This window comes from Blennius ocellaris (assembly GCF_963422515.1).
Source record: "Blennius ocellaris genome assembly, chromosome: 20".
Classification (NCBI taxonomy): Eukaryota; Metazoa; Chordata; class Actinopteri; order Blenniiformes; family Blenniidae; genus Blennius; species Blennius ocellaris.
Genome location: NC_137669.1, coordinates 7,555,676 through 7,616,623, shown reverse-complemented (window position 1 = coordinate 7,616,623; position 60,948 = coordinate 7,555,676). Strand labels below are relative to the sequence as shown.

General features: G+C 44.7%; 3 protein-coding genes across 3 annotated transcripts; 1 reads left to right on the top strand and 2 right to left on the bottom strand.

Moving 5' to 3' along the window:
• Positions 1-1,186: 1,186 nt before the first annotated feature.
• Positions 1,187-12,368, bottom strand: tent4a (terminal nucleotidyltransferase 4A; the record flags this gene model as incomplete). The annotated part of the gene is made up of 13 exons (XM_080516403.1): positions 1,187-1,407; positions 2,220-2,393; positions 2,477-2,635; positions 2,850-3,031; positions 3,118-3,221; positions 3,307-3,433; positions 3,753-3,966; positions 4,096-4,224; positions 5,817-5,924; positions 6,001-6,121; positions 6,238-6,284; positions 7,761-7,884; positions 11,596-12,368. The coding sequence occupies 13 exons, from the start codon at positions 12,366-12,368 to the stop codon at positions 1,255-1,257; spliced, it is 2,415 nt and encodes an 804-aa protein (XP_080372529.1). The 3' UTR covers positions 1,187-1,254.
• Positions 12,369-18,284: 5,916 nt separating this feature from the next.
• srd5a1 (steroid-5-alpha-reductase, alpha polypeptide 1 (3-oxo-5 alpha-steroid delta 4-dehydrogenase alpha 1)) lies at positions 18,285-26,036 on the bottom strand. Its single transcript, XM_080515489.1, has 5 exons — positions 25,556-26,036; positions 24,364-24,530; positions 22,479-22,580; positions 19,200-19,350; positions 18,285-19,125 (listed from the first exon to the last, which is right to left on the bottom strand). The coding sequence occupies exons 1-5, from the start codon at positions 25,864-25,866 to the stop codon at positions 19,059-19,061; spliced, it is 798 nt and encodes a 265-aa protein (XP_080371615.1). The 5' UTR covers positions 25,867-26,036; the 3' UTR covers positions 18,285-19,058.
• Positions 26,037-29,039: 3,003 nt separating this feature from the next.
• nsun2 (NOP2/Sun RNA methyltransferase 2) lies at positions 29,040-37,643 on the top strand. Its single transcript, XM_080515719.1, has 19 exons — positions 29,040-29,212; positions 29,684-29,841; positions 30,026-30,130; positions 30,210-30,315; positions 30,446-30,517; positions 30,605-30,689; positions 30,782-30,974; positions 31,187-31,261; positions 31,406-31,536; positions 32,142-32,215; positions 32,297-32,427; positions 33,103-33,199; positions 33,331-33,524; positions 33,606-33,698; positions 33,780-33,915; positions 35,668-35,748; positions 36,183-36,321; positions 36,897-36,936; positions 37,034-37,643. Exons 1-19 carry the CDS (start codon positions 29,075-29,077, stop codon positions 37,308-37,310), a joined length of 2,325 nt encoding a protein of 774 aa, XP_080371845.1. The 5' UTR covers positions 29,040-29,074; the 3' UTR covers positions 37,311-37,643.
• The last annotated feature ends 23,305 nt before the right edge of the window (positions 37,644-60,948 follow it).

Below are 60,948 nucleotides of genomic sequence, written 5' to 3'. Positions count from 1 at the left end.
CTGGGGTGAGAGAGAGGAGGGGGGGGAGGGGGGGAGAGAGAGAGAGAGAGAGAGAGAGAGAGAAACACTTATCGCTGAGCATCTAAAGTGTTGGTCAGCACTGATTTACAGCTGTGGGTGAGAGCTGACCGGGGGTCACGCCTCCACTCCCACCTTCCGCAGAGTCAACACACAAACTGCTCTCACCTCGAGTCAGTGCCCTTTTCTTCAAAAAATTTAAATAAAAAAAAATAAAAATCTAATTCAAGTCAGTTAGTCTGTTTCCTTCTCGACCTTCCAATGACGCGTAGTGATAGAGAAACGAGCAGAACGCGTTCCCTGGAGCCGAACTCCTCTGACAACTACCGTGAGAGGACAGAGCATCACCCACGAGGGGCACGAACACGAACACACACACGCACGCACGCGCACACACACACTACTGAAGTGTGTGTCCTCTCCCCTCATATCTCTGGGTGGCGGTTTGAATCCCTCCACTCATCCGGTCCTGATCGCTTTCAGCAACACGTTAAACGAGGGACAATAGAGGAGGAGGAGGAGGAGGAGGAGGAGGAGGAGGAGGAGGAGGAGGGAAGAGCAGGCCTTCCAACTGGGGTCAAACTCAACACACACACACACAGACACACACGCGCACACACACACACACACACAACACAGGAGATGCTGCCCGGGGGAAAGGTAAACAAAATTAAAAACTATAAAAATAAAACAGTATAAAATGCCTTTACATATACACACGCGCAAAATTAAATAAGCATTTACTTTCAAATAAGAAAAAAAAAATTACCTAAACATTATTGCACAAATTTTTTGTTTCGTTTTTTAAATTTTTTTTTAAAAGAAGTTTTGTTCTTAAGTATGTAAACTTGTAAGAAATTTTTACGTGACCGGCGGCGGCTTGGCAGCCGGCGGTCAGAACGAGGTCAAGTGAACTTGGTAATGCTGTCGTCACCGAGACCCAAAACAAAAGCGGTGATGATGGAGCGCCGGACTGACGAGGGAGAACAACACTGAGGTGAACATAATACTGAAAAACAACGGGGGGGAATAAACACCCAGTGAAGTAAAGGCATGCAGAAATGGAACGGTAGAGGGAGGAGGAGGAGGAGGAGGAGGAGGAGGAAGATGGTGGCGGCTCCAGAGTGATGGCTGCTGGTCTCTGGCTCCAGGTCGGCCTGCCCTGTTGGGTCCTCGTTCAAGACGAAGGAAGATCCGGACGAGGAAGAGGAGGAGGAGGAGGAGGAGGAGTGGTTTCTATCTGCTGAGGCTGACCGGCAGGCTGTCCCTTTTCCTGCGCCTCCAGGTGTTGCGGTGGTACTGCGTGTGCGTGTGTCCGCGCGTTGCCAGGACGGCGTTGTTGACCAGCGGCGGGTTGTGGAAGCCCTTCACGTTGAACTTGGCGCCGTTCTGGAGAGGAAAGACGAGTGGCGGCGGGGGAGAGATGAGGATATCACAAGAAAAACTTAGAATGCAGAAACTGATTGAGAACAGACCGAAACTGAGAAATCTGATATATATATGACTCGCTTCCATATTTGACTGGTTAAAGTAAAAGTAAAAAGGCTTTACAGCAGCTCTAAAGGTGAAATAACTTCTAACCATCTTTATTTATTGATGCGGTCTCTTTCCCTTCTCACATGGTCGGGGAGACAAACAACTACTATTTATGCGTCTAACACCACTACTTTGTAAATGTTTGGCTGGAGAGAGAAAAAAAAAAAAAGATCAATAAAAATAAACTGGTGATGAAAGTGGCTGCACAAAATACTGTAATCATCTCAGCGTTAACCTAAACAATATGGACGTAATGGGGTTTTTATCACTTTGCATGCCGTAAACGCATCTTGTAAAGCCTGTTGATAAATGTGAGTAACTTTCCTCTGCCAGGACTTTCATGGATCGTCAATACGAGTACTTTAACGAAGACTGTCTACTTGTGCATTTCTTTAAAAGTAAACTATAAATGCTCTTTCCCCAGTGTGACATGCTGCTCGCTTTGACCTACTTTGGTTTTTATTTACATTTGCCTCAACATACTAACTTGTTAACATTGTATGTGAAACATGAAGAACGATTGTGAGGTTGTTTCTGCCTCCTCCTCCTTTTTTTTTTTCTTATTCCTCACATGACAACAGTGTGTAAAGTCGAGCTCCGGTGTGTGAGCGGCGGGGGCGGCCTCGGTCGTGCATGCGAGTGCGTTCGCGGCGTCCGGCGCCTACCTTGTGTGTGTGGCTGGAGTGGGGGCTGGGCGGAGGCTGGGGGCTGGAGGGGGCGGGGGCATGAGCATGGGCTGGGGGGGGCATGTGGAAGAAGGGGGGGAGCCCGGTGTCTATACACACCTGTCTGCCAGGTATAGAGGGCATGGCTAGACCACCGGGCAGTGAGACGCGAGCCTGAGGGACGAACACGGGCGGCGGTCAGTCACAGTGCCAAGTCATTTACGCGTCAACCTGTCTCGCCGCGGGCGCCGCCTCACCTGTGAGCCTGGGGGGAGCAGCAGGTGGTGTCCTCCCATGCCGGGCTTCCCCGTGCCCATGTTGAGGACCGGGGGCAGAGCCAGGCCGAGGTGCGGGAAGGACGGGTACGCCGGCAGGGTGAGCGGCGGGAGCGGACACGACAGCGTGGAGTCCGAGTCCTGGCAGATCAGAGAAGGGCGTGAGCGAGGCTTGAAGACGGCGGCCGTGGCTCTCGCCGCCTTTTCCACCCGAGCATGCATTTAGATCCAAACGACAGAAAACAACAGAGGCTCTGCAGGAAGCGCTCATAACCAGGATGTTCTGACCCGGCGTGCGGAGGGTAGCACGGAGGCCGGCGGGGCCGCGGCAGACCCGTGGTCGTGACGTTCTTACGTTGTCAGATCCCGACAGCGAGGACACCGACGAGGCCGACGAGTGCTGCTGAGGGCTGGAGATGGACATGGGAGAGTCGGCGCTGTGGGGAGACACCGAGTCCCTCTGCTGCTCCTCGGACCCGCCGCCGCCGCCCAGCACGCAGGGCTCCCGCTCCGACGCCGGCTCCTTCGGCGGAGACGCTGCGGGGGGAGAGACGACGAGTGGTCAGCGACAAGAGGGGCGCCTCAGAAAGCTGCTCAAGCAACAACCGCCTGACCGTTTTTACCTCGGTTGTCCGTCCGCGTCATATCCCTGCCCCCCCACTTCTTAATGATCCACTCCCTGTAGTCGATCACCTCCTGCGTCAGCCTGATTATCCTCCCCAGCGTGCTGCGGACGCAAAAACAGATTCAATTTAGACGCCGTCGCTCTGATCCCGCCGCCGCTCCCGCCGCCACTCCGGCTGAACGCGCACCTCTCGCAGTCTTTGTTGGGATACGACCGGGCCAGCGGCGACACGGCGTGACCCAGGACGGTGTAGGCGTAGTCGAACACCTGCTTGACGTGCATGGCGCCGTAGGAACCCCGCCCCACGTCATTGCCTACGGGAAGACACAAGGCCATTGTAAGATGCAACGCTGGAAAAAAATATGTCAAATCTGCTCGTTTCCAAAACTAAAAATCAAACCATTAATGTGTGCAGGTGGAAAACTGCAGCAATTTTTAATTGCTCGTGTAAATCTGAACTTCGCCACCAGGTGGTGCTAAAACATAATGCTTCAATATACGAGGACTCTTACAGTTTTAACATTTTAAAAAGGTAAAACAATTCCAAGTTTAACTACTTTATTCAAGCTTCTATGCATTTAAAAAAAGAAATAAATATCAACTTTAATGGCTGTAAATTGATGCGACACTCACCTGGGAGCAGCGGGTCCTCTATGCAGAGCATGGACGGCCTGTATCCGTTGGTCATGGCCTTCATTATCTCCTCTTTGGCGGCGTACGCGCCTCCATTTTTGATGCGGATCCCCGTTTTCAAGTAGTTGAAATGGCGGCCGTACAATTCGAAAAACTCGATCAGCAGCACGCCCAGGTTCTCGCTGGGGTTGCGGGCGTCGATGCGAGGATGCAGCTGAAGAAGAAGAGGACAGGAGCGCTGCTGGTGTCAACTGATGTCCGTTATCAAAATTTTTATATATATATATATATATATAACACAAGTTTTCAAAGGTTTTCCCGCGTGCGACGTGTGCTCCTGTACCTGCAGGAAGCTGATGACCATGAGGATGAGGCTGTACGAGCTGATGCCCCCCGTGAAGACCTCGTTGAGGTCCCTCTGCAGCAGGAACTGCTTCAGGACAAAGATCAGGTAAGGCAGCACCGGGTACTTCTGAATGCAGACAAGAGCAGAGGCGAAAGGGCAGTGAGAAAGACCCGACGCCGGGAAACCGTGGACAAAGCAGAAATAAAAGAACAAGAGCACAAGGGGAGAATCCTGAAGAGGCGAGGGCCGAGGATGAATTGATTGGAGCTACGTTCATCTCAACAACAGATGAGATGAACGGGATTAAGTGACTTGGGAGATGAAAACGTCCTACCCCCCCCCCCCAAAAAAAAAAGTGTTAGGAATCACAACATGATTAAGGCTGGATGAACAACTTGCTTGATTCGAAGGCGATTAGTGTCTCTTTTTAAATAGGAGTCCATCTAAAACCACCACTTGACTAACAAACCAGTAGGCAGACATTCTATATTTCACTACAAATAAATCTTGCGAGGGAGGAGGTGGCGGCCTCTGCTGCAATTTGCCCAGAGGATTTATCTCATCCATCTGCAGTCTGGGTTGCAGTTTCAGTGGAAATGTTGCTCCGGCCTGTTCGGTCGTCTTCTTGTGCAGAGTCGTTTCTCCGAACCGTGCAACTTCATGAGCCCAAACCGAAATGATTCAATCTCATTATTGGATGTGTAGATGTGACACCGCTGAATCGTCAAATGTGTTATCGATCACACGGGTTTCTAGGCGAAGGTGGATGTTGGATAATGTAACAAACAAGATCAAAGTCATACAGTCACAATGTCATAAAAGCAAAGTCGTCTTTGTTTGAAGGACTGTGACTATGACGGAGGTTCAACTTCCTTTTGATGCTTTACTACACTGCACACGGCTTCATTGTGACAAAACTGCAGTCCAAAGCACAAATGAGGATAAATGAAGAAACGCAATCAGCACACGGCTGCAACGTAGCGGGTAAAATACGATACGTCGTCCGATCAGACGTCACCGCTGAAGTTTCTGGACTGCTTAAAAGTACTGCCACTGGACTGAGGATATGTGGGGGTAAATAAATCACCCTGGAGCCTGGAGGCACGTTCATTTTCAGCTGCACGTGAACCCGACATACCACAGTTGACTTCCAGGTGACCTTTTCAATGACAAGACTGCACTGGAGCGGCATCGGCTGTCGACATCGGGCGTTCGAGCCGTGACACGCATTTCCAAACGACGACAACAACAACAATTGACAAAAAGGTGCGACGGTCGGCGGCTCGCTGGAGCAGCTGGGGATTCTCCCCGCCAGGCGTGACTGAGGGGCGGGCAGACGTCCACCTTCAGCCGTGTGGAGTGGAGTCCAGCTGAGTCGGGATTACGCCGCCGCTGGCGTCGGTTCCAGCTTCGCATTGGAAACGAGATGAGGCGGTACGAGATCCAAGTTCAAATGTAATGCTTCAAAGTGCTGGCCCGGCCCGACTCCACGAGGGACTTTCCAAAGCTCTGCATTTAGATTCCGCTGTAAAATGGTAATTATGCGACTTCTCCGGTGGTTTTTTATTTAAATGCGCCTACGTGACCTTTTCGCTTCTCTTCCATCGTCTCGCGTGTTTCCTTCTAATGCACACTGCAGCCGGGTACTTCTCTCTGTGCAGCCTCCTTGTCGGACTCTGGGGATTAACGCGACCCGCAGGCCTGAAGGCCCGTCTCACCTTCACGTAGTCTTTTATGAAGCTGGCTGCCTTCACGCCGGTCTCCACGTTAAAACTGATGTCCACCTTCACCTCGGTCTCCTCGTCCGTCAGCTTGATGATTGGCACCTGGGAAGACACCGCCGGCACGTCACCATCGGAAAAGACGATTTCTGGGTGCGTCCCAACGCCACGCGTCACTTACTGTAGCTTTGTCCAGCACTTTGATGGAGAAGGGTTCCGCCACGTTATGCTTGCGGAGCGCTTGTTCGAGCTCTTGTAGTGGGGGACGGTCCCATTTCCCAAACACCACCAGGTCAATGTCACTGAGGGCCGAAATAAAAGTTCAAACGTCACTAAACCGCCGCCAAGCAAGAAAAAAGAAAAAAGAAAGAACACTCCATAAAAGGAAAATCGTCTATTTAGAACGGCTGGGTCTTACCTAGTTGGGAGGTACAGCCCGGTGCTGAAGCTGCCAAATATCTGGACCTGGAAACACAATGTTGAAGGTTTGTGTCACAGCTTCTCTGATCACTTTCTGAACAAGTATAGGAAAAGAAAAGGAAAAAAAGAAAAAAAAAACCATTGGCAGTGACGACGTGTATATATCCCAGTTTGAATGTTTGCACACTGTCATGAGCGAGGTATTTCCGGATTCCACTTCAAAAACAGTAAACACCGCCAAGTTGAGCACGCTGCCAAATAAAGTATACAATGGCTCAGGGAGGGGAAAAGGGAGGAAGCTGCGAGGAAAAGCTCTCCAGAAGGAAGCCGAGTGCAGTTCTTTCCCTTTCCGTCTGGTAAAGACGGCGAGGCCGGCGCATGAGGACAGGCCAGGATTGATAGGCTGGAATGAAAAGGGAGGCTGGTACAAATCACAGACTTCATCCATCTACCTGACAGTGTGGCTCACACAGCGGGGCGAGGGGGCAAGACTGGCAGCCAACAGATCACCGCCGTGTGTGTGTTTTACATGATTTAAGTAATGCGGAGTGGCATCACACCCACCCGGCCCCCGCCGCACTTTTCCCAGCCGAGAGCCACGAGCGCCTCCGTCATCATTTGTACCGGCCCGCGAGTCGTCGGCTCCGAAGCCAACAGTCGCTGGTCTCAGTTAAAAACAACCCCCCCTCCCCCCCGTGAAGTCACACCTGACTAACAACCTGTAGGAGCCCTGCTGTTGCTCCAGAGGACAAAAGGCAGAGTCCTCTCGCACGTCCCCTGACTCCAGCTGTCCTCCCGGGCTCAGCGGGGGGGGGGGGGGGAGGGGGTAAGGCTCACAGCAGGCCGCCTCAAAGTCATTCCAATGTGAAAAGGTGGAGCCACAAGCTGGGACTCTGCGGCTTCTAACTTTGCATTAAGCTGATAACGACTTGGCTGGAGGGGGATGGGAGGAGGGGGATGGGAGGAGGGGGGGGAGACAAACAACTCCTCCACAAAACTGAGACTTTTTTCCCCCCCAACATCATTGATATTGAAGGATCTCAAAAGTATATTTGACACAAAAACATGCCCCTGTGTTAAAGTAGACCACATCGTGTATTTCTAGCACCTTTGATATGGCAAATAAGAGGACTTGTTGGAGCAAAATAATCAGCTTGATTTATGAGACGAATGGACGTTTCTGAAGAAAATAAATAGGATCAGAGTTTGTTTTAGAATTATTTCCCTATAATTCCACACCATAACTCAGATATGGAAGAATGAGGGACTTGTATAATAAGTTGAGTGAATTTTGATCTCATACTGGGCTGATTTTACACAATATGCCAATATGTTTGGGCAAAATTTGACTTGTATGCGGCTTCAAAAGTCATTCCTGAAAAATGATCTAATTGCACTTGTTCAACTTGTTAACCATTAAGAGAATGGTAAAAGAGAAACAAAACCATATGATACAATAAAGAATAAATCAAGATCACGTGACGAGAAAAAAAAAAAAGTGTTTGAGTGCTTGTGTCTTACATCTGCAGTGGGCCACAGCTCCTTGATGATCGTCTCTATCCGGTTGACCACCTCCTTCCTCATGGCGGCCTCCTCCGGCCGAGGAGACATGAAGTTGTAGAAGTCCATCACCTCTTCGTGGAGTCTGTCCAAGAGCCAGAAATCATTATCAGCATGCAGACACTGATGAAACATGTCCCGCTGTTAAACCCAGTGCGTGAGCAGCACGAGCTGAACTCTGGAATCCCCTCTTGTTATCTTTAGCGACGTGCAGAAGAACCAATGGCTGCGAGTGTAGCATGTGCACTTGAGAGAAGTTTGTACAAACAAATCCCCACGGCATACGTTTACGGATTCCAAATGGCTGTAAACTGCAGCTGGACCACATCCAAATTCTCTTTCCATAAATGCCTCGTGTTTTTTTTCCCGTTTCTTCCTGAAAGCACTGGGAGCTGCATATAGACGACGTACAGCTGGTGTAGCCCCGGAAAACCCACATGTCTGACACCGTCACAACTTTACTACAGGTCGTCTTTGGTCATATGCCCTCATCCGCCCATTCTGCCCAACTCCCTGTGTGCGTCTGCATGTTATCGTTAAACTCCATAACTCAGTCCAAAGCAACTTTGAGCAAATAAAAGTTAGAGCGATCTCTTAATTGACCGGGTAACAGATAAAACTGATGACGAGAACGTGGGCTGAAAAGTCTAATAAACCTCCAACGGGGAAAGCGTTCATCTTTCGGCTCCAAGCCGCTGACATAATTGTGAGGTTGCACTTTGCAGCGAGTGAATTTCTCCATCATTAGAAGACAAGCGGCCATTGTTTCACAACTGCTCTTTTTTTTTCTCTTAATTTAGAGACTTCATATACTTGCACTATATACCCACTGACATTCTGACTGAAACTTTACTAAAGGTTGAACTGGACTCACTTCCAGCGAACAGAAAAAGTACTTGCATCGTTCCAGACAGACTCGGCATCAAGAGCCAAATGCATTCAAGCCAGTTTAACTATACCATAATAAAATCCTCTTGCGTGACTTTGGTTTGAAGGATATTTCTAGGCTTCAGCACTTCATCCCCCGAGACAAATCGACTGTAGAAGATTACACTTTGCAGTTTCTACATCCCATAGCCCAGAGTTGTCAAACACGAGGCCCGTGGACCAAATCCTGGCCCGGGATGAAATTGGACTTCATGTGGGCCCTGAACCAAAGTGTGTTCACACCCCCGCTATAGGTAAGAGAGCAACGCAACACATATAACGCGTCATTGGACTGTACGAGTTTTAAATGCACGGTGATGTTCAAGCAAAGTTGTGCTGCGTGATGCTATAAGTATTTTCACCCACAGACAAGTATACCATCAGAGGCATGACAATCTAAGCCTATATGTATATCCTAAAGTTGGCCCTGTGCACAACGGCAACTGTAATGATAGCCCTTTATGTAACTGCAAGGCTCGCCAGATGTAGAGCGTTCACTGCGAGGTCAAGGAGGGCTTAGCAGAAATGTTCTTATCTTCTGTGAAAACAGCTTCTTCAGGGGAAAATATGAGTACACACACACACACCTGAGGTTTGGGGCAGATTGTGAAGACAGGCAATAAAAACACTGATCATTCACAAGAGGCTCAGGCTGACTGTTATCTGCTTTTTTTGTGTATGTGTGTGTGTTTGACAGCAAGAGAGGTGTACACACATATAGCAAACATTACGCACCAGTCAAGTGCCCTCGAACAGTGGAAGTCTGTTCAAACCCCGTGGCCATTCATGTTCAGAGGAATGCATGCCATGATGTCAGTGTGAAATATAGAACAGAGGGACTGTCACAATTAATTACCTGAGGCCTGGAGGACATGCAGTCGGCCTGTGTGGCCACGATTTGGTGAAAACTCCGCAAGTGATTGTAGGAGACCCCCACAGTCACAAAACACTTTGACAACTTTGGAAACGCAGCACTGAATAAATCAGTTTGCCTCACAGCAGCAATCTATTATCAGTTGTCTGTTCCGCACACATTTTTCACACCAAATCGGTTTAATTATGCATTTACTGCTTTGTTGCTTCAATTTTAAAGTGCAATTGGATTCCCTCGTGGAGCATTAAAGATCTCCCCTGGAGGCAAACCAACAACAGTAGTGAAGTGCACAAGCCAAAACTTGAATTCAGGGGGACAAAAAAAGAATGTGTCAATTCACCCTCTTAAAAACAATGGAGCTTTGATGGCGAGGCGACTTTTGTGGTCCACTTCCAATGGCCAAGTACATAAAAATGCCTCATTTTTCTAGGACGATTTGGTGCCATGCAAAAACAGCAAAGATATATTTGACCAAAACCAACAACCTTTTTAACGAGATGGATTAGTCTGTTAATCCTTGGCAAATATTCCGGGATTTCATGCAACCTGGAGAAGGTTGAATACGACGGGCATAAAATGTAAAATCTCACTGTCTTCAAAATTAGAAGTCATTGGTGCAGACTGCAGAAACACTGTTTTAATGGAGGTCAGAGGGGTGATTTTGGCCATGAAGAGATTAAATTGTATGATAACACTTGACATGTAAGCCTCTCATGATCACCCAACTAGCAGTTAAAGGGTTACAATCCTGAATATGAGGTTTGATGAAGTGATTTGATTTCAAGAAAAGGATTTAGTCAATCTCAGGAAGGAATGAGAATTAGAATTACTCTAGTTATACAGTTAATAATCCGAGGGGGCTACAATTGTACAAAACGTCCACAGATGTTTCATAAAACGGCTACTAAATAAAACCAAATAAAAGTTACACAATGAAGTTAATCCGCGGTAAACCTTTTATTAAAGAGACTTTAGGTAGAATTAGACACACCCTGCATGTTTTATAGATACAGTATATTAAATTAAAAAAAACTGGAAAACAGAGTGATTTGGAATGAGTAAACAGAGCAATTATATCCTTATTATGATTTATATACAGATTGACAATAATCTAAAGTTTTATGCTAATTTAACAGTGCAGCAAAGTCAAGTTTCATTTACACATTACTTGAGACAAAGGCACCTCAAATTGTTAGATAAAGAAGGAAAATACCCGTGGGTATTGCATTTAGAGTGATATAATATTGAAAGAACGTGGTCTGTGTAATTTTGGAACATTAAATCAGCGTTAGCCACGTTAGCCTTCCCAGTCATGCCCACCAACGGAGTACGTTTGAAAGCTGCACATCCGGTGTAAACCTAGATAAATCACCCCGCACATTAAAAAAAAAAAAGGTTTAAATCCATCCGAGACTCTACACATTTATTTAAATGGGCACGTTTTTCAAATTTGTTGAGTTTGTGCTGTTAAGAGAGGAAAATGTGTTTTAGTACAGGCCGTCCATCGCTGTCTTCCTGCAGCTCCATCGCGGTGTTTCGGATTAACTGGTTTCCCAGTTAACTGGTGACAGTTCCTTCAGCGCTCCGTGCTGCTTGCAGGTGGTTAAAAAAAAAAGCCCGACAGAAATTCGTAGCTGACCTGCCATTCAACCGCATTTACAATAAACTGTTGAGGCGTCGTGCTTTATGTGAGTCGTATTTTAACACCTGCTGCAACTGGCAGAAAAGGAAGTTGGCCACAAGTTAACATGGGAACCACTTCATCCAAAACACCACCCCTTGGGGTTTTTTTTTTTTCCCTTTTCTTAAAGGCAATAAAATAAACATGTTTCCCTCCAAAGTGTACGCTGGAAATCCAACACTACTGTATTTGGCATGCACTCAACACTGGAAATGACACCGACGCTCCTGTCCTTTCGTCCGAACAGCCGTAACTCGCGGACGTTACTCAACTTTTTAACCCTTGAAAGGCGGTGATGGTGCACATCCACTCACCCGAGCACTCCGGGGTTGTACTTCCTCGTCTTCCAGGGCGTCCAGGAGCTCGGGTAGTTCCCGTTGGTGCAGTTTGAAAGCAGGTAGTTCATCCCATAAGTGCTCGCCTTGTTGTCGCTTTTCCTCCGGCCCGGGTGGTGGCTGTGTGTGTGGCTCGCCGGCGCGGAGGAGGGCTGGAGCTGGTGGCGCTTCACGCAGAGCTGCTGGAGGTGGTGATGATGATGGTGGTGGTGATGGTGGTGGTGATGATGGCTGTGGTGGTACAGGTTGACGTTGTTGTCCACGGTGTCGCTCAGGCTGAAGAGCAGGTTGGCACCCCCGGCGTTCTTATTCATGTTGCCCGCGTCACTCCCACCCATAGTCCTCTCCAGCGAGCACCCGGCGGGGGAACTGTCCGACACGGGCTCCTGCGGAGACGGCGGGGAGACGGCTCCCGTCTTCCGGGACAAGAGCTTCCTCTCGCCGCCGGGCACCGCGGGGAAGGAGCCGTGTGCGTTGCCGTTGGTGAGCGCTATCCCCAGCTGGGGGACCGCGGCGCCGTTGATGCCGTGATGGATGCTGCCATTCCCGACGCTGGCCGATGCCACCGCGGCCGCCGCGTTTTTCAAAACATCCAACGCGGCGTAGCTCACGCGCTGGTTGTGGTTCTGATTGTGGAGCTGCTGCTGAGCGGACAGCGTCCGTACTCCCTGAGAGGTCTCCCAGACGTGCATCCATAAGGCGTTCGCAGGTCCTTTCTGTTCCGGCTGAATCCAAGCCACCCTCGGATCCATTCAACTTCTCTCTCTGGCAAAACCACCTCCCCCCCCCCACCCCCCCTCCACCCCCTCTTCTAACAAGTACCGAGCCCGTGGCGAGTCCGCGCCGCACCCTGCACCGCTCGAGGCCCGCTTCGCCGTCCGGGGTTACGAAAAGGGACGAGTTAGGTCGCTGGACCGAATTAGGACCATTGATAAAAGTGGCCCCCGGAACACCGCTAGCTGGGAAAAAAAAAAATGCTAACTGATTCCTACGGGAATTCAATATGGCGTATTCGCTTCAAATCCACGCGCATGCGCACTGCGAGGAGCCCCTGTACCGGCTTCCCACCCCTCCTCATCCACCCACTCCTTCATCACTCCTTCATTTCTATTTGATGGATGTTTAATTTAGCAACAAATTAGGAAAAGGAAAAGAAAAAGAAACCTAAAGATCCCCCGCCCCACAAAATGATGAATGAACAGTTCGTTTTATTTCACTTATATAGCACTTTTCCATCCATCCACTAGGAGCAGTTTAGGGTTCTGTGTCTTGCTCAAAGAGGAATCGAACCTGCAGCATCCCGATTGTCAGAAGACCACTGCCATTATTCGTATTTTACATATTTTTTGAAGGTTTACAGCGAGCTGCGACATTTAAGTTGATCACTGAGAGAATAACTCTGAGGGGAAAAAAACCCACATCTACATTCTCACTTTACTTTCCTAATCTTACGTTATTTTAGCCTTCTGTCACCTTAAAAAAACTCTTCAATACAGTCATGAAAGCTTTTGTTCTTAAACCCGATCAAATATTTTCACTATTGTTGCATACACAATGACTGAATAAAACCCCAGGATTATTTGTTAATCTAATAGCACTTTTCTGTGGTTTGATTATTAAATCTAGATTCATTTTATACACATTTCCCTAAATATGAGGCAAGGCATTTAATGTACAGGAATGGCAGATAACTGTATCGAATAAGATATTATCCCTTGTTTCAATAAATATCAGGCATTTCGTATGTATTTATTAATGCTGCACGTTGGAATATTTTTCTCGCACATTGTTTGAGAGAAGGCAGTCCTGTCCTGTCTTTACATATGCAGTTTTCCAGACAAAAATAAAATTGTTTTCTGTCAAACCTTCAAGTGTTGTTGATTTTTCTTATCTCATTTTACAAGATCTCTATAATGTTCCCATGTACAATCGAAATAACAATGTTTTCATAAGAATAATTTTATTTAAAATGACCCGTATGTGTCTATTAATAGCACTTGTGGGCTTTGAATAGTTTTAGACTGCAGTGCTTTGACATTTGCTCTTCCCAATAATAGTGCTCTTTCTCCTGCCCCAAATCAACCGAGCTATAACTGGGCCATGTTGTTTTTATTTTTTTTTTCTCCCCTCTTGTGTGGATCTGCAGTTCCCAGCAGGAGTGTTTCAGAAGAGAAAGAGGTCACTGACCTCATCTTTGATCTCATTTTCTCGATTTTTGTGCCTCTGACCTTTGCCCTGGAGCTTCCCTGGTAGGAAATAATCAGGGCTGCTAATGAATTTATAATTTTTTAATTAGTCAGCGGTACACGATTTGTGAATTTTCACACTTTTATTTCCTATTTAAATCATTTTCTGTTGGAACAACATGTTTTCATATTGTTCAGGTTTATATTACAATATCGGCACATGTTGGTGACACACTTACTTCTTAACCATGGACCAGCGATTGGAAACCCCATTGTGTCGTCAGCAGCACATCTGAAATACCGCCGAGGGCCACGTTCATGACCTGTGGCCCTTCGCACGCGGCTCACATACGTACTCGCATCAGAATCTGTGGCCCATATGGTAATGCGGATTTTCTCTTTCCACCAAGCATTGATGGGAGCTCCTTGTCTATTATTTCAGATGCACGGCGCACGATGCGGCCCATGAATCTGAATACTCATTTGAAGAGGGTAACGCACAGCAGGTGGTGTTGATCATTCCAGGCCCCCGCGTGCCCAGTAACAGCCGTCCTCCCAAACCCATTAGGCTCCGCGATGGAGCGGCGGCAGGCTGGATGAGGCATAACCAGCAACCTCCTCTGATGAGAGTGAAAAAAAAAGAAAGAAGAAAAAAAGAAAAGGCAGAGCGAGGGAGACGGTGTCTTGCATAATGCAGCCGCCCCCAACCTCTGCTATACTCACGTGCAGCATGTGACACAGTCAAGGAAAACCCCCTAGAGCACACAGTGTGTCGGCTAGGATATGCATCTCTCCCAGTAACACACTCCGGCATGCACACAGCTGCTCGCTCCGACTGTACGCCTGTCGAAATTCAACCGCCTCCTTCCATCTTTTCGCCGTGTGAACGGGCCTCTGATTGACGCGCTACATGGAACAGGTTACTGTGCGCCGGTGTACGTGTGTGTGTGTGATTTCAAGGCTGCTTTGCTTCACTGTTACTTTTATGGGACTGGCTACACGGGCGGCAACTGGACCGCGGCTGATAGATGCCAGAGATACTCGCGTACGCCGTCACGGCGACGCAAAAAGAGTCCCGGCGTGGAGGAGTCGACGCGACGCTTGTGGGTATAACGGTAATGGCAGATAATATTAAAGTAGCGGGCGTTTGTCTGAGGCGGCATGTGGCTCGAATAGTAATGAGGCTGCAGCGTGTTCCAGATACTTAACCCACATTAGTGGAAAGCTGCGTTTACAATGTCAGCAGCTATTTCACGTTTTCCACACGGCGGCATATTGCCTGCAGTGTGTGTACACCCCTGCCCCCCCCCCACACACCCGTCTGTGCGGTTAGGTATGGCATAGCAAGGAGGCCGCAATGACAGACAGGGAAAACCATCTCACTGCAGAGCAGCAGCTCCCCGCAGGCTCACGACAGCAAATCTGGACCACTGACCTTATATATACAGTCTAGTCGAGTGGTCTTTAAAGTGAGCCCGCCTCCCCGAGGGGCACCAGAGAGCTTCACAGCAGCAGAAAATATCGAGGGGGGTGAGGGTCAGGGAAATGCCTTTTCCCTGCATCATCATCTATGTATATTGAAAAACCTCATGTCCCAGCACCACCTACATAAAAAAAACAAAACGATTTTTGAGAGCAATTTTTCTGTATTGTTTACCCTTCGATATTACTTTCTGCAGTTTTAACCAACAGGACACCTGGACTTTTTTTTGTTTGTTTGTTTGTTTGTTTGTTTGGGAATAGTATGGACGAGCTGGAACCAGCAGATGGCAGTAGTACAACTGCACAGTCGCCAACTGCCATTGAACCCAAGTGAAGAAGAAGAAGAAGGGAAATGGTCATCAGGGACACAAAAGCTGCTGATAAGAGAGAGAGGAGAGGGGGTACATCCGAATAGTTCGCCCTTCCCGATCCACTTTTCCCCACGGGTTAAAGGTTGTTGTGACAGTCGGACCGTACTTTCAGGTGACGTGAAATAATCTGACGACAGCGCAGATTAATGACGTCAGCCGTGGCGAAAAAATTACAAATATCCAAAAATTGACTACAAAAACCACATTTCTACCACTTTCCCCTGTGCCTCCAACTGCTAACATAATGTCAAATATCACAAAGTTTGAATTGAAATCAAGGGAAAAGAGGCTGACAGGTGAATAAATAACCAATCAAACTGAGAATAGGCTGCAGAAAGTTTACTTTACTGTGTTTGTTTTGCAACATCTGCATAACATTCATAGTTAGGATATGCCATTAGGATATATATTTTTAGAATATTTAAAGTTGTCCATGGCATATCATTGCATTGGTAACTTAAAATGATGCTGCTTTGAGTCATAGTGAGTTTCCCTGAACGCTCAGATCTCTTTAAATGTCGCTGCAAGGAATGGTGGGGCAACTTGATCTTTTCTCCTTTGGTAAAGGAAGCATCCGTGTTTCCTAGGCTAAAGGAGGTTTGAAAGGAAGCATTGAGCCTCCTTTCCTGAGCTTATTGAGAATTTTAATGTTCCTTATTACGGCTGCCACTTAAACACTTCTGGAGGTTATGGGAAAATAGATAGGAAAAGAAATATGAGGGACTATTTGGCTGTACCCAGGGAAACAGTCATCAGGGATGAAGAGAGCGGAGGGAAACAATGTCAATAGAGGTGGTGGGGGGTGGTAATGCAAATTTATCAATGAAAGCTGTCGTTAAACCCAAAAGAAGAAGAAACAGAACAACAACATTTTGAATTGCAGCAATACTAATAGATGTAGAAGTTACCCTGTCTACCATTTTGCTGAATTACTTGCGACACAAAAAAACATCTTTATCTGCAAAATACCAAAGAAGTATTTCACGATATCCACTGTAATACAAAACAAAAAAAACTAATCAAAATATGATAAAACCAGAAAATGGCTCAAGAGACCCGACAAAGTATTTTTCATCACTGAAAGAATGCCAATCAATTTGGCAGATGTGATTATTAAAAACAGATTGTGTCAGTTGAACACGTTCATATATTTCCATACATTAAAAAGAAAATAAAGTACAGAACTTTCACCTGCTATTCCTAAACTGCTGCCTTCTTCACCCACTGGTCTTGCATATGTTGAATATCTGCAGCCTGCTCGCCTGCATATTTGAATGTGGAATTTGGAAGCAATTTCACGGGGATGTTTTGCATATAAAGAGACGATCCACCACTACGCGCCAAAGAATGAATGGCACTACAGGCAAATGGCGGGCACAGTAAATATTGTCTCTGTAATATAGTGATGCAGTTTAGAGGCACGTAGATGAAGAGGGAAACCGCGGGGACATGAAGGACGTCCGTCTGCAGTCGTTTCTCATCACATTCAGACATTTATTGACACTGTGCGTAGAAACATAAGATCATGTCATGAGTGTTGAAGGTATTTATCCCCCCCCGGCTTAAAAGCTTAATTTTTATTTGTGTGTTTATACAAGTGAGCACATTTTCTCATCATTGATGAAAGACTTAAATGAATTTAAAGTAAGGTACTATCCAGTGAAGACCAGTGGATGTAACCTTGATCCTGAGGTAAGAGTCGCGATGAAACGATAAAGCCCGTTTTCAAGCACCGCGCAGCGTATTGCACCTCTTCTTCCCTCATCCTTTTCTCAGAGGCCACACCAGGAGTGATGTGTTGAGGCAATGCGCTCGTCTTCTCATTTCAGGCATGGCTGAGTTATTGAGGGCCGCGCCTGATCTCCATTTGATTTACCCTGCAGCCCGCTAGCAGAGGAGCAGCCTGCTGTGGGCGCCGTCGTCGCTGTACGCAAACGCAGCCAGTTCCCTTTTGTCGCAATGTGAAGGGAAGAACCACATCTGACAAGCAGTTTTTGAAATTAGAAGAGAGAGAGAGAGAGAAAAAAAAAAAAAAAAAAAACTACTATGGACATGCATGCATGATCATTAACATAAATAAAACTCATTAGCAAAAACATTGAATTAGTATTTGTTCCAGTTATTTAAAAAAAAAAAAAATCAGTTTGTGTTTAATTGCACTTGAAATATTTCAAACGTATTAAAACATACATGATAGGAGAGTTGTGAAGGCATCATTAAATACCTTAAGATTGTCTGGAACATTGATGAGTTTGCTTTCACCATTAAGCTGAGGCCTGTTTGTGTCAATAGCAGAGTCACTTCCCTTTGCCGCAGGATAGCAGTGTGCCGGAATACAACTCCACGAAAAAAGTGACACAGTCTATCAGACATTCACGCTCAGTGTTCCTTTGCGCTTCCTTTCAAATAAGACCTTTTAATCTCGGGCCTCTGCTACGGGGATGCTTTTGTGCTTCACAGCAAACAAAATTTCAAGATGGAACAAAACACCAACAAATGATTTTATATTGAAAAACTTTATTTGTAAAGATGAGCACCAAAACATTTCTATATGTATTAAAAATGCAAACCTTAAAAAAAGATCACATGAAAACCTGAAATTTCAACTACTTTTAAAAAACAGGATTAAATGGGGGAAGCGGTTGGTTTTGCCGTCTTGCCACAAACCACTTCCTGGTTCAAACCTGCTGGCAGATGAATTTTCTCTGTGTAGTGTGCATGTTCTTCATAGGTTTTCTTGAGGCGCTTCTGAGGCTGTAGTGTTTCCCTGTGAGGTGAAGTTTGAGGAATGCGACCTCAGACGTTATGAGACGATGAGGTCGGGAGAAAAGCCCCTCCGGTAGGGTGAGGGTCAAACTTAATCCAAGGCGCCTTGCTCGACTGTTTACTCTGAATAGTTGACGTCTAAAAAAGATTTGCAAGAGATGAGATTTGAGGATTATTAAAAAAACAAAAACTTTAAGTGTCTGCTTTGCATTTCCTGTTTCATGCGCCATCTGGGACTGCGTGCAGACCAGCGGAGAGTCTTAAAGAGAGTTTATCGCCGGTGCAAAGTGTTATAAATCCTGCGTATTCCTGTTGAGGTACACTTCATCCTTCACGCCGCCTCCTCTGGAGGATACGGTAAATGTTGCTTCTCCTGCAAACACACTGCGAGCAGCGCATTCAGCTGGCTGAGGTTTGTAATGTGCTCCGCGGGTATGACAACCACAGTAACGATGGATCTCTCTGTAATGACAGTTTTTTTTGATGAGATTATTTACAGCTATGTCTGTGTGCAGTGGGGGAAAGTGAGCATATTTAGGGCTTGTTCAGACACCAGAGGTGTTCTGGAATGTTCTTTCTGGGCCACTGGGGAGAAACGCCACTACTTTCTCAAGCTGGCCGAGAGATCAAGGTTTTTCTAGAGGAGGAAAGGAACCAGCGCCTTTCTGTTCTTGGGGTAGTCCTCGAACTTGGCGAGATACCATCTGTGGAGTGAGAAATATTTCCTTCGATTAGCAGGGAAACCATTCCGAGTGGGAGTGTGTGTTATTATTCTTACTTGTGGTGGGCCACAGCCCTGCTGGCGAGGACCACTGTGGTGAAGATGGCAAAAGCTGAACTGTGAACGGACTGTCCGGCCACGGCGAAGCCGGCCCACTCCGTTATCTCTCCGAGGAAGTTGGCTCCAGACACGTATTCGAACATTCCGCCTGTGGATGGGAGATACTGGCGTTACGGCGGGCGTGCTCGCCGCACAGAGACGGCCATTTTTGAGCTACAATTCGGTGTCGAGTGACATTTCCGCTATCTGCGATTTGGGGCATTCGCCGGCGCTCGCAGCAATGGTGTGACGCCTTCTTAATGGGAAAATGGCAGATTCTTGGCTGAAGGGATTCCGGACGTGCCGGGGAGTTGATTTAGAGCAACAAAGCTCACGGCTTCCTCTCGCCTCGCCCTCCACTTTTTTTTTTAATTTTCCTTCGGGGTCCGGGGACGGACTGTTTGTGCAGGTTCAGCGCGAGTTCAGGCCCAAGGTGCTATTGTTGTGGCTGCGCCCGGGGAGTCGCTCTCCCCGCGAACCTGTTGCGATTACTGATTCAGTTAGCGGATGGAAAAAAATGGGAGGGAGACTGAGCGAGAGGGCTTGTATTTGCCCAATACGTTGCTTTAACCGCACGCCGCCCTTTGTTAAGAGGAATTTGGAGATGAGCCTAAATCTTGTTTACTCAACCCCCTTCCTACATGTCACATCTCATACTATACTCTGTTTATTTTCACAGAGTAAAGGTCACATACTGGAGAAAAACAGACAAAAAAACAAAACCCCACCCTGCCTTTGCTTTCATTTGTTCAGCCTCGTTTAATTGAGGTTTTATTGGTTAATAACCTGTTGGGCAAATCAGGACATGTTGCCTGCACACAGACGTCTCCAAAACAAGGATCTGCGCAGCGATTCAGCAACACTTTCCAAAAATAAATGCAAATTTCATTGGTTTTAAAAGAAGGAGTAAGAAACATAACTCCTTTTTTGTTTACATGTACAAACCATTCCTTTAATTAGATCGGCAAACATTAAAAACGCAGAACCCAACATCTGAATTAGTCACGACCGGCAGAAATTTCCACTTTCTCATGAAAAACAAGTCATAAAAAAAAAAAAACACAGCCAAGTCGCTCTATTTTAGAAGGAATATTGAATCGGTCTGGTTGTTCACATGCACAGACATGTAATGTACGGGATCCAGCGTGGGCTCGGCCCGCCGTCTGACATGATTACTATCAACACAGTGCGGTGGAGGGAATGTCAGTGCCAGTGAAAGCAAATCCACACACACGACGAGTATTTATACACTAATGTGAGGGCTTTGGGAAGGACGAGGCGGAGAGGAGAAGATAACTTGTGACAACCTGTGATTGCGCTCACACTGTGATTCTGTATAATCACACCGCCGCGCTGGAAAATTAGCATGTAGGGTACGGAGGCCGTGGCGTTTGATGCCATGATGTGATTGCAGCTTTTTTTTGGGGGGGGCTTTCTTGTCACCAGACAACAGTGGATGCATGGGGGAAGAAAAAATACATTTAGGCTTTGAAGCTCACTACATTTTGTGATGCAATAGTGAAGTAGCTTCAGAACAAAGTTCAGGACTCCTTCACAATTGAACAATCTATTGCCAAAGTACATAAAGCAACACAATAAATGCTCAATAAGGCAGTGAAGTAGAGTTCACTGGTCTGAAAGTGGGCAACAACAAAAGATCTAGTTTCCAAAACTCCCCTCAATGGTCACTGCTCAGGGATCTCACATTGAACTGGTCACAACCTGCAAATATTTAGGCCATTTCTTTAACAACTCCCCGTCCCTTCACCGCTCTGATTGAGCAACTTGCTAAAACGTTTTTTTCTTCCGAATAGAGAAAAAGACAGGATTCTGCCACATTCATGTCAGTGCTGGATTACAGTGATGTTTGTAGTTTACAGTCCATCGAGGAGCTCTTAAGGTTCATCACCAATTCTAAACGTCGGACACGTCACCGTCTCCTATATACTCCTGTTGGATGGTCTACTCCCATTCTGCCTTCACAACTACATCAGTCACAGAAATACAGACTCTTATAATCTTTTAATGTCTGTTCCTAAAGTCGGGACTGAACTGGGGGGGGAAAAAAAAAAAAAGGATTTTTCAGGTTTGAGGCTCCATCTGTTTGGAACGAACTACAAAAAAACCCCAAAACTCAAAAACCTGGTTTCACTTTTAAATAGTTGCGTATTAACTTGGGAGGCAGACACATCTGTCTGCAGATGTTTTGAATAATAGAGAATTGATTACATTTATGCACACTTTGTGTTTTGCAAATTTGCATGTTTTTTTTAATGTATTAACATTTTCTTATACGTTTTATGTGCCCGTTTTGTCTAAACTCTAACGTTCTGCTGCCTGTCTTGCCTAGGACACTTGAAAAAACAGATTTTTAATGCCATCAAGGTTTTTCAGGTAAAATAAACTTTCTCTACCAACGTTTTTGATCCAGTTCTTTCCACCATCTGTCAACACAATGCATGTTGGATTAATGAGGCTTTCCAACTATGGCCAAGTATTTTAAAATGTAAGAAATAATCAGGACAGTGGCGAGAGCTCTGTCGGCAGCAGGATTCGAACCTGCCCACTGCCCCGCTGAAGTTTCAGTGAACCACCACTGTGATTGCTTTAGTCCATTGTTCAAAGTGATTTACAAGCCAGAACAAGCTGAGGTCATTGGGTTTCCTTCCTGCACGACGCATAAATAAAAGGTCCTGGATATTACACCCAAACATGCTTTCCTCACGTCATCTTCTGTGTTTTTGGTCGACTTTTTTTGCCGTAAGAACAGAAAATATTCCATTTGAAATGCTGTTTTTCAATCGAGGTCGGAGGCAGGATGGCAAAAACGACAATCCAAATTTGCCAGTCATGCACAAACTGAGTCAGTGTGCCATGTGACATCTGGAGTTCGGTTCCCCGCCATCTGTAACCGCACACATTTGGGATTTTCATGCCTAGATTATGCAGCTTTTTCTGTTAAATATACAAACCTTCATGACCAGAGCCAGTACCGGTGGGACTTCAAAACAAACTTGTCCTCTGGTAACCAGATTAACCCCCCCCCCCCCCACCCAAAATCGTCACTGAGCCGATTGCGTTTGAGCTTCACTTTCCCCGTGTAATCCTTTCCACAACCAAGGGAAACCCAGACGCACTGAATCTGGGCTGTGGCACGTTAATGCTGTATCCATTATTTAATTTCCACTTGAATATGCACCGGGCGTGCCAGTGCGCTAAATGTCTGAAACCCCTTACCTCTGGGAATCTTGTAATCGGTCTCTCCGGGTTTTCTGAGGTTCCTGAGGATGTGGTCGGAGTGCATGTTGACGAGCCAGCCGGCCAGCCACAGGAGAGACCCTGAAGACAAAAAGCCAAAAGCTGCGCGATCAGGAGATTTCGCCGACGAACGTCCAACAGAAAGAGCTGTAAATTTAAAGAAAGTCATTTGAACGTCCCGAGATAAATCCGCCTCTGTTTCTCTTCCAAAAGCAACATGAGGAGATTGATGTGCTGCACGGCGGATTTAGCCGGCTCAACGGTTTTTCCACCATGATGAGGTGATGACTCAGGGCACGGAGAGTGGACTTCAAAAAAAAAAAAAAAAAAAAAGCTAAACTTTGAAGAGTTTTAAGATATCGGATACTTACAAGCTTGCAAGTTTAATTGTACAAAGGTCAGTGCTATGCATGAGAATAAAACAAGCACAAAACGGATGGGGAAAAAATCTAATAAATCATATTTAATTAAGAAAAGAGTTTGCATAATGCATTAGATTTTGAAATAAAGACCTTCATGGAAAGCATCTAAAATCTAATGGCGGGAACACATTCTAAGAAGCTTAAAGAGGAAGCGACGCCTCAGTTTGTACCAGTCTGTAATAACTGGAAGATGAGGAGAGTCGTGTATGTTTTTAAAGTTAAACATAAATACTTGACTAATCGACTGTCCATACTACAGTCCACACGTCACCACAGTGGGGTTTTAGGCAACTAGTGACCTTTCCCCTCTAAAATGATCTTTATATGAACAATCAAATGGGCCCTAAAGCCATTTCCTGATAAACTTCCACTCTCTCCCTCTGCTTGAGTTCAAATCTTCACACTGTCCTTTAAATTCTAGCTGTATCCTTGAGCAGGAACAATTAAAGATTCGCTAACAAATAGTAGGGGAGACATCAGGACTCAACTGGCATTGCAATGAAGGCCATTTAAACTTCACAAGTTTCTTTGTTGTAGTGCAGAGAATATGTGATGGAAATTTCTATTTTCACAAAAACCAAACATTTTGTATCAAGAATTGCTAAAGTTCCCATAAAGGAGACAATTTTAATGGTTTTCTGGTGCCAAATACAGTGAGATGTCTTATACTTGACCTATAACCACTGCCTTTTGGTTTTAATTTCCTGAGCTGGACTGAAGCCTCTTGCAGGCCAGTTTTGTTTTTTTTTTTTATTCATTTGTATTTACTTTTAACATTTTACCTGGAGCGCTGTGATGTTTAAATACATGGTGCATTATAAAATTAAATGTATTATTTTGTTTGACAACCCTGCGCTCAGGAGTGCAACAATGGCACGTTTTCTAATCCTGTATCTGAACTGGCATGTAGGATATGGGGACATCTAGTGGTGAGGCTGCACATTACACACTTTCACTTCCAAACAGAGATAACCTATGGTGGCCTTGAAAACAGATTTAGTCCCACCAGGAGCAGGCCTGCATGGCACTTGTTGAACTCTATACCTTTAAAACCCAAAGTTACACCTAATTTCTGACACCGTTTATACATGAAGTGTCGTTGCCGTTGAATTCAATCCATGAGTGTCTGTGCTTCTATCATTAGAGTGGATGAAACCTGATTTCAGCACATGGCATTTCTTTGGTCATAGGTCTTTTTTGGGTCCTATTACAACGGTGCTAAAACTGGCTCTGAGGCTGGAGTGTTCAATATACGGCCCGCGGGCCAAAAGTGGCCACCCAGAGGACCCAGTGCAGGCTGTGGGACAAAGATCACTTGAAACTACTTTTTGTAATCTGTCCAAGAATTCTACCGTTGTTCCTGGCATTTGCCCAATATGTTGATTTAAAGTACCAAAATGCTCATTGCAATGCATTGCACACACTTCTGTTCACAGACCTACCTATAATGAAGCATGGGTGTTTCACCCAGTCTGCAGGGTACTCAGCATACTGACTCAGGTATCTGATCTGCATGTACCCATTATAGATGCAGAACACAAAGGCCAGGATGAATGAGACGAAGGGTGTCGGTTTCCCGCCTCGTATCAACAGCGGATAAATGAGAGATCTGCAGAGAAACAAAATGTTAGTAACCGAAATCTTGTTTGTTTAAAGTTGAATAAGAAAAGACTTGGTGAACTTAAGAAAGTCATTTTCCATGGAACTGGTCAAATTGCAATTTGTTTGCGTGAGGAAAGTTCCTGAAAATGAAGGCATTAAATACTGTTTAAGCTGCTCTCTTAAAGGACTTGTGTATCTTATGAAGTGTCTGGAGTAGGCCACTATTCTGCATTTTAATAAAATCCAGGGGAGTGAGTGGACAGCCAGCATATACAATCGCTTCCTATGCACTGCATTTAAAATGGGGAAAATATAGGTCCCAAGACAGAACCCTATGGAACTCCATGTTTAACTTTGGTTAAACATGGAAGGGGAAACTGTCCGATAAATATGAATTAATCCAGTTCAGTACCTTTTTAAAGACTGGAACATGAGGAACTGGATTCTCCATGATGAATGAATGAATTTATTTAGATTCTCTACAAGCGCATACAAAATAAAACTATTTTTTATGATACTGAAAAAACCCAAGGATGACAAAAAGTCAAGACTTATTTCCATTGTGGTACTCAAAATCATATGAAATGGTGACTGGACTATTAAAAAGATATTGTACTAAAGCACAGTATAACTTTAGAATGGAGATAAAGACAAGTTCTACCAATACAAATCAATTGCAAAAAAATATTTATATATATTCCAACATAAGTTATCACAGACTAATTAATCACAAAAAGAAAAAACAAAATGAGAAATATAAACTATGCATCACAGCTAGTTAAAGTATTTGAAAATAAGTAGTTTGCATGGATTCCAATAAAAACCCCTTGACTTGTTTAACAATGCTGTTACATAAATGCAGAACATGTGGAAGAGGGTGTGGGGATACATTGGAGATCTGCAGCAGGAGTGTAAATAACTGACAACAGCAGACCTATGGCTTCACGTTACTGTGTTGTATTTGGTGCTATACAAATAAAGTTTAATTGAATCGACATCAAAAATCACCTGACCGCTCACGAGCCGACATACCTCTGGGTGTAGTGACACATGTACATGGCGATGAGCAGCTGATTCTCCAGCGCTGACGTTTTAGAGGAGGCTGAGCAGACCAAGAGGGCGAGGGGCAGAAAGAAGGCGGGCAGCTCCTGCACGAACCAGGCGAACCTGGCATTCACTGGAAATCCGTATTTGTCGGTGGTGTAGCGGCCATACGGGACGTTCTGGAACAGCAAAGCGACGAAGGAGCAGGCTGCCATGAAGAGCATGACGTAGGCCATGCGGTCCAGGGCGAGCAGCTCCTGCTGCTGGGAGGAGAAGAGCAACGAGAGCAGCGCCTCCATCGCAACAGGACTGTGAAAGAAGGGGATTAAAAAAACACAGTGTTTGGCGACTTTTGACGTTTCAACGCGCGCCCTACACACGCGGAAGCGGCCGACTGTATGATGCCTCGCGATGGGCTTCGACCTATAAACACGCGTGGACAGATATGGCGTAGATGCCAGCCAGCCAATCAGAACGCTCTATTCTACATCATACATTAAATAGTGTACAGGTGTGCCCAAACTCGGGTCTTGGAGGGCCGGTGTCCTGCATGTTTTAGGTCGCTCCCTGCTTCAGCACACCTGAATCCAATGATGATGTCATCACCAAGGCTGTGAAAAAGCCCAATAACGAGCCTTTCATTGCATTCACCTGCGCTGCAACTGGGAGGGAGATGAAACATGCAGGATTCTGGCCCTCCAGGACCCGAGTTTGGGTACCATATATATACATATAAATTGAAATATATATATACACACAGAAGTACAGTATTTTGCAATGCACGTTCACATTATTATGCAAGAATTGGTGTTTTGGGTGTCCATCCGAATAATCAGGGTGTCAAAATATATTTTGGTGGTGCTGGTCATATATATGATGTGTGTGTGTATTGTCTTTGTAACTAGACCTTAAATAGGGTATTCTCGTCCATGCAATACAGTGAAAAATAAAAAAATATAAATAATTTAAAAAATCTCATAAATCCAATTGCTTGGTGGTTTGTCCAGCCAGATTGGAGCCTTTTCCAGGCGACTTTTGGCCCAGGGGCCTTATGTTTGACGAGTGTAAAGTGATAATGAAATTTAAGCTTAAATAGTAGTGTTGAAACTTAAATTTGTTGGATGTATATAGTGAAGTATTTGCACAAGTATATTGACTCTCTTAACTTTGACCCCAAAGAACTTTGGTCTGCTCATCAATCAATGGCCAGTTTTATATTCCAGTAGATGGCATTTACTGTTTTGGATCATTTGTAAAGATTAAAACGACTCAGTGGGTGTCAACATTGACATAATCTGGGCATTAGTATCACATTTTTAACCCGAGTTGTTCACTGTTACAGTTCATACTGTCTAAAGTATTTTAATTGTTTAAGCATAATTTAGCATTCAAGCCATATTAAACTCCTTTGCATCTACTTATCAACATTTCGCTGAAATTACAATACAGTTGTATTTAATTTATCAGATAAACATATCAGAAAAATGCAATAGCTATAACACTCTTCTCTTTTTAGACACAGATGTGATATGTTCAAGTCCAACCTCTGTAAAGGTTGGGCCATCAACAGATATCACAACTTCAGCAATGAATGGTCACTCAAATAATGTGATGTTGATTGTATTATTATTATTACTATTGTTTAGTAATTTACATTTGATTATGTTGTAAGAGTATTTATATTGTATTTCAGATTTTTTTGTACATTTTTAATTTGTTAAGCATGTGAATTGGATGACATATGGTCTTATAAATGAAATACAATGGTACACATATGCCATCTGATTACTTTTGTAAGGCTATCCAAATTGCAGATGGAGGGGTGTTATAAAATCCCACCTGGGGTGCTACATTGGGTAGAGTCGGTTCTGGTCATAAACCAAACCAAAACAGATCATCATCATCATCATCATCATCATCATCATCAGTAGTAGTAGTAGTAGTAGTAGTAGTAGTATGTGAAGACATCCTTCCTCAACAGAAACGACCACTACACTACTGGAAGTGTCCTCATCCAACATGGCGACTGTGCTGATACAAAGCCGATCAAGAGTGCCTGGCTCATATACATGATAAAGTCATACTACATTATCAAGCTTGGGAAGGTTACTTAAAAAATGTAATCTGTTACAATTACAAGTGACCTGTGAAAAAAAACATACTCTTAACTAAACTAAACTAACTTACTCTAAGTACTAAACTAAAAAGTAATGTACCAGAGTAGTTTTAGTTACTTTTGGATTACTTCACCACAGACAAGAAAGAATACAATGTGTCATCTGCTCAGTGTTTTGACACATCTTATACACGCATCGCACTTAACAGAACAAGTTGAACTATCAAAACTCAGTAAACAAAAAAAAAACAGTGTTGGATTTGCTAAATAATCAAAACCACAATACAAATGAAGTTTTCAATTATGTACGTATTTGTTCTCAAAACTATTTCTATTCAAGAAAATGTGCTCATCTCTTAAACTCACTCTGTTTCCTCATTTGTTTTAATGTTGTTTTTTTCCGGACTTAAATATAAATGTTTGATAGGTTTGAGAGGCTGTTTCTGGCAGAATAAATCACTGATTGATAATAACTAAACAACCCGCTGGACACGCCACTGAGTCAACAGCAGACTTAAAAAATAATAATAATAAATAAGTTATGGCGCATGTCGACCCAATTAATAACTAAAACATGAGATCCCCTAAACGTATTGAGAATGACTTACTACCATCAGCACCAGTACTGGTATTGGCAGGTTACTGGCAGGTTATGAGCTAATAAAACTAGTTGACAGAGTCCAGGTGTGTTTCAGTGAAAGTGAGCGGGTTTTGTGGAACCGAGATGTTTCTTCAGGTGAGACATCGAGTTCCTGGACTTTAACAGCACTTTCACGGCTGGGAGGCATAATTTGCATTGTTCAAGTTAAAGTTAAGAGCCTTCTCCGATTTCAAAACAAAACGACGTCTGAATTTCCATGAAGGCTGCAGAATCCATGGCAACGCATGCGTTCGTTGTTGCAGTCTACCTGAAAGCGTCGGGAAGTGTCGCAATGCCAGTGGGCGGTGGATGTAACGGCTGCATTTCTTGTTTATTCCATTTATTTTTATGTTGGAATTCCGCTCTGTAATCCCATATTTTTCGAATATACCTACCTGTAACGAGATTGCATTTTTTTATGTACTGTAACATATTCCAGTTACATTTTTTTTGGTATCCTAATTACATAATGCCCTTACAAGTAATTCGTCACTCCCCAACCCTGTACATTATAGATAAGTTAATAAAGATAAAGAGCATATGCCTACTTTGTGATTTTTTTTCCTCAATACTCTGGAAGAAAATACATTTTTGACAGCAGTAAATGCGTCAGAATGATGCAAAACTGACTTTTATTCAGGCAGAATATGGGGGCACCTCGCCTGGGTCCTGATTCACGTGGGTCAGAGGCAACACGTTGACGGGAGCAGTGCGTTTCACTGGCTGTGTTTCTGCTCTCTGCCAGACTTTGATGCTCATCTGTCGGCCTCTAACAATCACGATATTACGCAGATTTGTGTCCAGGGTCGTGACTGTTTCCGAAATGGGGAAAAGAAGCAGACAGAGGCAGAAAAACCAGAATACTGGCAGGGACGACAGAGACATCGCTGTAAGACTGCGCACACAATATGGCTAATCACAGAAGCTACATACAACATCTCCATTTAAATGTTAAAAATGCAAATATGGCTCATTGAAACTCTGGTAACGACTTTTTTTTTTTTTTAACGTATGGAGTCGGGCTGTGATGTGAAAAGGTTTCTCTGTTGGCTATCATAACTTGTACAGTCATGTGTGAGCTTTTAATCCATCCAGCGTGTTTTTTTTCTCTTTATTTCGCCTCAACAGATTTTAACATTATCTAGCCATGCATACAGTCGAGAAGACATTGATTTACGTCCTGATTCAAAGTTATAAGCTGTCTCAAGATAACGGAATTTCTATGGACATTAATTCTACATGTACTCCTCACAGGCATAACTAATACAACCCAATATAATTTCCAGCTCAACCTGAATACCGTGCTACATGTTTCGATGTGATTTCGTGCATTAACCATAAAATCCTTGCGTTAACCCAGGGCTGGGGAGCCGGATATGCTGACATTATCAAGGAGAACAAGCTATTTGAGCACTATTACAAGGAGCAGGCTCTGGTGCCCGAGGGAGAGTTTGAAGAGTTCATGGAGGCGATGAGGGAACCGCTGCCAGCGACCATCCGCATTACAGGTTACAAGAGGTGAGAGGGCGAGCATGAGTTAATATTACATTCGAATCAGGGGTGGTCAAATCAACCTCGATGGGATCTTTATATCCATTATTATCAGTCTGTGAGGAATCTTGACGTGGCAGTGGTTCATATTCCATGGCCACCACCCTGGCTCCTTGAGCACAGCCTGTTACCCCGTCTTTTCTGCCTCCAGCCATGCCAAAGAGATTCTCCACTGCCTGAAGGAGAAATACTTCAAAGATATCCAGGAGCTGGAGGTGGACGGTCAGAAGATCGAGGCTCCGCAGCCTCTCAGCTGGTAATCTCCATCACGTGGTTCAGCGCAACGCTGAGTTCAAACCTCAGGCTCGACACCAGTGTGTCTGTCCCCTGTCCAGGTACCCCGATGAGCAGGCGTGGCACACCAACATGAGCAGGAAGATCATCAGGAAGTCCCCCCTGCTGGAGAAGTTTCACCAGTTTCTGGTTAGCGAGACTGAGTCGGTGAGTTATACGGGAGTTAAAACAAAACCTTTTTACAAGAGCAGTTATTGTTTAGGCTGGGTTTTGTTTTTGAGTGTTATAGTTAAGTGAGGGTTCAGTAAAGCAGACATGACTGTGTTCGTCCTCGCAGGGAAACATCAGCCGTCAAGAAGCCGTCAGCATGATCCCTCCTCTCCTCATGAAGATCGAGTCCCATCACAAGGTGAAAAAAACATCACAGGAGACATTATTTTTTTTCCACAATTTGTGCCTTCAAGCAATAACGATGTCCAAACCATTTCCTCTGCAGATTCTGGACATGTGCGCAGCTCCAGGTTCAAAAACGGCCCAGCTGATTGAGATGCTGCACGCTGACATGGAAGTGCCGTTCCCCGGTGAGGGAAAAAAAAAACACCTTTTAAACCAGAAAGGATGTGGAAGTCCCATCTCCTGTGTATTAACGGTGTCAATCCACGCCGCCTTGCAGAGGGCTTCGTCATCGCCAACGACGTGGACAACAAGCGCTGCTACCTGCTGGTGCACCAGGCCAAGCGCCTCAACAGCCCCTGCATCATGGTGATCAACCACGACGCCTCCTGCATCCCCACGCTCCAGATCGAGTCGGACGGCAGGAGGAACGCCCTCTTCTACGACCGCATCCTGTGCGACGTGCCCTGCAGGTCAGTCTGGGTTTGGAAGCTGCTGGAGGAGGAAAATGTCACGGGAGGAGATTTGATGGGGCAGATGGCGGCGGGGCTTTGCCGACATCTTTCCCCAAGGAGTTGCTTGTTGCAGCAGTGATGTGATGAGTCGGCGTTTCACCGGTGTTTGGGGGGGGGGGGGATCTCTCGTGTCTTCATGCTGACGCCGCTGTCTGCTCTCTGCTTCACAGCGGGGACGGCACCATGAGGAAGAACATAGACGTTTGGAAGAAATGGACAACCAGCAACAGCCTGCACCTCCACGGGTGAGTTTGGGGGGGGGGAGGTTCTCGCACGACACATCGGGAAACCGTGCGTTCCACTGAATTGATTAAACAAATTCAAGAATGCAGCTGATCTGGAAAGCTGGCGGTGTTGCAGAGTGTGTTATGTGTGTGCGTCTCCACCAGGCTCCAGCTGCGGATCGCCGTGCGCGGCGTGGAGCAGCTGGCTGTGGGAGGGAGGATGGTCTATTCCACCTGTTCACTCAACCCTGTGGAGGATGAAGCCGTCATAGCCGCCCTGCTGGAGAAGAGCGAAGGTAATAAACTGACCCGTGATTAACATCATGTGCTCCATCATGATTCAGATTCCACATTGACGGAGGAATAAATCCATAAATTAGAAATAGCATGTTGAAGTGGGTGTACTTATGTACACCACTCCTCATCTCACCGATTTAAGTTGGGGAAACACATTTTAATGTTTGTGTCTATGTCATTGCCATTTAGATTTTGTGGATTCCCCAATATTTTATCTTTCAATATCTAGAATCTGTTCAGTATCACTGTGGGTATTTTACTGCATGTTATACATCTGTGCTGAGTGGTCTTCTCAGACCCGCAGAAGTTTTTGGTTGTATTGTTACGTCTAGGACATGATCTCTGCTTTCTGGTCATTTTTTTGAGTTTTCCAGATATGATGAAGAGTAAATGAGTTATGGTTAATAGAAGCATCCATGCAATGTAGAAATAACTGGATTATTTCATTACAATGGACCTTCTCATCCTAAATTCACAACAATAATAAAATAACTTGTGTAGCATCTTTCATGCACTGCAGCTCAAAGTGCTTCACAGTTTAGAAAGGAAAACACTTCATAGCATCGGTTCAGTGTTAAATCAGAGACCCCTCCCCCCCCTCCAGGAGCGCTGGAGCTGGCAGACAGTTCGTCCGACCTGCCGGGCCTGAGGTGGATGCCCGGGGCGACTTCCTGGAAGGTAAAGCAACAAACAAACTTCAGTCTTCACTCGTCACCACCGAGCCGCGTCTGACTGTGGCTTATGCTCTCCGGTCTGCAGCTGATGACCAAAGAGGGCCAGTGGTACTCCGACTGGTCCGAGGTGCCCGTCAGCCGTCAGACACAGATCCGCCCCACCATGTTCCCCCCCAAAGACAAAGACAAACTGGCAGACATGCACCTGGAGAGATGGTATGAGCACATGCACACCCTTTAAGGCTGGGCTGTATGAAGTGTTAGAGCGTGTCCTTTTGTAAACTGCAGTTGTTGGTTCGTCCCCTGGGGGCTGCAACGAATGCCGAGTGATTTGAAGGGGACATATGCAAAATACAGTTAAGAAAGTCTGACGTCTCTTTCTGGCTTATTTCGTTTTTTCTAAAGTGTGTAGAGAGAAGAGGTGTAAAATGATCCCGGGATGCTTGCGGCGTTAAAATTGAATATAGTTTAAGTGATATCCAGATTTCCTGCATGAAATACGTGAAACAAATAATTGAGGCAAAATGGAACTCTTGGAGCTTTTTCTGCCTCTATTCAAATCAAATTCATCGGCTTTGTAACGTGTCCGATTTTATTTTTCTCTCTCTTACATCGAGTTATTAACAAGCACACACAGCCAGTGTTTGATGACACGCTGTGTTTGATGATGTCATGTCTACTCGAGGTGCTCATTCGGTGTAGTCCCAGCAGAGGGCGCTCCCATCACATACTGTCAAAGCACCCCTTAGAAATTGTTGAGAATATTTCCTAAAAAAGGAACGATTGGATCCTTATTTTGTTTTACAGTAGGCAGCACTGTGAAACCCAGTGTGTGTGTGTGTGTGTGTGTGTGTGTGTGTGTGTGTCTGTGTATGTGTGTGTGTGTGTCAGTATGAGGATTCTGCCCCATCACCAGAACACTGGAGGTTTCTTTGTGGCCGTGTTGGTGAAGAAAGCCCCGATGCCTTGGAACAAAAGATATCCCAAGGTACTCCATCTCTCTCACACACACACATGACCTTAACGGATGAGCGATTTCCACACGCGTCTCACCCAAGGTGGGAAATGGAGCGTGATCCTCCCCTCACTGTGTCTCTCTCTCCATCCTCTCGTCTCCAGCTGAGGAAGGACGCCTCCTCCAGCTCGGCCTCCCCGGCGGCGCCGTCCCCGGCGGGCCTCCCCGAAGGCTCACCGGAGGAGGCCGAAGGAGCCGTCGCTGACGGGAAGGCGGACGTAGAGGCCGACAAGGAGGCGACCACTGGAGATCCTGCCACGCAGGAGTCCGCCGCCAAACAAGACGGCGGCGTGTGTGGGTGAGTCACGCTCGTCCGGTGCTCGTGGACAAAAGGGAAGCTGCTGAGTCACAGGTGGACTCCCGTTTTCCCCCCCTTCAGGCCTCCACCCTCTAAGAAAATGAGGCTGTTTGGGTACAAGGAGAACCCCTTTGTGTTCCTGACTGCAGACGACCCCGTCTTCACCACCATCCAGTGAGTGTGTGTGTCTGAGCACCGCATTCTGCTTCCAGCCTCTAGCAACGTTTGAAAGACTCTCCGTTTTCCCCTTCGTAGATCTTTCTACGATCTGTCTCCCGACTTCCCCAAGCTCAACGTCCTGACCCGGACCCACGAGGGCAAGAAGAGACACCTGTACATGGTGTCCAAGGAGCTCCGCAATGTGCTGCTCAACAACACCGAGCGGATGAAGGTGCGTGAGCAGGAGAATCTATAATCGATCTCCACTGGAGAATCAAGTATAGATCTGCTCGGAGGTGCATTGTGGTTATTACAGACTTATTGGTGCCTTTCTTTTTTTTCCCCTCTCTTCGCGTAATCGAGGGAAGCAGGATAAACTGATGTCTTTATTCCACCCTGTCGCGCCTGCACAGGTGGCACTCTGCTTTGTTCTTCTCTGTGTTTGATGCTTCTCACTTTTTACTCCACTTTCTCTTCGGCTGGAGCGAACATAAGGATTCTTAAAAAAAACCAAAAAAAAACATCACAAAGAAAAAACCAAACTGTTAAACCGAGCCTTCTCCCTCCTGCTCACCAGAGTTTAATATCGATCACTTCTGCTTTGATAGCCTCGTGTTAAATCACCACATAAATTTGCTTCATTTCCCCCTAGGTTAGAACAATACAGCGTGTATATTTATATCAAATCTGTTTTCGGATGCAAATCAGTGCCGATCGCTTCTCCTCCTGCTGGGACGCCAGAGACCGGCTGCACGGTTCTCCAATATCTTCTACTGTCGCTGCCTGCAGCCAAAGAGTTTGGTGTAATTACTAAAGACATCAATGATTTGACTGCGAGGAACATCATGACTCACTGTTTGTACTTTTAAACGACGAGTCTGTAAATAAAATGTAGTTTTATTGCTCATTTCTGGAGAGCAACAACATTACACTGTGACTGTAGTTTGCATGTGAAATGTGAGCTAAATGTAGGTACAAGTATAAAAGTACAATATGTGATATGTTAATGTAAATCAGCAGAATGCAGCAAAACAGCAGGGTAGTGGTTTGCTCTCACGTCTCATAGTGGGTCCTAGGTTTGACTCCAGATTGGGCTTGGCATGCTCTGTCCTGCAATACACACCCACACCTCCAGATGGTGTATTGAGCCAGTCAGACCCCATTAGACAATGTTTTCAATTGAGAATAAAAACCCTTTCGTTGTGGTTTTGGGATCTATTTATATGACAACCATTGTTAATGTTGCTAGCGTATTGTTCTCTTGAGTGCATGCATGTGTGTTTTCATCACAAATACAAACGGCACCCACTAGTGGCCCAACAAGAGAACTGCATCATTTATAGTGTTCCTGTCGTTTCCGTGTAAACGAAAAAAGTTTATGAAACGAAAATGCAAAACTGATGCATTTTCACTTGAAACGTCGTCGTGTAAACGGGGCCTTAAAGAAGCAGCTAGAAGAGGAGCTAACCAACACAATGGCTGCTGACGCATCTTTTTTTTCTCTCCTGCAGCTCAGATCCAAACCTATGGCTATATTTATACTTTATTCATGCAACATTTCTGTATTTCTACCAGCTTCTTTAGGTTTTCCACTTTCAATCAATCAATGAGCCGACAAGAATTAGTAGAACATGAAGCCCATTACACGTTTGTCCCAATTTCCTTCCTTGCATTTTCTCCACAAACTTGTATTTTATTAGATTTAATGCTTGTGGACTGCTATGGAAAGTTTCACTCCCACCTCGATACAATCGCACACCAAGACAAGACAACAAAGTCTTGGCTTTGTCTGCATCCTCTCTTTATCTGTAACAGTTTCTTGGATCGAAACGATTTCCATTAGAAATTATTTTCTCAAGACACAATAAAAACAATTGTTCTTTTATTGGATTCCCTTTTATTGGATTCTCTTTTATAAGTTGGATTTGACAGAGAGGTGTAGACGATGTTTAATGAGACTCCAGCTGTGTTTTTTGTTTCCCAGGTTATCAACACCGGAGTGAAGGTGTGGTCCCGCAACAGCGACGGAGAGGAGTTCGGCTGTGCCTTCAGACTGGCTCAGGATGTAAATCTCACACACACACGTACATTATTAGCATTGTTCAGGAAGCCGCACAATAATTGCAGGTGTGGAAAAAAAATAAAATAAATTTTCTGTAAAGCCTCTTGTTCTTGGTCGGCCTTGTTAATTGAAAGCTCCACAGTTATAAAATCCTTCCCCATTCTTAGGTGCACATTTTCCTTATACTTCCTCTAATCCTCCTTTTCTAATGCAAATTAATGTTTGGCTCTCAAGTGTTAAAGTATTATTAAATACTGAACATATTCCCTGCCCTGCAAATTCTTTTGAGTTGATGAGACATTATTGTTGCGTTGTGGAAAGGCTTCTTGCCGCCATCGCCGCGGCTGAAGAAGCACGAGGCCAGACGGCCAAATTCACACATCAATAAACCGATAATGAATTCATTTCAAGAGTTTGCCGTGGCCGTCTCCTTGCAGGGCATCTACACTCTGCAGCCGTACATTCACTCCCGGATCATCAGAGTGAGTGTGGAGGACATCAAAGTGCTGCTGACGCAGGAGAACCCCTTCCTCAGCAAACTGGAGGAGGACGCTCACTCTCAGGCCAAGAAAATAGGTATTTAACATCTCCAACAATGGAATTGGGATTACGACACAAGCGTCTCCTTTGAGCCGGCGGTTTTGGACGCAGCAGCAGCAGCCCGCAGGTCGGCGCCGCAGATTAGTGGCTGCAAGGTTCACGGCTCGACTGGCAACAAATGAAAGAGGAGAGTAAATGCTTGGCCCTCCTCAACAAAACGCTGCCCTTGAGCAAGGCGCTGACCTAAAAAGCTCAGGAAAAGGAGCCAGTGTGAGCCACAGTAGTCTCACTGCGTGATGCTTTTGTAATTGAATGTCGGAGGCAGGCAGGGTGAGCATGTAGCATTTGTTACGCAGGTGTTAATTACTGAGCGCGAATAATAAGAAAGACTTTTAACTGGAAAATGATATCTGTGGAGCTGATGTTTATAATTAATGCAGGCTAGACATTAAAGTTGAGCTTTTTAGAAGTTATCCAAGCTGAATATCAGCTTCTTTTTTAAAACGGTTCTTAAAAAGGAACAGATTATCTCTACGTTTTCCTTCTAAAAGGGGGTTTTGTCTTGCAGTCTGTCCTGTATGGATTTAAATACACCGTTATTCTGTCCTCAGGAATGGGCAGCATCGTGTTGAAGTACCTTCCTAACCCAAAGTGAGTAGCTTAACTCGCTCCTCTGTATCTGTGGAAGTGGAGGCTGGTTTTCCCCGGGTTTTTTTCTGACTCCCACCGTTGCTTTTCCGCGTCTCAGTAACCCGGACGAGCCGCAGTGTCCCATCCAGCTCTGCGGCTGGAGGGGGAAGACGTCCATCCGGGCATTCGTCCCCCGAAACGAGAGGTTCCACTACCTCCGAATGTTAGGGGTGGAAGTCTTCAGAGACAAGCAGGGCATGGGGCAGAAAAAGAAGGACGGCGATGAGGAGGTAAAGGAGGAGGAGGGCGGAGCAGCAGAAAACGAGGCTGAGCTGGACTCGGAGAACGGAGCCGAATCAAAGTCTGCCAGCTGCAACAAGGAGCCGAGCAGCTGAGGAGAGCGTGAGAGAAGACGATGGACTGATGAGCTCCGAGAGCTGTCGGCCTGGTCCTCCAGCCAGGCTCCGGTGGCGGAGGAGGCCGCTGTGCCTCGACGGTTTGCCCCACACTGCCCCCTGCAGGAGGACGCCCTGCCACACGTAGACTTTTTTTTCCTCTTTGGGATCCTTCCCAACCTTTATTTTTTTGTTTTTTTTAGTTGAAGTTTTAATGATTTATTGTCTTATTTTTATATAACTTTTCAGTGTTTTAACAAAAGTTGTATCCCGCCGGACAAGTGGCGTCAGTTTCCTTTCTGTTGCTCCCGTTTGGAGAGGTTTGTATTGATTTTCCACACCTGTGATTAAACAGAAGTGTTGCATTCATTAAAAGCGTGAAAGGTTCACTTTGTTGCATATTATTTCACTTCAACTTGAGAAGAACAGGATGGAAGGAACATTTTGAAACCATCTTCTTTAACTGCATCAGAGTTTTAACATTTTCCACAGTGGTGTAGTGAGAAGACACTGTTGGGTCTTTGTGGTACACGGTGAACCCCTCTTACTCATATACTTTTATTTTTAAGCCACGACGCAATAGGTACATAGACACATAGTCACGTGTTGTGGATTCTAGTCCAGACCGGGCCCTTCTATGGGAAGTTTGTATCTTTGCTCTTCAGTCTAAAATCATGCATTCGTGGGTAATTTGTGGCTTCCATTGCTTGTACTTGTGTGTGTGTGTGAGACCGTTTGTCTCTGTGTGTTTGCCCTGTGATGACTGATGATGGACATCACGGGCACAGAAGAGACGGTCGCCTATGAATGCTGGTCATGTATGACATGATGAAAAATGCAGTAAGAAACCACATGACTGAAGAAGAACCAGACGCCACAAGGGGAAACCGTAGCTAAAGAGCAGAATCTCCTCCCACATCCATGGCTTGTTCATTTATTTTCAATGTGTCAGCAGGACTTTGCTGTAACACCTCATATATATGTTTATTTTTCCTCCGGAGGCCATCCAAAAGACGGTAACATCTTCTGCAGCACAGAAACGCCCCTCGCTGTCCTCGGCACCATGGCACGGACCACCAGCTGACTCTCTAACTCCATAACCACTTTTGCAAACGGGGACTGGGGGAACTCAAGCGTATCCCAACAGGCAAAAAGCAGAGTACACCCTGTGCAGGCAGAACAGATCAGGGCATGGGGGGGTAACCGGCAGGGGGTTCAAACTGCCTATGAAAAACTCTCTGTGCTTCTGAATAAGAGTTTACGTCAACAAAAACAGAAGCGACCGTCTCAAACTACACAACATTCTGCAAACTCCAACCAAACGGTCTACATTTTTACATGATAATGAAAACCCAAAACCCCCTTAACTGAATTAAATGCATGAAAGAAACCCACTGTGGCAAGGGGGGAGAACATGCCACCTCAGGATAGAACAGCTCAGACCCCTCCCTCCCCCTCCCAATAGTGTGGACAAAGTTCTTGTCACCCTCGCATTGAAGATTGACATTGTTCAAATTCACGCGATCTGTAGCGCTGGTGAGGGGAGCATCTCGTCCTCCTGTTTATCACCAAGTCCAGCTGCCATGACAACAGGCGTCATGACAACCGGCCCCCTCACCTCTCTGGCGACGGGAAGAGAACAGAGTACAGAGGGACCGCAGAGAGCATCCTGCGCTCCTCCTGCTCCTCTCTTGCTTCCCCTCCTTTTCTGTCCTAGCTCATCCCTTATTTTCTTTTTCGATATGTGACCTCTGGAGCGCGTGGCCGCGAGCATTCGCATACGGGGGGGGGGGGGGGGACAACAGTCGAGTCCAGACAGTGTAATGTAAAGGTTATAGTTTTTTTTTACTCCCGATTATATTTTGTTCATAAATCTGTTTCGTCCACGTACCGCTGACGTCCAGATTATAGAGCATCTTCCTCCTACCGACACTAAATGATGTAAGTCTAGTTAAATTTAATGTGTGAATGAGTCATCAGACTGACCCACACAGAGCTGACAGCTCCACCAGTGTGTCACAGAGACACCAGGATGATACAGACCGGTCCACGTTATCAACAACCTTTCGATAGAGCGAGATTAATGGTGCTGTTTGGACTCAAACTAAAGAGAATCATTTGTTTAAAGGGGTCATATACAGCTTTCACATGGGTCTCGTTAGTTCCAAAGTTTATTGTCCCAAATCCAACTTTATCTCGATTTTCCTCCATTTCAATATTGGATCATAGGAGCTGCATTTAGAATCTGCTGTGTCTGTGTGAGCCGCACATGCCCATCTATTCTCTCTCGTGGCGCCATGTGCCAGAGCGGAGATGCCTAATTGTGGGAGATTGACTGTGATTGGCTAAACCCCCGATACACACTTTATAGGGTTTGATTTCTGATTGGCTGGTTGGAGCAACACACTTTTTAAAACCTGAAACAAGCCAGGGAGAGCGAGGACACACTTTCTTCACCTCTGGGACGACGTTCCAGGTGTGGGGACGATTATTACGGTTGGAAAATATGACCCCTTTCAAAGGTCTGGGTTCTTTTTGTGTCACTCTGCATACTGTCTGGGTCCAATTCAGGGGCCAAAATCTACGGCCAGGGTAAAATAGTGCCAAAATATCTTTTGGATTTAAACTTTAAACCTCTTCTTTGCTGTTTCACAGAGTATACGTTATGCAAATATCTATATTTTCAAACAATTACTTTGGAAAATGATTACAATCTCAACACGAAGCCAATTTTAATTAATTTAATTTAATATTTGTATTTAATTTTTAATTAAATTTTAATTTAGTGTTTTCTGTGAAATTTTGCTTTTGGTTTGGGGGAGCTGGATTGGAGACACTTGTGGGCGAGTATAATTTGTTCAGCATCTTGTTTGTCCATTAGTCTTTAAAAAAAAAAAAAAAAAAAAAAAAGAGTCCATGTCAGGGCTTGAGGATCAAGGTTTGGTGAAAATATCCTATAGAAATACAAGGAAAACGTTAAAAGTTTCTGTCTCAAGTTGGTTTAGTAGTTCCTGAAGTCACAACATGATAGTTGCTCCCTAACAAACAAGCATGTTCGGGAGTAACTATCATGTTGCAGGTTGCAGAGGCAGAAGTCTGGGACTACTCTAGTAACTTTCTGAATCATCTTCGTGACTTTTTTTTTTTTTAAGTCATAAGCAACGAGAAACACATATAGCTTTCCCACTGTTGTTGGAGACTCTGATGGGAAGGAACGTTCCCTCCTCTACGAGTAGCGGCGCTCGATGCCTTGACCCATTTTCTCATCCTGAAGCACTGGAGGTCAGTCTGACGGTGTCCTCCACAGACCACAGAGTCCCTGAAAGTGCCTCACGAATGTACAAAGCTGCTTCTCATTGCCGAACTGGACATAGTCAGCAACACTGAATAGAGGTAATATTTAGTCCCAATTATGCTTCTTTTATGTATGTATACTGATAGCTGTGTTTCAGGGGTTACGCATTTCTAATCCAATTATCAATGGAACAAGTTAAAAACTGCTAAAATAAATATATATGTCGGTATTTAAAATGTGTCAGGGGGTAGAAATTGATGCCTTTTGTTGGAAGTTTCTGAACCGTTGACACAAGTAGTCTGAAGCTTCAGTGAGATAATGTTCTTGATTTGTTTGTATCCACTCACATAGTCATACAACCTTTCCTTGAAGCCATCGTTATATCACTTGTTCTTGTTGCTGTCTCAACACTGCTCTCACAGGTCATCAGTGGTATTACACCAAATGGCTCTGCATCCATAATCTTCTTGGAAAAGTACCAAATTACACACGAAATGAACACATAGGACAGGCAGAGCGGACCTGTCCATATATACGTCCGCAAATTTGAGCCTCTGCACTGATAATCTGACTTTTATCGGCGCTTCATGTCACACTGACGGATGGAAAACGAGCATCTAATGCGTGATTGTTGGGAAGCGGCAGTCACACAAACAAGCTGGATGCTGGAGATTGAGGGGAAGTCGCAGCAGAGAGCGAAGTGAAGGGCGGAGGGCCGCCCGCGGAGTCAGCCAAGGATGAACAAGGGGAGAAAAATGCTCAATTCTTTCAAGCCGAGTATTGGAGAGCACATGAAAATAGAGGGGAGCCGAGAATGATAAAAGCCTTGGGAGGTTGAGGAGAGATGAGTGGATGGAGGGTTAGAGAAAGGCTGTCGACGGATAAATTGAATTGGACAGATAGCGAAAGCTTCTGAGATAAGGGGAAAGTTGTTTCTGAGTCACAGGCCTGTCTGTGTGTGTGTGGGAGTGTGTGTGTGTGAGAGAGTGAGTGTGTACACTCTGGCTTAAGCCCGTCTTTGTGCAGTTCGGTACGTACGCGTCTTCTCACCGTCGCCTTTTACCTTTTAGACTTGACACTTACTGCCACGCTGCTAATGCTACTAATGACATCAACTCTGCCCAGGGACCCGTGCATTAACTTTATGCGTTCTTTCTCCTTCGGTGTCTCTTCCACACTTCCTCCCACCTCTTACTTTGTTGCTAAATCTCCAGCGGGTCCTCGTCGCTGACTTCATTCATGCCGCTCGCCTCCTCGTTCCATTTTGATTATCTTTCGCCCTGGACGAGCTCTCTGAAAGCACTCACATCCTCCCAAAGCTCAGACTCTAAAATGTTCTCAAACTGTCATCTTAATTTAAGCCGCTGCTTTTAGTTCCCCCCTCGGTGCAGCAGTTTTATTGGCGCGCTGTTGTTCCTCTCCCCTCCATGTTTTGTATGATACGCTCAGATATTTGTAGCAGCGCCGTGTCTCTCTTCCCACCATCTCTCACGTTTGTCGCATTCCTGTGTGTACAAGTGGATATCACCATGATTGATATTTGTTCTTCTGTTATCTCCGTCCAAACATATCCACAGAAACCCACTGATATAGACAGATATAGCAATGAAAATGTACTATTTCTCTGCATTACCAAAATAAGCTTCTATAAGAAATATATTGGATTAGATGACAGACCTGGACCCACTGATACACAGTCATTTCTTGTCATTTCATATAATTCCCTCAACCAGCTACCGTTTGCCTCTTTATACTTTAACCATTGTCTTCTTTTTTTTCAGTCATAGCTTTTACGGTACAGTATGAATGAATAGAGACAGTTCAACAAAATAGGAAAGAGCATGTGCTAATTGATTAAAACACAGTGCACAATGTGATTTATTGGCTTGTTTATATTGAAACTTTTTTTTTCCAGCCGATTGATCCAATGCATGGAAAAGCCTCATTTGAATATTCGAATCCCCTGTCAGGTGTGGCAAAACTGAAAGTGCAATCTATTTGTGTGAGTAAGCAATTTGGCAGGCTTCATAAACGATCTCCGTAAACAGGCCCTCGGTTTGAGCCTGGAAAGTCACTCCTGCTGGATCCATAACAGAAAATCGGGTTTATTTTGCTCAAAAAGGTAGAGAAGATGAATATACACTTTTTTTTTCTTTTTTAGCTATTGTTATTTTGTGTTTAAGGTTTAACTCCAAGTGGTTCTGCGAGAGAATATTTGTTTAACAAACAGCCAACCAATTAAGCATTGGTTTGCTAAAAGACAAAAAAAATAACCAACCAACCAACCAACCAATATACAGTATAGGTTTACCAAAAGACTCAAAACCCACCCGACTGATAAAAAAAGCAAAACGACCAGTCAAGCATGCAAGCAGAGTGTTGTCCCCAGAGATGTAAAGTGCTCTCACAGTGCCACGGTGTCCCTTCTTCAACCGCCTACCCCTGTTCCCTCCTCCTCCTCCTCACCCCCCATCCTCCTCCTTTCCTCCTCCTCCTCCTCCTCCTCCTCCTCCTCCTCCTCCTCCTCCTCCCCACCCCTCTCCAAATTGATTCTCTCTCATGCTTCATGCCCTCTAGTGCTCAGCCTTGTGGACATGCATATATGTTTGGAATTATATAATCAAGCTGTTACGCAACACTAAAAGAGACTGAGGGACACACACACACACACACACACACACACACACACACACACACACACACACACACACACACACACACACAGAGTCTAAGATAGCGGCAGTGGGGGGTGGGGGGGGGACTGTTCTGTGTATGTGTATATGAGTGTGTGCACGTGTGTTGGGGAATCTAGTGTTTCATGTTTGGATTAAACCAAATCCCACTCAGCTACACACACACACACACACACACACACACACACACACACACACACACACACACACACACACACACACACACACACACACACACACACACACACACACACACACACACACACACGCGCTGCTCGCCCTTTAAAAATCCACTGGTAAATCTCTGGTTATGGCTGTCGGCTCTGTCTGATAGTGCCATTGTGCAAAAGCCAGTGTGTGTTTTGTGTCCCTGTGTGCACGTGCAGCCTGAAAATACAAGAGTTTTAAAAGGCAGCCTCCCTCCCACTCTGTTGCAGTTTTATTTCTCTCTTCCGTCGCGTATGATGCTGCAGCTCTCACAAGCTTTAATCCCTTTTTCCTCCCCTCATCCTCTGTCCCTGACTCGTGCTAAATGCGCAAGCATGTGTCCGTGCACACTTCTCGTGAGGCACCGTTACAGCAGAAAACGCCGTCTCCGGGGACTGGATTGACGGCTTAAACCTGAATCCATCTAATGTGTTTATCAACTCTCCTCCCACAGGTTAGCCACACTCTTGGGACTCTCTTGGGTTGAAGCACTTCCACCCAGCAGAGATTTTTGTTGTTGTTGTTGTTGTTGTTGTTGTTGTTGTTGTTGTTGTTGTAGTAAAAACTGTGCTGTCAATACAGTAGAGAGTCAAGCACAGGATCTTCTTGAATTGGAACTACATGAGCAGAGCAAACTAAGGAAAAAGTGTTTTTCCTCAACAACCAGAACAGTCCAAGGTGTCATCTTCATTAAAGTCACACCAGAATGAAGAGATTAGCAGCAACCTCTGACCAGTTGACCTCAGAGCAGGAGAAGAACAACAGGATTTCTGCAGGTCACAAATGTATTGGTGGAGAGATGCTGCTCCAGTACCACCGAAAACCTTCTTTTTCTACCGTATTTGACTGGCAGTGCAAATAAAATGTCGTCAGAAGTGAAAAAAAAAAAAAAGCTACACAGCAGAATTATAAAATGTGCAACAGCAAACTGAAACAGAGCATCAGAAATATGTCTGGGAAACTTGTGGGACTGTAGAAATGGAGAGAAACTCTTACTGTGGCGGGGATAGATTTGGTGATTAAAAACAACAGATATGATTTATATTCAGGTGCTACTTACAATGTCACAATATGGTTATTTAAATACCGAATTTTCCAGATTATTAAAGAGAAAATATTTACCTAATATTGTATCATTGTACAATAATGGCAGAACAAATGTACTCTGTTGAGTGCGTGTCAGAAAACACAGAATTGCATCACAGTGGCACCTGTTTCGTTCTCTGATATTTTGGGATTCAAATACACATATTAAACGTTGAACTCACAAAATGCTTGTAAATGCCTGCGGGCAACACTTTGCTGTAGAGAGTCAAAATTGACGCGTTAGAAGCAGAAAACACGATTGAGTGTAAGAATTTGCGTGAGCTTGATGAGGGTCATGTCAGGATATTTCCGCCTGCGGGGGGGTTCCATGTCTGTCGTGGTCAACATCTGTAACAGAAGAGGTTGGAGGAAGGGAAGCATATGCAATGATTGCTCTGCATTATTCAGTATCAATTATGTAGATCGCCATAAAAAATGGAGGAACTTACCTTCTTTCACAGCCTTGACCCCATTTGAGGAACATTTCCCAGCACAGGCTGCGGTGGAGCAACACCCAAGTTAAAAAGTGCTCATTTGCATACACCACCCACTCTGTAGAGATACAAAGCCGGCAAAAGTTTCCCTTCAAGAGGCACACTCGAGGCCTCTTCAAGCTTTTTTGTAATCAGCAGCCGAACAGCTCCCACACTGCAGTCGCAATCTGTGCTCGCATTTCACACAGTGCCCCGAAAAAGAAACTTGATATTACTTAAAAATACATAATGGCCAATGTGTCACAATCAAAATGATAAAAAAAATAAAAAAATAGACAGCTTCAGATAGTCCAGGGTCGTTGATTACCGACTGGACTCCTTTGCTGTCTGTCCGGTTGACTGATCTGGTAAATGCTACAGTATGTTTCAGTGGAAACGTATTTCTCCCTCTCAGCCGCACCGAGACGGCGATAGGATGGGACACTATGTCAGGATGACAGTTTGAGGTTACTTTTACCTGCGACTGTGCTGTCGCTATCCACTCCCACTCTGTTTTCCGTCCCCGTCTGGCTTCTTCCAGAAAACAGAGTCTTTCATTATTCTATTTCTGTTTCTTGGACACAAACAACATTTTCTGCGTGGCAGAATCCAGGTGCGTCCGAAGTCACCTGTCCAGCGTTCCCCAGAGAATCGGACAACTTGGCAACGACGTCTCCATTCAGATCCGTCTCTCTCCGACCTCAACTCTCCTGCACTTAACCATGCAAGAGGGGGGTGGGGGGCAGGTAGAGCCTTCAACAAGTACAGTACCATAAAATCCTTCTGGAGGCTTTTAACGTCACTAAAACGCTTTAAGAATGCATGAAGGAGGCGTCTGTATTAAAAGAACAGGAGCTGAAGGAGAAGGAGCGGGCGTGTTGCTGTTGACGCAGGTGGAGGCGGTTTGTTGATGCCGAGTTATTGAGGCTCTGTGGGATTACTTAAGTGAAGTGCAGGCAGGAATGCACATTGATATTAAAACAAAAAAGCCTCCAAATTACAACAGATCAACTTGTGAGGCTTTAAAAAAAAAAAAAGAAAGAAAAAATTAATTTAAAAATCAGCCCACCTCTGCACTTTTTTTTGGTGGTGATTCAGTTTTCCCTGATGAGGACTGTTATTAGATTTCTTTTGTGTCTGCCTTTCAATACAGCATTTCACATCTCTTTTTAAAAGCACGTTGGAGTACTTCCTGCAGCCTCTCAGAGGCTATTCAAATATGATTATTTAAGTCACACGCTCAGGTTTTCATTAAGTCGCCATTGAGGTTCACATCAGAAATACTTTGGTTATTATAAAAGGTAATAAAAACATCTACTTAACTAAGATCCTTTGATTTAGAGCTCGTAACACAGAACACTTAGTCACACCCAGAAACTGGATATTGTAACTGAGTAATACGATTAGAGAATGACGATAACAATATGATTTGAAGTGGCATTAATCCCTTTGGACTTTGATATTAGTTGCTTCAATTAACAGAGCTTGTTCTCTTCATCCTCATTTGCACCAGTTTTTGTGAGCAAACTCTAAATTCTGACAAATATTGAAAGTGAAACCAGGGATATTCGTAGGAAATCATTCAACCATGATGATCAGGTCTGTTACAGGAGGAAGCAGAACCGAGAGAGCTGAACTCAATTCTTCATCATTAAATACTCAAAACTGCCCGTCTTAATAAAAACACAGCTGTCTTGTTGTTTTTTCTGAAAGTTGTGCAGGTTTTTGATATGGTGGGTCTTAACATTTAAGTATTGTTTACTCATTGCATTCTCTAACTATTCCACTATGAGGTTATTGGCCTCTTCACAACAAATGAATATGTCTTCATAGTTATGTATCTTGAAGTAAAAAGTTCTAGTTAAATAGTTTTAAAAGTCTTTTGTACTTCTTTTGTTCAGTTTTGTACTTCTGTTAGACAGAAAAATGATGCTCCCATCCACTAACTTTCTGTGAATAAACTAATTGTTGATGTCAGCGAGGTTAACTCTCATGCTTGGCATTATTTACGTTATTTACTGGCATCAGATGCGCATGTGATCCACTAAATCTTCAAAACAATGAGCAAAAACAAGATATTATGGAAACACCTGGGGGAGTTGAAGCTAATAGATTAAAAGCCCAATGTGATTCATCTGAAACGGTTTAGTTTGGATATGCAGGGAAATATTTGGTTGAAAACAGTTCAGAGACCATATCATGGTGAGAGACGTTCCTCCCACCGTCTCCCTATGACTTGGATTCTTCGACTTTTTACAGATATTTTCTGTGTTGTACCTCAAATTTTCCTTTTGTGCTGCAAGGCTCTTTTACATCTATTATCTTCTCCACCGACATGTCAAACTGTACATCTCCTTACCACAAGCAACTCATGCTTGTGCTTTTCTTATTGGATCATCCATCATTTATTTTTGTGAGCGTACTTTTGCTGACTTATGTCACACTACATGCAGGATCTTAGTAAACGAATGGTAATCTTATTGAAGCATTTACCAACAAAGGCCTCATTTAATTGCAGTTTTGTTACTCCACTTTTCATTTCCACCAACATTTTGAAAACAACTGTGGAGACTGCCATTGTCGTTATTGTCCATCTACTCGCGCGTGTGCAGAAGAACTATTTAATTTGCGCGGGGCGGGGAGTCAACGCAGCAGCATTTCATCAACACAAAGGGAGCATTTTAGAAAAGTTGTACCTTTGCGAGCCATTTCCCAAAATGTTGCGTCTAAAAGTTGAGGCAACTTTCAGCTCAGTTGTCATGTAAATGGACACCGAAAACACGACTAATGTGGCTAAATTCACAAAATTCAGAGTAACTGGACCACTACGGAGTAAAACTCTCCGTGTGATACAGTTTTGTTGAAAGCATGAATCTGGTGTCCAGTCAGACATTTTACCCCGAGACAGTAAAAATCATTGTAAGTTTCCTCCTGAATTGTAAATGTTGGTTTGATTGTCTGCCTCTGTGTGTTTGACCCGTTCTGGACCGGCGACCTGTCCACTCTGCTGCTCATTGTCAGCTGGGATTGGCTTCAACTCTCTGCGACCTTAAGTCGAATAAAGTGCGTATAGAAGATGGATGGACGTTCCATACAGTGCGGCGCTACTGGCAACCTCACAAAGCACTTCACATACAAGCTGAATAATACATTTAAGAGAAGCTGGTGCAGCTTGATTCAGTTCGCGAACTCTATTTCAGTGGCTGTTTATTTTATCTGAAAGCATTAGCTCGACTGCTCACACTTGCAGAGAACTTTGTTTTCATTGTTTCAGTGAAAATGTGCTCCCCTTTTTGGTTTTTTTTTTTGGTTGCCCCTTTTCTGCACCTCTGTATTGAACAAGTGTAGCTACAATTTAGGATGAACTATTTACCAAAACGATAAATGTTTTTTTCTTCTTCTTTTTTTTTTTTTTTCTGACCAGGAGATTGAAACCTCTCCTCTGCAATGTGGAGCAGATGATTAAGTAGGTAGAGGACGAGCTGGGAAAGGAGGGGAAAAGTAATGGGCGCTGGATGATGGGGTGAAGGGGAACAGTCCGGGTGAGTTAAGGGATGAATGAGAGGAGGAGAGATGGATGAGGTTGATGAGGATGGCAAAGTGAGAGAGAGAGAGAGAGAGAGAGAGTTGGAGTTTGCAGGCAGGGTTGTGGGGAGGAGGAGGAGGAGGAGGAGGAGGAGGAGGGGTGGTGAATAGTGGGTACAAGGCTTTATTTAGTGCATGCCTGCAGGTGTTGCCTAGTAACAGAGAGGAAACAGATCGAGGGAAGAGAGCTGGAGAGCACATCTCCCTTTATCTTCTTCACTCTTTCTCTTTCTGCTCGTGGCCTCAGCCTCTTCCAAAAAGGCCCACCACGCACACACACACACACACACACACACACACACACACACACACACACACACACACACACACACACACACACACACACGCATACATCCACGCCCGCACACACACACACACACACACACACACGCATGCACGCACGCGCACACGTTTCTCTTGTCAGACGCACACAGCGACAGCCCCGTCCCTCATTAGCAGTCAGGATGGCCGCCGTCCTCCCGTCAGGAGGAAGACAGGGAATGGAGGGCAAGGAGGAATGAAGAAAGGACGGAAAGTAGACACAGAGGAGAGAAAATGCATTGAAATCCTACTGTTGAAAAAAACAAAACAAAAAACACACACACACACACACACACACACACACACACACACACACACACACACACACACACACACACACACACACACACACACACACACACACATTCGCCAAGGTTGTTGCCATAGCATTTGTTGCTGCGCTCCAGTTTCCCATCATCTGACTCTGTGGAAGTGTGTGTTCAGACGGGCTTCATGCAGATCAAAGACACAAGTCGCCAAAACAGGCAACGCGAGCCGACGGAAATAAATGAGTCCCTCTCATTTGCGCCGAGATCTTTAAGAGACGGTGAGGACGGCAGCTCGGTAAATGCGTCCCCCGGGGTCCAAACGGTGGGTTATCGATCAAGGTTAGATTCGTGGCGGCGCTCCAGGAGGGAGTGCGGGAAATCAACCTACTTACCTGTAGGCCAGGGAAACAATAAAATGGCGCACAGATCAAGAGAGCGGGAGACGGGGACGCGGTGAAAAAGTTGAGTGATGTCGAGGAAATGCCCCTCACAAATACACAAACTACAACAGTGATGTGGTCGATGATCCAAGCATGTGTCAAATGTCATGACCACTAATGGGAATAACATCTTTTATTTTCCCCACGTAAAATTCTCTTTAATCTCAGAGTGTACGTCCGCCACCAGTACGAGTGTCTGCCTGCTGTCTGCTGCTCGTGTTCATGCATGCATGTCGCGGTGGCCGGGGGTGGGGGGTGGTGGGGTGGTGGGGTGGTGGGGGGAGGGGGAGCGTGTGCCTTGCATCCTAACGGCGCCGTCGCTCACCACAGACGTCTCCAAAAGGATTGGTTTTCTTCTTTCTACCAATTCTTTGACCACCAACCCGCCTTCCCCCGCCGCCCCAGTCCCAATGATTCGCCATTAGTGTCTTCTACCTTCCTAATTGTCCTCTGGGAGAGAGGGATCACCTTGTGTTAGATCTCGGAGAACACTGAGGCGGCGCTCCTTATGACTCAAACTTCATTGACTTTAAGGCTCAGATCGGGAATTTTACCTTGAAGGAGCTCATTGAGAATCAATGGCGTCGCCACTGCCAGAGGACGGCAGTCGGGAATTGATCGGATTAATCACGGCGGGACCCTGATGCACATGCATGTGCAGACAGAGAGAGAGAGAGAGAGAGAGAGAGAGAGAGAGAGAGAGAGAGAGAGAGAGAGAGAGAGAGAGAGAGAGACACACCAATTAATCCATGCCAAAAAGGCTGTCTGGATTCACGGAAAGCTGTGAGCAAACACGCCGATAGCGGCTAAAAATACATTTTTTCCCACATGCACTGTGCCATATAAAATATTTATGGTGAGCCCTCGTCTGCTAAAGAATGGCAAACATGCTACGGAGAGAAAGAGAATGAAGGCGGTAGATGCCAACGCGTGCTGAAGCCTCCACATGAGTGCCAGGGCTTATGTAAGAGTGAGCCGTGTTTTGAAAGAGAGAAGTACAGGCTTTACTCTCCGGATCTCTATTCAACACACACATGGGGCTGAAACTGGGAGTGACAGATAAAGACAGACATGAAGAATGACTGGACACTTTCTTACTGTGGCCATATCTATATTTATCAGCCGGTACAACTCACTACTACAAGCTTTACAGGTGTGGGTGTGTGATTTACCGGCGGCGGCTCAAAATAGAAAGAGAATTGTGGAAGTGAGGGAAACTAAATGTACGGTTTTGGACTGTATAATGAATAATTCTGTCAACTCCAACCGAATGTGACTGCGCTGGAATCCAGGCAGGTATCAGACTGCAGCTGTCAATCATCTGGACAATTAAAGGCTCTCAGGGCACATCAGACATCACTTGTCAGGAGGCTGACAAGTATCAATTTTACAGGCTTCAGCTCCAGTTGGAGCTCAGACCGACGTGCAAAAGGAGAAGACTTGAATAAAACAAAACACGTTTGCTCTTAGGTCTTGTCTCACAGTTTCTTCAAATTGTTCTTACCCTCCAAAGAGTGTTTTTCCTTTCCTGCAAACTAAATAAGAATGTGTCAAAACCAGTGGCGAATGAAAACATTCTCAGTTAAGGAGCTGAAAGGTGATTGCTGGGAATAAGAACTGACTTGCACGCTGAGCGCAGCGCTGGAGTCAATATGCTTCCCCCTGTTTTTCTTACAAGCGAGTAGTTTTCTGAGATCCTGCTTAAAGGGCGCTGAATCGCAACAGGATTGAGAGTTCAGCTCGCACACACGCATTTTGCGGGCGATCAACCGGGAATAACAGCAGAAGCTACAACGCCGTCAAAGAGGAGCATTTAAAAGAGGGTTTTGCATGATTTATAGAGCCTGTTTACACCGAAGGACGGTCAGCGGGGAAACTGCATCGCTTCCAGGTTTGTTTACTTGTGTTGTGCTACCGTGGCGAGGGACATTATCAAAGCTATGAATGCAAACAGCTCAACTCAAAGTCTGTGATACGACACGGAAATTACTTTATAATAAGGTCCACAAACAAAAGCCGGGGGGAGCCAGCTGAGGAAATGCCTGAGCCGGGTTTGTAACCACCAAAACCAATGAAAACGGACAAAATCTTTTCGGGAAATCTTGATTTGTCTCATACAAAATGTGGAATTTTGCAGTGTGAGTGTCAAGGATGGCTTGGCGTCAGCACCTTTGGACTCGCTGTGCTACTTTTTGTAACCTTCAGAGTCCACTCCTGGACAATCGTGCAAAAGTTGTACTGTGACATTGTCTCCTCTTGCAAGAATAATGCGCTAAAATTCTCTCAAACTTTTTAAATCGCTCTCAGTATGATTCCTGTGTGGGTTTTTTTTTTCTGTTTTTGTTTTGTTCTTACGAGGAACATCTCCTGACACAATGCAAACGGCAAATCAATGCCTCAGTAGATGAGCTTCCACATGGATGCGTGCACTCATTCTTATACGAGGAAACCTTGAGTCAGTTCCACTTTGTGCTCATTTATATGCTCATTAATAGTCATTATGCCCTCTATCCAGGCAGGCCCAACACCATTCAGCACGGCTGGTAAATATTGTACATTGTCTCTGTCTATATATGTGCTAATACTTTCTATTTGGCTTGTTTAAAGAGGAGTTTCAGTCCAACTGCAACTACATTTTCATTTTAACCCTATTTTAACTTGAGTACAGTGTTTTCAACGAAGCCATGTGCAAGTATGTGCAAACTTCGTCAGCTGCGGTTGGCTGACAACTCCACTTCATTAAAATTAAAAACAAAAACCGAGCACGCAGTGTGACGGACGGATTTAAAATTAGCCAGAAATCACGTTAAGGCGCCGCAGAGAACGGTTTATTGGAAATCGGTTAAATTCTTCTAACTTCTTTAATTCATCTGCCAGATGTTTCCTCCTGAAGCAAAATCAATTTTTGATGGTTTTGGAGACACGCACACACACGTATGATGCAGATTATCTAAGATGCACGCACAAGTCCATCCTATCCATACGTCTGTGTATCAACAAGAAAAACAAATTCATTATTCAGGACCGCATTTCCAAAGGGAGACCCCCGGTGTTGTGGGAATAACACATATAGAATAAAACCAGGACTCCATCCTTGTGCACGCGCTATTTCAAGAAGACTTGTCCTTCATCGGTCACTGTGGACAATCCTGGTGGAATCAGCACCATCAACAGATATGATACAGCGTGTGATCCATGTATCATTAATGGTAAAGACACGTCCAGCGTTTCATGCGTGTTGAAAGAAAGCCCTATACATCATGGATCGACTCCTGCACGCAGAAGGGAGGACGGATGTATAATTCAACAGCGGCTTTCTGACGGCGTCTCCCCGGAGAGCTCCTCCCCTTTGGTTTCCCCTCTCGGACCCTTTTAAGCCCTTTTCTGCTCCTGCTGGTCCTCTTGACAATAACCCACCAGTTGTTGTTTTCTATCTTTCTTTCTTTCTGTAGGCGTGAGAGCGTTTGATGTACAGCACACCAATACAGTACATGTATGTCCGCCGACCAGCTCTGGGATATCTCCGCTGTGATGTGTGTGTGTGTGTGTGTGTGTGTGTGTGTGTGTGTGTGTGTGTGTGTGTGTGTGTGTGTGTGTGTGTGTGTGTGTGTGTGTGTGTGTGTGTGTGTGTGTGTGTATGTGTGCGTGTGTGTGTGTGTCAGCCAGGACAGGCCAGAGGAAGTGGAAGAGTCACAAATCACATCTTATCTAATGAAGCTAATGTAATTCCGCCGAAGCCCATGCGCTCTGGCTGTGTGGCTCTAGATCACTCCCCCCTTTTCTACGTCAACGTTTCTCTTTGTTTGTTCGTGATTCACTGCGAGAGTTTTATTTTTGTGCCCATAAGAAAACCCAATAGAGTAACATCCGGAGTTAATAACTGACACTACGGTTGTTGGTTTTTTTTTCTTTTCTTCTGGTCTACATTAATCATGTATCGTGTAACTCAATGCTTCCTTTAACAGCTAACAACTATCAATCTTCAGAGCGTCGTCAAAGCGGGAAAAAACTTTATAGGTGGAATAAATCACGGCTACAGTCAATGTACGCACCTATACGGTGAAGAATGATGCTGCTGAAATGATCGAATTTAATAGCTTGTTTATTAAGTTGTACCATAACTACAGTAGCTGCGTTTTGTTGTCTTAACTCCATAAGATTTTTCCCTCGGATTTTCAATTCAATTTAATTTTTCAATTCAGCTTTATTTATATGGCACCAAATACAACACAGTTATTTCTAGGGTGCTTTGAACAGAGAAAAGAGGAAAAGCCAACACTTCATCACTTGTTATACCCGTACAGCCAACAAAACAACCTTTTCAGGCTAAATCCAAGTGTTTTCCTTTGCTTAAATTTAAAGAGGTAAAAATACATTGTAAAAGTGTTAAAAACCAAACAAAAAACAAGTGAAATATCTAGAAAAGGGTAAAAATGGCTGATGTCGCTAAAATGGCTAAAACATCCTATTTCACAAAAATTGTGCTAAAACTGGCAAAAATGTCTATTGTTCTAAATTGTAGCTATAAAAATATGTACATTTTCAGTATGTATCATGGCATCGTAATCGTAAAGGTTAAATGTGTTTTGCAGCTCCAGGAAAATGTAATTCATTGGAAAGCGTCAAAAAATGTCTCTTTTGGTCATACAGGTTACAGACATCCGCCCGTTAGCTTAACGCCCTGTTCAAGGCCACGGCAGCAGGACTTGTTGCTCTTTTGAAATCCCTGAGATAAAATATCCGAACTGACATATTCCTTCCAAAAAGGCTCAATCGCGGCATGTTTCTAACAATAAATCCAGACGCCTTTATCATAAAAGGGTTAAGTCCGCTTATCTCAACGCCCGAGTGGGTGCTGCTGTTTGCAGTGATGTATCCTCGGATTTTATCATACAGATTAGTGTTGGCCGGGGGAAAGCCAGAGAAACCGTCCGGCGGATACAAATGTGTCCAGACTGCGTGCATCAGAATTTCATTCTCCTCCTCGCCATGAACACAGCAGCTGTCTGAAACGCCTTATCAGCGGCTCCTCGCCCGCTCGAGTTAAAAACCTCATTCTGCCTGAACTCACGCCGGGAAAAACAGGCGCGGCGTGTTTGCATCTCTCGGAGCGCGCCGATACTTTTCTTGGATGAGGTTTTCTTTTTTGGGGTGTTTGGGGAAGAAAAGCAATAACGGAAATACAGAAACGCCGTCACGGTCAACCTCCCCTCTCTGGTTTTTTTGTTTCACCACATCGCTCGGTCTGTTTCGGATGTTTTCAGTGCAGCCTTCAGGGGATTGAGACTTGTCTCTAAAAATGAATAATGCATGTTTTCCACTCAAGCATTCTAACAGGGATTTGTTTTTTTCTTTATTTTTCTTTTTCTTTAACTAATTAGTAAATGAGGTGTTCCCTCACTGGCCTCTCTGTCCAGCATGGTGTCATCAATCTCTCTCTCTCTCTGTCTCTCTGTCTCTCTCTCTCTCTCTCTCTCTCTCTCTCTCTCTCTCTCTCTCTCTCTCTCTCTCTCTCTCCTCTCTCTCTCTCTCCCCCTAATGAGCGATGCAGATACATCTGCCAGACAAAAACAGGAGTGCTCAGGGATCAATTAACCAGAGTTTGTCAGCATGTGTGTGTGTGTGTGAGATCATTTTTAAAATAGATTTCCTCAGTCAGCAGATATAAGAGCTGCTGTTAACTCCTGTTAACAGGTGCTGATGTCGACTGAATCTTAACTTTGGAGAGCGTCTCCGTCGGGTCAACAAACCTGATGTTACCTTCACTTTTTAGCTTAAACACGCAACAAATGAAGTGATTAGCTGGCTCTCAGCTTCTCTTAACAGCCAACTAGAAGCTCTATACAACCAGCTGGAACACTTTAACATCTGAAAAAGTATTTAAAGTTTTTAATCACATTTTTGTCGACCTGATGTAGAATTTCTGTATGAAAATACAATTTTACACAGACATTGTAGGTTTTCCAAGGTAGAAAGGTAATTTTCCTTCGGTTGAGTTTTACATGTACTTCGACTAATAAAATATCTATTTATTTGATGTATTCAGTATTACTATTATCTGTGGATAGAAAAAGTAGGATCTTGAAAAACTATTTCCCATTATTCATTTTTGCTATTTGCAATAAGAAAACAAAAAAGAGTGATATGAGATGATTCCCTCTCATTAAAAGGTAGCATGAGAAACAAACATTCCTGTCGGTGGTCATAATGTTGTGGTTGATCAGATTTTTTTTTAATTTTGAGGTGGGAGGACCTTTTGGGTTGGAGTTTTTAATGATGATATTTGAGTATTCAAAAGGAACATTGTCATGGTTACACTGTACCAATAAACACATTATCATACAGTTATGGAGATTAAAGATGTGCATTTAAATTGATGTTACTGCACCGTTGCCATAGCAACAGAAAAAATAAAAGGTTACATTGCCTTTGGTGTTTGAAAACTGCTGAATTCAATTCAATATATTTGTTTGTGGTCTGATGAAACAGTAACTCCATGTAAACAAAAGCTTACCAAGATGTCTAAAATGTGAAAATAGGCTTTACTTACACATATCAATGTAACTGATTAAAACGGGCTGTTGGGGTTTTTTTTTCGATACAAAGTGAACAAGGTAAATAAATGTAACCGCACACAGTGTTACTTCATGAGTTTATAGCAAATATTAGGAGCTCAGGCTCCATCAATTAACAAGGACTCCTTTCTATGAATAAAAACCACAGCCATCTGATCTTTTTCAAAGTATCCACATGAAGAGGCCTCACCTTACAGAAAATCAAGTTGTACTGCTCATCAGTTATTAATTTTTTTGTTGAACAAGCTGGAATTCACATTTGAAGTGATTAAAAGGTGGGCACACCACCCACGATTATATAATCTGACTCTAAATACTGAAGTTCCACTCGTCTTGTGCAACAAAGTCAGAGGAGGCATAGAGAAATAATAGAAACTCTCTGAACATCCCACACGGCTCCGAGGACATCCAAAGCTAAAAAAACCCCAAACAAATAAAGGAAAAACTCAAATCCCCTGTGTATAAGTTTATACACATGTAGGAGGAAGATACACGTGGAGACCAGAAAGATCTGGAGCTGGTTCAAATCACTGCTGCTTCATCTTTGTCCTGGAATAACCTTCTCGTGAATTTCAAATGTTCCCGCATCGGTAAACCAGATTGAAGGAAATTGGTTTGTTCTGATGGACCAGGGAGAACTTCATAAACCCCGTCCTCCAAAAAACGGCCTCAATCCCACATTCAAATCCATCCATAGGCTCACTGACCTCCTCTCTCGCTCTATAGAGTCTATAGAGCTTTGAAGGAGAAGCTGTTTTCCCCAGAGACGAGTTGGTTGCTTGTCCAGGGCGTAATCTGCCTTCACCTTCAAACTATTTTTAAAAGGCGTGTGACAGCATTTGGTTTCTGGGAGGATCTGATCAGGACAGTTTAAACAACCGCATGGTTATTGCTCATCCGAAGGTGACCACTTCATGTAACGCTGTGCAAATAAAGGCAGGAAGACTTTCGCCGCCATTACGTCGGTTCAGATCACGGGTGGGCAACTAATGTTCCCAGTAACACTCAACACAATCAATAATGTAAAAATAGCAAATAAACATGGGCAAATATGACCATTTTATATGTAATATTGCCAATAATAACAGTAATTTTCAATTGATTGAGGATTTCCCATTGATTTCCTGGGCCTTATGATGCCCACGTCTGGCCTCGGGGTTAGTGAAGCAGACTTGTGATTAGAAGTTTCAAGGTTTGAATCCCACAGCTTGACCCGTTACCTAGCAACCCCTCGCCCCAGCATACAGTGTACTGTTCTGGTTAAATGGGTTAAATGCAAGGGAACTATTTTCCCAAGGGGATTAATAATAATAAAGAATCCATTACTTAACAAATGTTACCACCTTCTTCTCTTTAACAGCTGCCAACATTTGAAAAATAGACCATCTGGTATCAAAAACAAGAAAGGTACAAATGCTGAAAGAAGACAGGTTAGAATGTGAAATTGGTTTCCAATTTTGTCTTTCTAAAGCTGATAAATCATACATTTTCTGGAGGCTCTGGGCAGAATTTTCCTGTTTTGTACAATCAGTGAGCCAGATTCCATTGATCTTGGATTTCATATTAACTATATAAAAGAAAAAACAAAAAACTCTCATGCATTCATTGACAGGAGCCACCCCCCCCCCCCCCCCCCATCCGCGCACACAGATGCGGCACCATGTGTCTATCCATGGAGACCCAGGAGAGCAGGATCTCCACTGTATTGGATTAAAGTGGGACACTTCAGTGGGACACACACACACACACACACACACACACACACACACACACACACACACACACACACACACACACACACACACACACACACACACACACACACACACACACACACACACACACACACACACACACACACATTATTAGCTCATAACAGTGCATGACACGAAGCAAAAATAACCAGAGCAGAAGAGTTTGAATAAGCTGTAACTTTTATTGCACATTCCTGTTTGGTCTTGCGACGACCTTTCACCTTTTAAGAGCACGGTCTCGACCAAACACTCAAGTCAGGAGCGGGGCGACGTCGCCCAGAGTTACCCATCGCAGGTCAGATTCCCTTAAAACGAGAGAGATTTGAAGCACAGGGAGGTCGGGGTTGGGGCGGAATCCCAGATCTTTGTGTTGACTGCATTGCTCACAAGCCGAATCACTGGACCAATGGGGGGGTGGGGGGGCGGGAGGACAGCAGTGACATCATGGAGGGGATTAGGAAGTATTCAAAGGAGCTGCCTTTATAATCTTGAGGCTTTGCAACCTTTTCTGTCCTTCGTTGCTCCCTGAAATCCCTCCGCGTGATACACACCTTTCCCCCTGACCCACACAAATACATATTATTTTCTTTTTCTTCCGTCTCCGTCCTCCCCCCCCCACCCCCCTTTAATCTTCTCGTTTTCTCGTGACCTGCAACATGCTTCAAATCTTCATTTTGGCAAACCACAAATAAATTAAAACACAAACATTCATATAACACAATGTGACATTTGTAGGACGCCTCTTGAGAAAAAGAAAAAAAAAATCACATACAGTACAGAACCCAGGAAAAAAAAAAAACAAGAAAAGAGAAGCATTTGCATTATTTTTTTTGTTTTTTTTTTTCCTCCTCCAAATTTTTTTTCTTGCTTTTCTTGAAAAAAGATATACAGTAGCTAGCTACCAATCACGTATCACATGCAGATATATTACAACATAATCAGTTCACCCAGTTAGTGTCTGCAAACTACCGATCTAAACTATATCACAAAATTCTTCTCTTGAAACCAGCAAACACTCAGCTTTTTGAGATATTTTGTCTTAATAGTAATTCAGTTTACAGTTTTCTGGGAGATCACTACGCCGCTGACCCTGAAGTGACTAGCCGAATTCCAGGAGGACTAACATGATCACATACCAGATGGTGTGTCGGTGTCTTTGTCTCTTCTTCTTTTTTTTTTTAAATGATGGGAGTGTCACACACATATTAGCTCACACGTGCTCTCTCACACACACATACACACAACCAGCTTCGACTTCGGAGTCTTTTTATTTTTTTTTTACCTTTCTTTCTGATTAAAGCCCGGCCTCGCCTCGCCTCGCCAGCCTCCTTCCTCCGAGAGGATGGAGGAAAAACAAAACAACACAAAAAAAAAAGGCAGGAGGTGATGAAATGTCAGGGCCGAGCGGGAGGTTCGACGTCCTCCATCCTTCAGCCCGCGCCGCTCTTCTCTAATGACGCTCGGCTGAAATGTCAGGCCAATTAGCAGCTTTCCCTCTGACATTTAACTGGCAGACAGCAAAACAAACCGCTGCCGCCGCCGCCGCACCGGACCGACCGGCCCGGCTAACGGACTCTGGATTGATATCTGTGAAGTTAAAGGTTGGAACTCGGGAAGTCCGTGTTTCCTAAGTAATCACAGATAAACAATATCTATCTTCGGCCATTTTTGTTTTTTTTTGTTGTTGTGGGGGGGTGGCCTGACATTTCCGACGATCAAAGCTGGCGTGAGTTCCTCCTTTCTCTGTCTCTCTCTTCTCTCTTTCAGCACACATCAATCAGGCGGGCTTTAAAGCACCACTTCGTCTCTCGATGCAGGTGTCTGCATGGAAGAGTGTGTGTGTGTGTGTGTGTGTTTGTGTGTGTTTGTGTGTGTGTTTGAATGCAGCTAAATGTCCAAAGCATCTTACTCTACTGATTTATTTTCTCTCTCTCTCTCTCTCTTTTTTTTTTTACACACTTCTTTACACGGATCGGAGAGACGGCTATGTGCACGTAGATATTCAGTCACAACTGCACACGTGTTTACAGTACTAATAATCAGGAGCTGACACAGACAGTGGAACAAGACGGCGAGTTAATTCAGCAAACAAACAGCACTCCCTTTAGGCCTTAGCGTCATTCACAGTAAATCATATTTTCTGTTGTTTAAAGGGTTGTCTCCCTTACTCACTCACACACACACACACACACACACATACACATACATAAGTGTGTGCTGAGGCCTGGCCTTCAGCTGTACCATCTGGTATCTAAATCATGAGAATTATAGTCTTTTTCCTCTCCTACATACACACACCACACGTGACATGAGAGTAGAGAAAGACAAAAAGAAACAGGTGATTGACTCTCATTCTATTTATCATACATAGTCTCTGCATAAAGCAACGTGTGACTTCTTTTTTTCCCCCCCCGCCTCCATTAGAAATCAATACCCAACTACGCAACAGTGAGCTCTAAATTTAGCCACGAGAGACGGAGAGAGAGGAACGGTGATCGAACAAGCTAAAGAATGATAGATAGAGGGAGGGAGAGAGAGAGAGAGAGAGAGAGAGAGAGAGAGAGAGAGAGAGAGAGAGCACAGCTCCATGTAAATTACAATCTTCATGTTGCATTGAACTGTGAGCAACGGCACAGTTGAAAGAAAAGGGGGGAAAATGAAGGAGTGAATGAGCGAGTGGAAACGCCAGTTCGTTGCCCGTCTATTAAACATTAACAGCTTCATTTATATGCAAATGACCCGACAGCTAGAGAGAGAGAGAGAGAGAGAGAGAGAGAGAGAGAGAGAGAGAGAGAGAGAGAGAGAGAGCTGGTGGGATGTGACGCTCGCTCAGTGCTGAACAGAATCGCGGGTGAGGAAGGTGGGAGGATGAGACTCCTTCATTCAGTAGTCTTTCACATGGTTGGAGAAGTCCAAACTTCTTACGACGTCGTGTGCATT

What these genes read in the sequence shown, in the direction of transcription:
- srd5a1 (XM_080515489.1), bottom strand. Translation starts at nt 25,866, where the DNA reads ATGGAGGCGCTGCTCTCGTTGCTCTTCTCCTCCCAGCAGCAGGAGCTG. An exon ending in ACACCCATGCTTCATTATAG is followed by an intron (nt 22,581 to 24,363) that starts GTAGGTCTGTGA and finishes TTTTGTCTTCAG; the next exon opens with GGTCTCTCCTGTGGCTGGCC. An exon ending in AGGGCTGTGGCCCACCACAA is followed by an intron (nt 19,126 to 19,199) that starts GTAAGAATAATA and finishes CTCACTCCACAG; the next exon opens with ATGGTATCTCGCCAAGTTCG.
- nsun2 (XM_080515719.1), top strand. Translation starts at nt 29,075, where the DNA reads ATGCTCATCTGTCGGCCTCTAACAATCACGATATTACGCAGATTTGTG. An exon ending in AACAGCCTGCACCTCCACGG is followed by an intron (nt 31,262 to 31,405) that starts GTGAGTTTGGGG and finishes CGTCTCCACCAG; the next exon opens with GCTCCAGCTGCGGATCGCCG. An exon ending in CCTTCAGACTGGCTCAGGAT is followed by an intron (nt 35,749 to 36,182) that starts GTAAATCTCACA and finishes GTCTCCTTGCAG; the next exon opens with GGCATCTACACTCTGCAGCC.